Source organism: Gymnoscopelus braueri (assembly GCF_963280865.1).
Source record: "Gymnoscopelus braueri genome assembly, chromosome: 17".
NCBI classification, from domain to species: Eukaryota; Metazoa; Chordata; class Actinopteri; order Myctophiformes; family Myctophidae; genus Gymnoscopelus; species Gymnoscopelus braueri.
In genome coordinates this window covers 36,575,110-36,647,198 of record NC_137617.1, presented here as the reverse complement: position 1 = coordinate 36,647,198, position 72,089 = coordinate 36,575,110, and the positions used below count along the sequence as shown (strand labels likewise).

At 40.0% G+C, this 72,089-nt stretch overlaps 5 protein-coding genes across 5 annotated transcripts; 2 read left to right on the top strand and 3 right to left on the bottom strand.

Moving 5' to 3' along the window:
• Positions 1-664: 664 nt before the first annotated feature.
• Positions 665-8,513, bottom strand: LOC308103990 (perforin-1-like). Its single transcript, XM_080454229.1, has 3 exons — positions 8,463-8,513; positions 6,115-6,673; positions 665-2,029 (listed from the first exon to the last, which is right to left on the bottom strand). The coding sequence occupies exons 2-3, from the start codon at positions 6,639-6,641 to the stop codon at positions 1,327-1,329; spliced, it is 1,230 nt and encodes a 409-aa protein (XP_080310355.1). The 5' UTR covers positions 6,642-6,673; positions 8,463-8,513; the 3' UTR covers positions 665-1,326.
• A 7,893-nt stretch (positions 8,514-16,406) lies between these two features.
• On the top strand, positions 16,407-28,158 carry dnajb12b (DnaJ heat shock protein family (Hsp40) member B12b; the record flags this gene model as incomplete). The annotated part of the gene is made up of 9 exons (XM_080455997.1): positions 16,407-16,539; positions 20,357-20,525; positions 21,107-21,252; positions 21,794-21,967; positions 23,894-23,964; positions 24,670-24,779; positions 25,521-25,693; positions 26,878-27,019; positions 27,518-28,158. The coding sequence occupies 8 exons, from the start codon at positions 16,407-16,409 to the stop codon at positions 26,997-26,999; spliced, it is 1,098 nt and encodes a 365-aa protein (XP_080312123.1). The 3' UTR covers positions 27,000-27,019; positions 27,518-28,158.
• A 4,066-nt stretch (positions 28,159-32,224) lies between these two features.
• Positions 32,225-34,756, bottom strand: ddit4 (DNA-damage-inducible transcript 4). Its single transcript, XM_080454952.1, has 3 exons — positions 34,616-34,756; positions 33,738-33,967; positions 32,225-33,391 (listed from the first exon to the last, which is right to left on the bottom strand). The coding sequence occupies exons 2-3, from the start codon at positions 33,925-33,927 to the stop codon at positions 32,889-32,891; spliced, it is 693 nt and encodes a 230-aa protein (XP_080311078.1). The 5' UTR covers positions 33,928-33,967; positions 34,616-34,756; the 3' UTR covers positions 32,225-32,888.
• Positions 34,757-41,314: 6,558 nt separating this feature from the next.
• Positions 41,315-46,607, bottom strand: anapc16 (anaphase promoting complex subunit 16). Its single transcript, XM_080455060.1, has 4 exons — positions 46,498-46,607; positions 45,349-45,508; positions 42,687-42,761; positions 41,315-41,912 (listed from the first exon to the last, which is right to left on the bottom strand). The coding sequence occupies exons 2-4, from the start codon at positions 45,485-45,487 to the stop codon at positions 41,803-41,805; spliced, it is 324 nt and encodes a 107-aa protein (XP_080311186.1). The 5' UTR covers positions 45,488-45,508; positions 46,498-46,607; the 3' UTR covers positions 41,315-41,802.
• Positions 46,608-46,652: 45 nt separating this feature from the next.
• On the top strand, positions 46,653-70,357 carry ascc1 (activating signal cointegrator 1 complex subunit 1). The gene is made up of 10 exons (XM_080456356.1): positions 46,653-46,852; positions 49,462-49,564; positions 49,682-49,779; positions 50,315-50,493; positions 51,435-51,568; positions 52,244-52,363; positions 52,719-52,843; positions 54,309-54,382; positions 57,744-57,881; positions 70,021-70,357. The coding sequence occupies exons 1-9, from the start codon at positions 46,735-46,737 to the stop codon at positions 57,864-57,866; spliced, it is 1,074 nt and encodes a 357-aa protein (XP_080312482.1). The 5' UTR covers positions 46,653-46,734; the 3' UTR covers positions 57,867-57,881; positions 70,021-70,357.
• The last annotated feature ends 1,732 nt before the right edge of the window (positions 70,358-72,089 follow it).

The following is a 72,089-nucleotide window of genomic DNA, read 5'->3' as shown; positions in this document are numbered from 1 at the left end:
ATTAATACCAAATAGATATTTAAAAAAGCCTGATATGCAGCATTTACCTCATTCACATATACCCCCTTCCAGTCTTCATTCAATAGATCATCCCTGAACCTGTTTACCTCATCATCCTTTCTTATTCTAATATATCTATCCACATTTTCCTCCTTCTTTCTCTTCATTTGACAGTCAAACGTTATAAAAATAGGTAAATGGTCACTTATATCATTTATCACTAGTCCACTTATGGTGTTGTTCTCCAAGCTGTTAGTATGTTAATATGATCAATTAATGTAGCAGAGGTTTCAGTAATTCTACTGGGGCTTAGTGATCAACGGATATAGCCCTCTTCCATATAATAACTCCAAAAACTCTGATGATGCCTTATGACTGGATGTTTTTAAAAGATCTATATTACAGTCACCACAGAGAAAAAAATGTTTTGTTTTCATTTACCTTACTCAATATATCTTCTAATGTGTCTGTAAATGTTTCTATCATTGACCCAGGTTTCCTATATATACAAGTGACAATTATATTTTTCCTTCTTTCCATTTCAATTTCCACCGTTACACACTCCATTAAGTCATCAATTGTCACTGTTCTTCAAATTGTTCAACTGGTTTACATTTCAAATCACTATCCACGAAAAGTGGACACCTCCTGCCTTCTTATTTGATCTATTTATGTGATGTAAATCATACCCATCAATATGGAAATCACTACCTCTTTCCTCATTTATCCACGTCTCTGATAAGGCTATCAACTTGAACTTGCCTTTAAGAGTATTCAGAAAATCACTAATCAGTGTAAAGCTTTTATAAAGGCTTCTGCAGTTGAAATGAATTAACGAAAATGTGTTACATAAATCAACATTATTCTAAACTTGTTCCTCAGTATAATAATCACATGTAGTATTGATGGTATTAAACACATGACTTTCTGGATCAACATTTGATTCAAAATCGTGCAGTCTATAGTCTGAATCCTCCTCCATTGAGAATAAGTGTTCTTCAATTGTCTCTGTAATTTTTTAATTTTAAAGTCTGACTCTTTTGTTCCATACACGCGTGATACACTGTATAAATAAAACGTCCGCTGATACCTTTGCAGTGCCATTCTTACAGACCCAGGCTTACACCCTGAGCAGGCCGTCCGCCAGCCCGCCAAACGGTGACGCACACCTACTACTCCGGCTGGAGACTTTACCCTGGTGCCATTCCAATGTACCCCCGCATACCGAACCGCTCTCCGAACTGAATCATCGACTCCGACCGCATGAAATGCAGCTCAAAGTGCTTTACAGAGCAAGAATACATTCACAGAAAAAGTACGACTAATTTAACAATAAAGCAAAAAAGAAAAGCAAAAGCATAAAACAACATTAAAATAAAAGCAAAAAAAGGCATGACCCCTCCCAGTCGGGAGAGGGCATCTGTGTATCATCTGTGTATCATTTGTTTTAATGGCATTATCAATGATATACTCTCTAATGGCTTTTTGCAGGTTGGACTTAATCTTTGCGTCTGCGACCAACTCGTGCAGTGGCGTCAGCTCGAAAAACAATATGTCAGGCAACGTTTTAAGGCTGTCCTTCCATTCTATGAAGCCGGCGGAGTCCTCTGTCGTCAGAGAAAACTCTCCGCTCCAGCTTTTTCCTCCAACCACCTCAGTCATATGCTTCAGAAAACCTGTTTCGTCATTTGTCACAGTGTCGAGGTTGTTGAGAACCTTTCTACATGCCTCACTAGTCATGTTGGGGGCCACTGCCAGCTTCACGAGCCCCAGCCCAACGTCGATCCCTATGCTCATGCAGTACTTCACCTGACTTTCAGTGACAGTATTCAGGGTGGCCAGACAAGTGTCTATGGCCGTCACTTTGTTCATTCGACCCCCCAGGTCCACCAGACGAATGTAGTGCGTCCCATAGGTATCAATGAAGCTGCGGTATCCCTCGGCGGTGTTGGCCATGTTCTCCAGTGGAAGAGACTGGATGTCTCGCTGGAACTCCCCTGACAGAGGATATCGGTTGGACACTCGAAATCTACAGCATGAAGGAGAAGGATGGCATGTTTCATTAGCTTTAAAATATGGTATGGTTAGTTAGTCGTTGTACAGTTTGTCCTCATAAGTGTTCTGACACTTTAACGTTAAACGTATTAATTGAGCACTACAACTACTAAACTAGAAAAAGTGCTCCTCGGAGCACAGGTCTCCGCCAGGTCAGGTAGGTTATTGTGGGCCAACAATGTTCGGAATTTGCCAATCAGGATGGAATATGAAAAATCGGACAGAACCATCTTGATCACTTGACTATAGAGATAATGGGTACCGATTTGCATGATGATTGGACAACATTTGTAGGAGTAATACAACAAAGAAAAGTTTTGAAAAAATCGGCCTCCTGGTGGCGCTATAATAGGGCAATGTTAAAGGGTGGCATTTGTTCTTCAACTAAGTGCGAATGTGCTTGTAAAGTGTCACCTCAATCGGACGCTGCGTTCATGATTTGTGGCATTTTGTTCAAAACGGGCCACTTCTGCAAACTTTAGATGTGATTGTTAGCCAATCAGGATGAAATATGAAAAATCAAACAGTTCCATCTTGATCACATGACTATAGAGATCATGTGTACCGATTTGTGTGAAATTTGGATAAAATGTGAAGGCTTAATATCCAAAAATGTGTTTTACATAAGTCGGCCTCTTGGTGGCGCTATAAAAGGCAAATGTGAAAAATGCAGGGCGGATGTTTTTCCTTGGCCTATAGGGAGTGTGCGTGCAAAGTTTCACGCAGATCGGTGCAGTTATAGTTAAAAACACAAATCAGCCTTTTATAGCGCCACCATGAGGCTGATGTGAAAAATGTCAGGTGACATTTCTTCCTCTGCCTAGTGGGAATGTGTTTGTAAAATTTCACGGAAATCAGAAGCTGCGTTCATGATTTGAGGCATTTTGTTCAAAACGGACCAATCCTGCAAATTTTGGAAGGCAACCTTAGCCAATGAGGATGGAATATGGGAAATCGGACAGATCCGTGTTGATCACATGACTATAGAGATACTGTGTACCGATTTGCATGACGTTTGGATAAAATCTGTAGGAGTAATATAAACAAATGGGTTTTGCACAAATCGGCCTCCAGGTGGCGCTATAACAGGCCCATGTGAAAAGTTTGAGGCAGAGCTTCTGAATTGGCATCCAGGGAGTGTGTGTGCACAGTTTCGCAGCAACCGGGCCAACGGTGCCGGAGATTAGCTGGTAACACACGGACAGGACACACACACACACACACGGACACACGGACGGAAGGACGGACAGGGGGTAAAACATACTCCCTCGCCATGCCTTTCGGCCTGGCGGAGACAATAACAAATAAATGAATAAATAAATAAGTATTCTGTGTGTAGTGATTCACGGCGAGCTGGGATCAAACCCTAGTCTCCCACTAGGCAAACCAACGCACAACCTACCATGCCGATAGAGCTGAGCCTGATTGGCAGAATTGTTGTGGCCGCCTCTTGTCTGAGGCACTACATCGATGTAGCCAGTCAAAGTTGAGCCTCAGGGGCCAACGTAGGATGTCTGCACTATCACTTCCTCCACTGACTATTTAAATGCCCTAAAGTCTACCAAACGTGGGCTGCTTGGTGGTGCTGGCTGTGGGGCTTGCGACCTGGGTCTCATGCTTCTGTTTTATTCTGTGCTCTGCCAGGGTTGAGTTCACGTGCCTAGATCAGGTGGCGAGCTCATGTGGTGAGGGGCTATGACGGAACACAACACAACTTCAAATCGCCGCTGCTGTTTTGTTTAGTTTGATTTTAGTGTTTGATTTGATTATTTCAGCTATTTCTTACTGCGTATTAATTCATGTTTTATCTTTTGTTTGTTCCCCCCAATACCAAGTGTGCCGTCCATCCACAGTCACAGAGAGAGCCAAGTGGTGTAGCCGATCGCTGCAGGGTTTCACTATAGACCAATTATTTGTTTACTAACATTGAGACTGGATGCACAGGTGATTGTTTCACGCAATCAATTCCCAGCCTGTTGTTTCGGGGTGCGCTGGTTTCAGCACACTCCAACCCCGTCTTGTGTGTTGGCTATGAGGCGCGTCCTAGCGAGACCTGACAGAATGGGTTTCATTGCGTGCATACTGGTTGCACGCATGCTGGTTCTTATCAGTGTGACGTCGTCTGTTAAGGGGTCTATAGGTCTCACAGTAGTCTATGGTTTTAATGGTGTGAATGCGTGCAACCCTTTTCATGGTGGCACCCTTTATTCTGCATGCCGTGTGATTGCTGCGTGTGTGCTCCTTAGGTGGGTATAACTTGTTGTAGCCTATGTTTCTTTAGCTTCAGCCCCTAGCTCTAGCTTCCCCTGTTCATGGTCGTCAGTCACCCACTGGCTAGTTGACTCTGCATTTATAAAGTTCATTGTGATTCAATCAATACTGTTGTTAGCTATATTGTAACTTGGCTGTGTTTTAATCATTGCGTTTGAGTGCTCTTGTGATTTTAATGTCTACTTGTGCAATACATGCGATTACCTTTTTCTGTGATTCTCATTTAATGATCTTATCTGTTTTTGGGGAACCCAATTTATTGAAATTCTACATGCATTAATTCTTCCTTGATTAACATCTTCAAGGTGGCATTGTCGGACATACTTTATAATTAACTGTAAATTCCTTGCCACGCCAGGTTACACCCCTGATGTTTTTTGTTCTGGAACAAATCTACAGTAGCTATTGGACCTGGTCACTTCTGAATTGTACAAGTTAAAAAGGTGGTTTGATAGAAACAAATTGTCATTAAATCTGGCTAAAACTAAATTCATGATATTTAGTCATTATAAAATAGATAATCAAGTAAATATACAGGTAGAAAGAAAGAGTTTTTGAAAACACATTTCTTGGGGTGATAATCGAATCGAATCGACCGAATTAACTGGAAATCTCATATAAAATATACTAAACTATCAAGTAGTATTTCAGTTCTGAGCTAAGCAAAACACGTTTTGGACTATAAATCACTCCACAGTCCACATTCTCTACTGTTTCCTGGTTTTACCATATCTAAATTACTGTTGAGAGGTTTGGGGAAATATATATATAAATCTTCACTTCATGCAATAACTATACTTAAAAAAAATAGCTATTAGGACAATACATAATGCTGGATATCAAGATATTACTAATATACTATTTTAAAATTCAAATCTTTTAAAATGCATGGTTATTATAGAATATAAAACTGCCCTTATAATGTGTAAAGCAAGGAATAATCAACTCCCTGGAAATATTCAGGTGATGCTCTCTGATAGAGAGGGGGGCTTTAATTTAAGGGGGGAGTTAAATTTAAAAACTCAAGGTGCTCGGACGACATTAAAATCGCTCTGTATCAAAAAAAAAGATATAAAGAATGCATTATTATGAGGTATATATAGGGAGGAAGAGTTACATTAACAATCGTTTTCTAAGGAATTGAATATCATACAAAAGGAGGGCACTGTGTATGGTGTATATCATCATTTTAGATAATGTGTTTGTGTGTATGTGTATGTATATGTATATGTATATATATGCCGTGTGTGTGTGTGTGTGTGTGTGTGTGTGTGTGTGTGTGTGTGTGTGTGTGTGTGTGTGTGTGTGTGTGTGTGTGTGTGTGTGTGTGTGTGTGTGTGTGTGTGTGTGTGTGTGTGTGTGTGTGTGTGTGTGTGTGTATGAATTACTTTATTACATTATTTAATTCTCTGTTTAATTTATTTGTGGTGAAATTTATACCATTTTGGTAAGTATGTGAAAATATACACGTCAAGCATGACGCTGAAGTACGAGGAACTAAGGGGTAGGATTAAATAAGTTTTATACTTCATCGTTCTCCTTTTTGAACATGTAGAATTATAGTATTTTGTTGTTGCCTGTGAGGCTTGTTTTTGATTAGTTTAGTATTTTTATTATATGGCATTTATTCTTAATTTTTTGACTTTGTTGTCTAATTTTAACATGTTCAAAATAAAGATTTTCATTTATATAGGGTTTAAGTGATTAAAGATGATGGAGAGACATGGGGATGATCTCGGATCAGCCCTAATGACTTTAAAAAGCAAAGAGCAAAAAACATGATCTGACCTGTAGTGAGTGCAGTAGAACTGGTTGACGTAGATAGAAGTTTTCTCTGACTGGAAAGAATCGGATGAAAATTTTTGCACCGTAGATAAACTGCCCGCCATCTGCAGCTTCAACCCACTCTCTTGGTCCTCCAGGCCTAGCCCAATACTCCAGTCATTCCTTATCACAGAACTGGCACTCGTCACCACAGAGGTAACCGAGGAAAAGGTATCAATTACTTTCTTGCAATGGTCCGGGTGAGGGTTCCAGTCTGCCATGTAGTAAGGAAGCTTCTGCAACTGGCCGCCCATCAGATGATTAGTACAAATCATGCAGGAGCTTGTTGGGCTCAGGTATTTGTCGACGTCAAACACATAAGCACCTTTACGCTCCAGCTTCACCACATCGTAGCTCTCACCCGCTCGTTCGTACCCCGGTACGAACGGGAGATTGACACATTCTTCCAGGGTACCTGGGCGGCAGGCTCCATCGATGGCATCGAGGTTAGAAATGATCAGGAAACCCAGGGTCATCAGGTAGTGACACATGACTGAGGTCTCCAGCAGTCTACGAGGTCTCACTAAAAGAAATTGGGACCTGTTACTTTACTACAAAATGCACTGATATAGCCTTAGTCTGGTCATTGATAATAGCTGAGCTTTCTTGTGGCCCCTGGAACATAGTACATGTTCCATTGTAAGATTACGTCACTTTGCTAAACTAATGGCAACTAAAAGTCATTTTTTTTTAAGTTTTTCAGAAAAAAAATAAAAATATAATCCAAAACAATTTTTTTCTTTCTTAACCATTTCACCCAAAACGTTTATAACAAATTATGACTATTAAAATAAAAATAACACTTTATGTCAGTTATGTAACATAAGAGATTTAAATAGGTTTAAATAGGATTAAACCTGACTTAGGCCAAACGATTTGCTGATTTTCTACAAAAACATGTGACCTAGGCCAAAAAGAAATCCTATTTTGGCCTGAGTCACACTGGGGAGATTAGACTAAAAGGGGAGGGAACAGCATGATCCTTTTCAATTAGGAGATAGGCGATTTTACCAGAGGTGGCCAGTGTCATATATATATATATTGTATCTGCCCGTGTGAACGCAGCATCATAGCCATGATTCAGGATAATTTATTAAATGAATACCAACGTTTCGACCTGGAAAGGTGTTATTCAGTCCCTGTTTCACTGTTACATTATAAACATAAAACATTTGTGTACATACGGCTGGAGGAATGCAGGTATGTACTGAAATGGTAAATATGAATTACTATTAATTGGAGTCGAGGTAAATTAATTTGTCTCAAAACCATTAACATATGGCAACCTTTTAGAATGTAGATTTTTTGGGGGTGTCATTATTTAGTTTTTTGGGACTTGAGATGTCGAAAATGTTTACTTTTACTTTGGTACTCAAAGTATATTTTGATGCTAAAACGTTGTATGTACATTTTCAAGCTCCCAAACCCCCCCCCCCCACACACACACACACACACACACACACCCCATACTCCACGGCTATTATTTCCCCATACTCTATCCAGTTTAATTTCTTATTGCGTTATTATTCTATATTGCCTTTTATTCCTTATTCCTTAGCTATATTTGATATTGTTTTAGAAGCTTTCTAGAACATCTTTGTGCCCCCCCCCCCCCAAATGTCAGTAAAAAAAATCCATTGATATTACAAATATAATGTACTCTGTACTTTTGAATATACCTAAGTATTATAAGAAGCAAGAAGCAGTACTTTAACTCAAGCACAAATTTGACAGAGCAACCTTCACTTTTTTATATTACATTATAAATAAGTGTATTTATATTATATTTGACCAGGAGTATCGATACTTAGTTTGGATCAAGTACTGGGGTTCAGTACTTTGTCTACCAATGCATTAGTAAAGTATACAGTACAGTGTACAATGCAGGTGATAAATTCAATTTCAGAGGGTCTATTGGAGGGAAAATTCACATCCTTTTCAAGATAGTGGGGACCAGTCCTTCACACACCTATACTGTATGTCTACATTTGTCCCCAGTCTGTAGGCTTCTGGTTTTTATTCCTCTCCCCAAAGCAAATGTGCAAAAATGAAATTAGATTTTTAGACATTTAGACATTTAAACGTTTCAAATTATTGGCAAGATATTATTTTGTAACAAATAAAGAAATGAGAATACCATAAATGTTTCAATACCTTCAAATGATTTTAAATTTTGATTTGGAAAATGACTTTACAAAATGCCAGCTTCTGACAATTTAATGAATTGGTATTACCATCAATTAAAGAGGTTTAATGACATCAATTTAATGACATTTTGTGTAATTCAATTACAAGTGGTCTCAGTGTCTTACCTGCTTCAATATTGGAATCCTAATGTAGGTCTGGAGAGACAGAGGACGCTTCATCAACAAGGACCAGCTCACTGACACATCTCTGGTGTCATTTTATAGTGTTCAGTTTCCCCCCATCAAGGAGGAGTCAGAGATCTATGTTTGACAAGAAGTGGGACCATTTCTTGTAAATGCTGCGAGGGAATCATGTAACCCACGAGATGAAGCAAAGTTCATTCTGCCCACAGATCATCATGATTTGTGTGCATGGGGATCTCATCTTAAACAAGCTCAGTGCTTAAAGGGATATTTCACTTTGTTGAACATCTGGAAATGTATTAGAACGTAATTTATGTTGAACAGCTCACTTTAGGATATATGCTTTAAATTATGTTATCACTTGATTTGCCTAAAGAAAGAATATGATATTGACTGGTTGAAATGACTGCTGAGGTGCACTCGAAGGCTTGCAGCAGGCAGAGGCCTGCATTTCCTTTATGTGCATTTCCTGTATGTGAGCTGCACTCGCGGCGTACGTGACATACAGCCTGCATTTATGGCTGATCAGTGAGGTCAAAGAGTACCCAAGATTTGATAGTTTTAACCAAATGTTACATGCACACATGCAAATGTGAATCATTTGATTTTCTGATGTTATTAATGATTTAATTTAATCATATATAATTGCTGATAATATGCAGTATAATTGCATTTACTGAATTATGCTCAGGTATAAGACACATTTTGGGGGACATTTAACCCCTACAAAGTCACACATACACCCACATACAGACACACTGACTTCTGAGAATCACCTATAGCGTCTAACTTCTAAGAATGGGCATGCACGCCTAGGTGCACGCAAATACACACACACTGACTTTCTTAACTTTCGAAAAGTCACCTACGTGCACACACATACACACACTGATGTCTGGAGAGCTTCCTTTAGACCGTACTACTGTATAAAGGGGCTCTCACAAGAGCATCAGTAGAGAGGCTGGGGAGACTGAGGCTGAGGGAGACTTGGGAGGTTTTGAACACGGACGGCTGTTGGGGGCCCTTTGGGCCCCTTGGGCTCTTAGGTTTTTGGGGCTTCTTCTCTTGCACCTTGCTCAGATGTTAAGCAGTCATGGCTCCACATGGAGGAAGGTAAAACATTACTTAAATTAGGAAGGTAAAACATTACTTAAATTAAGAAGGTAAAACAATACTTAAATTTAAAAAGGGTAAATTTCTCTATTTTGAGATTAAGCCTATTTGGTGCTACTTTAGGGAGGACGGTTGGCTGATTGAATCTATGAGAGCTTGTGGTTGGATACCTGTGCAGTCACATGAAAGGGGTTATAAGCCCACATCTTCCGTAGACCATACGAGAAGCAGTACATTACTGTGGGAAGTATAATGGCATAAGATGCAGGCTTTTAGAATAGTAAAAAAGACGACTGACTGACTGACAATTTGAGCCAATTCATCGGTCTACACTTGCTATCTGGTACAAATGCTCCCTCAAACAGCCAGTCTACCATCTTGGTAGTGTTTAGTATTTGTACATTTTTGGAATTACCAAATTTAGACTAGCCTGTATTTCAGGCTGAATGAGATCTAAATGGAACCTCCTCCTCTTTTTAATCTAAATTCTAAATTAGTTTAGGACAAGCCTAAATTAAGGCATTTGTAATCTGACCAGACAGACATGAAACATTACTAGATTTCATTTCTATTGGTATTTTGTATTTGTATTTTGTATTGTTAAATACACATCTGTAATCCCACTATGAACTGAGCAAATAAAGGGAAGCTTTTAATCTTCCAAAAAGCCTCATTTTCTGAGTTAGTGTTATAAAGATAAATAGACCAGGGGTTTCTTTTGAAGGACACCATCACGCCCTCGGTGAGTATGAGAATTCCACACTACGGCAACATACATACACATTCAATACACACCCCATACAGGTAGAGATTTGTAACTGATGCAAAGTTTGATGCCAACGTTTGATGCAATGCTGTGTGGAGTAATGCGTTAAGGAATGTTTTTGGTAGTGCAATGTTTGGTATGCAATTAATTGTGAGCATTGAGTTGTTTTTGCAATGATGGTGTGCTATGATGTTGTGCTGTGGGTTGGCATGGTGGCGTAAAGAGTGATATGGTTTGCATGTGTTGGCTCATTATCCCTATGTGTGACTGGACTCAAGAGAGAGTGAAGTTCTGGGTGGCAGGCCATGGGGATGTAGTGGGTTGGTGTAACGCATGAGCTTCAGTGCATTTCTCTAGTCAGAGGAGTAAGATAGGTTGTTTCAGTGGGGACGCTTGACTGAGTGAAGGTCAAGTTGATGTTTTCCGTTGAAGCTGGCCAGTAAGTTTAGGGGGCCCCTCTGCCTTCTGCCTTTCTTATAACCGTGTTATCCTCAGGTCCATAGTTTGTCTTAAGTCGGGGACGGGGTATTATGGTAGAGGATCGAGTTATTAAAGGACTTACAGATGGTGACCAGACTTAGACAAAAAATTAGCCGTGAATTCCCTGAAGGCCACGGGCCTGCTAACATAGTCGAATTTGCTCTGAAATCACCATGACGGAGAACACAGGGTTGTTCTTCCGTCGCCACAAGTAAATATACAGTTTTTACGCTTCTGTGTGTTGCTTGTCTAAAAGGTCCCCGCGTGGGGGATCTCCTGGCTGTATTTTGATGCTGCTCCAGTCGTGGTCTGGAACGGTTGATACTTTAAAAAAAACTTTGGGTCATTTAACTCAGGCTTATGTGAACCCCCCAGACCATTTTGAAGTTGCTTGATTCAGTATTTAGATATTTGATATTCATTTTATCAGACACGCCCCCTTCCTATACAGGGTTGTTTAGGGGTTGAAGGGTTGTTTAAGAATAATGTTTATTACACACTATGCAACATGAGGTACAGTATCTGGACATGTGGTGTAAGACCTAGCCAGACAGCCAGACAATCAATACATCTATTTATGATATATAATCACATCCATCTTGTCTTTTGAAGTCAAAACTAGTTTGATTATTAGCTTGTGTCCAAGCATGAAAAGTTTGTGTGAGAAAAGTTCAATGTCTGCCATCAATCTGCTAAAACACACCAGAACAAACTGTCATACTGATAAGAAATATAGGTTTGTTTTCAAAGTCCATACGTAACCAGGTAGACCTGTTACTATGGCAGCATCAGCCAGGTGCTCCTTGTTTCAAATTAAGGGTGGTGTTTATTGTCACAATAAACTGCGCTCCTTCTCCTCCTCTGTTACGCCAGCCCAATATATGGTATTGTATGTGTTTAGTTATTTATGATTGTTGGGTTTTAGTCTAGTGTGTATTTTAATAGTTTGAATACTTTATGTACAGAAGGAAATATAATAAACAGCCTTTTTAAAATCATTCTATGTCTTATTTCTATGCTCATCCTTGGTTACACGAACCTGTGCATTGCATTGTTAAGGAGGACCTTCCCTCTAGAAAAAGGTGGCGTAGTCTAGTAGGCATTGTATATTTTATTTCTATATTATTCCCTTTAAAAGCCTCCTCCTGCTACATTTGGCGTAAGTCGGCAGGACCAAGGCTCTGAGCATGGAAATGATTTTTATTTATTTTTTAAAGAGAGGGGAAAAAAACATTTTGTAGAGTAAGCTTGAGATATTGATGCTTAAGGGATCTGTTGCATTTATTTGCTTATTTTACTGTTAATGGAGTGGTTCTGTCCCAGAGTGATGGTGGGGAGTCATTGTCTGGGACTGCATGGGATCTTAAGGATCTAGAGTGCTGTTGCCGTCATGGCTGCATTCTTCACTACTGCTGCTTTCCCCTCAGAGGAACTGTATGAGAGCATGGAGGTGTGGAGGTCTGGAGCTTTGGGTCAATCTATGGAGTGTGTGGGCATCAGAGGCCGCACTCCAGTCAACCTCGATCAGCTGACCTCTGGTGTGAATCGCTGAGGAGTTGAAGGTCCCTTCCTTGGGAAGCGGAGTGAGCGGCGTCATAGCAACACTCCTTTGGGCCCTGATCGACTGGCCTGGGATGAATCGCTGAGGAGTCGAAGGTCCCTTCTTTGGGAAGCGGAGTGAGCTGCGTCATAGCCACACTCCTTTTGGGCCCGGATCGACTGGCCTGGGATGAATCGCTGGGGAGTCGAAGGTCCCTTCTTTGGGAAGCGGAGTGAGCGGCATCATAGCCACACTCCTTTGGGTCCTGATCGACTGGCCTCAGTACTGTGCTGTGTCAAGTTGGATGGTGTCACAGCTGACGCAATGACTGACTGTACTGTGTGTACATATGCCAGAGGTGGCTGAGAGGGGCTGAGATGACAGCCTATGGACTGGAGACTGACCCCACATGGTTTATTAGTGTGTTTTATTTGCTTCACTGAATTGATTGTTTTTGTTTGTGTGTTTCACTGAATTCAATATAGTAGAGGACCTGGCTAAGATATGTATGGACTTAATTTAGGAGAGAATATCTCAACTGTTCTTGGCTAATATGACCCCAGGGAACAACTTAGGAACTTTGTCTAATTCTCTATCCAGGACGAAATACCCGAAAATGACCACACCCTTTTTAAAATGACCATAACCGGTGCACTACTTCCAACATGGCTCTATCTGCTAAACCGTTGGAGCTACAGATTTACTGAGGTGCTCAAAATATTCAGAATACTTATGTTTACGGAAACATAGAAAAGTGCAATATTTATATTTGAAATATGTTCTGTTATGACAGAACAGCTAAAAAACGGTTTTGGCTATAACTTTTGAACCAGATGAGCTATAAATGCATGTTGGAATGCTTATCTTTATGACTGGGTGTAGCTGGACCTCTATTTTACATATTTCAAATAAATATTAGTTTTGACAATTTGTTTTACTTACTTTAATCTTTGTCATTTTTGGCAAACTTGGTGTCTACTTTATGCTTTTTGAGCATTAGAAACACATTGGAATGCTCATATTTATGATTGAATCCATCTAGATCACTCTGACTTGCTTATTACAAATATGGCCACTATACCAAACATGTTATGTAACATAAAGTTTCATCCAGATTGAGTCTATACAGTAGTTGTAGGAATGGGATCAAATTAAGATCAAACTTTTCAAATGTTTATTGAAACAATATAATATTACTATAGAACCCATACATATACAGAAAGTATACAGCAACAGCCAGTACACTATGCACATCAATGCTCACCATACATTGAACACTATCATAATAGTCAAAGGTGTATGGAATTTGAACAATATGTTTAAATTAGAATCAGAAAGGTTAATTGCTAAACAACAAATGGTTGCTAGGAATTTGTCTTCCTGTTACTACAACAACAGAACAGCTCTGCAATAACTGATACATACAGTACTACACACACACACACGCACACACGCACACACGCACACGCACACACACACACACACACACACACACACACACACACACACACACACACACACACACACACACACACACACACACACGCTCACGCTCACGCACACGCACACGCAAACACACACACACACACACACACACACACACACACACACACACACACACACACACACACACACACACACACACACACACACACACACACACACACACACAATGATGACTGTTTTTTAATAAAAAATAATAATCCTAATCATACATCTATATATCGAAATGCAACAGACTCCAGCTTTGCAGCATTTGCTGTGTCCACCAAATGACTTTTGCAGCCACAGTGGAGGAGGATAGCGCACGCTTTACTGGCATCTGCAAGATGGGTCAAGTAAGGTTCCATGCAGGTTCTGACACTTGGGTGGGAGGAAGGTTCTCAAGGGACCTGGTACCATTTGACCAACATCAGCCTTACCTGACTATGGGAAAAGGAGTGCAGGTATCTCACAGAAACCCTGGTCACCCTCACCTTGGAGCCTGAAAAGATCAACTCCAATTTCCATGTCCAAAGATTGTGGACATGGAGTGTATGGTCATCATCATATACGCAAGAGGTGTGGCCACAGCAGAGTAGATGAATCCTGACAGTGGCTTTTCTCAGTCCCTCAAGAACATTCCACCCACCCAAGCTGCACTGATTCAGCATGTAAAAACTGCTTCAGACAAGCTTCTATTGGATCAGAAAACCTCCGTCCAACAAAATATCCCAGATTTCAATAGGTTGTGCTGGTACTGGGACTCCATTATAAAGACTTGTGAACCTTACTGGATCTTGCAGGTGCCAGTAAAGCTGTTGCTGTTGTAACACCAAGACCATAATGTGATATAAACATATTGTAAACAATTCTATACACCTTTGACTAGTATGATATCATACTAGTCCAAAGATTTATTTCCAGGGGTTCATTCTGACTTTGATAAAGTGAGTGAAGGGCCACACATTGTACAATTGAATTGAAACGTGAAACACATGGTGCTGAATTATGTTAAAATTGCATGAATTTGGTAGACAGTAGCCTACCTTACTACAATAAGGTACTTGTCTTCACAACAATAATGTTCAGTTATTTTTTTACAGCTGTACTGTACTGTATCACTCTGGTGTACTCTGGCCTTACAATAAAAAGATTACTTGCATAAAACAATCCACGTCAATGCCGTATCAACTTTTAAATGAGCCTATAAATCTAGACAGTATCTTATCTTGTCTGATCATTTCACTATTTAAAAAATAGTGAAATCTGCAGATGCAAGATCACAACGGCAACGGCTACCTGCGCAAGTGCTGAATTTTCATTACCATTGAGCTAATAGAGCTGGCCTGCTTGCTCAGGGGATAAATTGAATCTTGACCATCAGGTAAACAATTGTCGTCAGATCCTGTGTCTAGGTGAGACATGACCTTTGACACAATCTAAATGTCTCAAATTGTCTCAATAAAAGAGCAGGGAGACCAAATACAACCACCCAATTATATTGTATTAACATACTCTACTATACAGATTGGCTGTAAAACACATCTGGTTAAAGTTGTTTTTAATTTTTTTAATTTTTTTTTAATATGTTTCTACATTTTCTATGTATTGTTTATTTTATTTTTATTTACTGTTTTACTTTTTATTTTATTTTATATTATTAGTATTAAACTGCATTATCACTTGCTATGTTCTTTGTAAACTTAAAGGGATATTTCACTTTCAAATAAGATAAACATTTAAAAAATATATATATAATAAATGAAAAAAAACAATGGAAAGATATAGGCCCCCTCACCCTTCAGTTTAGAAGAACATTCTAATGCTTGAGGGGGCCATGATTTTTCCATTCCTTTTTTCATTTATTTTTCATATATTTGTTCAATGTTTATTTTATTTGAAAGTGAAATATCCCTGTAATGTGCTATGCAATTATTATTATTATTTCAAACTAGCCGAATAGCCACTCTGTACGCTATTGGCATACAAGTGTTTGTCTTTGAGTCTACATATAATACAGTACAATCTTCTTTTCAGCCTCCTATTAATGATTATTTTGTGTATTTGCTTCATAGGCTCAGAGAAGGAGATAGTAGGCTAACAGTAAAGTATAGGCACACCTGCGCCTGAGGACTGAGGTACGCATGCTTGCTTGCACCATATCTATATGGCTTTGCACACATCCTTGAAAGCGCGGTGACCTGCCTCCCTCTGGTGGAGAAGCAACATATGACAGGTAGAGCAAAAATAGGCACACTGCTGTTCACATGCAGAAGGCGGATGATGTGAATAATGCAGGTGTAAATTAACAGTCTCCACATCATTTTTTACACTATTAATAATTGCACGTCTTCCACGATCATGGTCAAGCATCCTCAGGCGTGCAGCAGCAAAAAGAATAATCGCGTTCCCCGGCACTAGCCGCCGTGTCGTCGTCGTCATCAGCGGGCGTCTTTATTTACTTCTGGTCCAGCAGTAAAGGCCGTCCATAGGATAGGCCGTCCCCCCCCGTCCCGTCCGTTTCCCCGTTATAACAACATAAACGATGGAAGTAAACAGGGATGAAGCGGAGCGCTGCATTGACATCGCAGCCGCGGCGCTGGCCGACAACCAGACCGAGAAAGCCCAGAGGTTCCTGGCGAAGGCACAGAGACTCTTCCCTACGGATAAAGCCAGGGGTAAGATTGAGAAGACGATGCTTTTTTTGATTGAAGGCATGCAGCAGCAGCAGCGCAGAGTCCTATGCAGCAGCAGCATCAGCAGCTATAGGCAGCATCATCTGGTCAGCATCCTTCTCACATCAGTGGTTTTCAACCTTTTTTCCATGCCAAAGACCCCCTAAATTGATACACATTTGGGCCGCGGACCCCCATCTGGATTCTGGAAATGTTCGTTTTAAAATATATACACATATGTATTCAAAGATGTGCACACATTTTCACGATTATTAAAAAGATAGCAGATCTACAAGCTCTAGTCTATGAGCTTGTATATCTGCTATTTTTTAATAGCCCAAAGCCAAGTGGTTAAAATGATTGTGACGCTATGTTAACTAATTTAGCTGGGGACCCCCTGGTACCCCCCCCCCCCCCCCCCATGGTGGTCCCCGGACCACTGGTTGAGAACCAATGATGATGAGCACTAGTGGCCTTGATGGCAGGCTGTAGCTAACGTTAGCTCACTCACTCAGTTCATCTGATCAGGATGTTGTCATAATATCATTGTTTTAATACCATCAACTCGTTTAGTTCATCTCTCTGTCATTTAAAAGCTTTATATTATAGATACACAGTGCAGTGCACTCTCTGTCCACTGATCCATTTAACCATAGTAGGTCTACTACTGATGATTAACACAAGAGATATCAGCCTACCAATTAAAACATTCCATCTGCTAATAGAATTGAGGTACAGACAGTAGCCTACAACGTGTGTGTGTGTGTGTGTGTGTGTGTGTGTGTGTGTGTGTGTGTGTGTGTGTGTGTGTGTGTGTGTGTGTGTGTGCGTGTCCTGATAGTCATCGTTAATCATCTATGACTATGAGTCAGTATGTCATTATGCTCATACAAATACAAGAAACATAAATTAATTAAAAAATAATTCTAATAAAATAAAATGCTGATACCGTTTGGTAGGAGCCTTCGTCTGGGATTAATTTATTATCAATCATATTATTATTCCCTGTCTATGATAGAATAAAGGCTTCTAAACTTTTGTTACACCAGAACTCTGAGTGCTGCATGGAAAATGTCTTCTCTTTGCATGTCTAACCCTTGCCTCCAAAGGGCACCTTTGTTTGTTGAGTACCAATGCTGTGGCAATTGTGTCACATCTTCCTCAGTGACAGAAAAAGGAAAGGGCTACATAATTATGCTCAGTTTAATCACACTCGGCATTGATTGATCCAAATTAGGGGTTTTAATTACAGGAACAGAACATTCTTCGCTGAACATGTACAGTCAATACTGCCCTACAAAGCCAAAGTGCATTTTCACTGTCGTCTTCGTTTTTACATAGAATACATACATCTACATACAGTATTGAAGACTACAGCTTAACTGAAACAAATACAGTATGTAGCCTTAGCCTAACATTAATCGAGTTACAGTCATTTGTTTTGTATTGTCATTACCTGCACAGTCAATGTCAGTGACAAGGAAACAATTAGGTTTTTACAGCAAAATGACACTTTGGGTTGTATGATTACCGTGACATTTTCCATTAAAGAAAATGCCATGTCAGGTTTTCTAATGTTACATACGTTGTTGTCAGAATGTGCTTTGTTTGCATTTGTTTATGTGCTGAAAGAGTGACTTTAAGAACAGTTTCACTGTCTCCAGTAGTTACATCATGGAAAGGTAATTACCAAAGCCTCTACCAAAGTGTAATTTTGCTTTAACAACATGGAAGTCCTCCAGAACACTGTTTCCCAAACAGTGGGTCGGGACCCATGTTTGGGTCGCGGACCAATTTTTATGGATTGTGAGTAAAAAATTAATAAAAATATAATGTGTTCATCAATTACAAACAATTTTCAACAGTATTTAATAAAATAAAAAAAACAGTTAAGAAGTAGAAATAGCATATCCGCGTTGTGAGCTTGTAGATCTGCTATTTGCACTGGTTTGGGTCCCTGGCAAACATCTAATTTCTCTTTTGGGTCTCGAGCATAGGCCGTAAAAAAATATGGACATCGTCACGCCCCTGGTTTCTACAGACCGTAAATGAAGGCTATTTTTCAGCGATTTCAAATCCGCCATCTTTCTATATCCGGACCGAAAAATTTACTCGGAAATGAATGCTATTGGTTGGGACCAAAGTTGGGGGTGGGGAATTAATGCTATTGGTTGTGTAGCTTGTCAATCAAAATCATCACAAGCCCTTCCTACAGTATACCAGCATACCCATCAATTTTAAAATAAATGGGACAATAATTTACCAAAACGCATATCATGGTGATTGAAATAAGACTTTAAACTAGCGACTGGAAGCATTATAGTATTTATGACAATGTTTATTAAGGTAATAAAATCAAGTGCAAAGTTCGGCCATCCGCTTGAATAGAGCCTAATTGCTTCTGACTCCAGCAGCGAGACTACAGGCCATTCATATGAACTGTCACTTCCTATATAGCCTCAATTTACAACCCGGATGCTAGCCCCTTGGTCTCGAGCTAAAACGTTTGGGAACCACCGCTCCAGAATGCCGGTTGCACTCAGCAGCGCACCAGTGTTCTTTTTTTTTTTTTTTTTTCATTTTTCATAAAAGTATACATACACATCCCTCCCCCCTCCCCACATACAAACCCACATACATAAAGGACAGCACAGATAAAAAAAGAATCAAAACATAATCAAAAATAAAGGTACAAAAAAGAAAAGAAAAGGAACAACAAGAAGAGACAAATCTGTTGTAAAAACATTAAGTAGCTTCGAGAAATAATAGACCTCTATCTCTAGACCAAGATAGCTGTTGATAACAACCTATAACATCTCTGATACAGGTAGGGACAACGTTGCACCAGTGGTTGTTGACTTCCACGTCAGTGACTAAACTCTTGTTATCTAAAGAAACCCGAGTACAGTAGACAATAGAATGAGGAAGCGCCGCATGGCTCTATGGCTCACACGGCACGACAGGTGCTCTTTATAGTAGTGGAACAGGACAGGTAGATGTGTATAAGACAAAGTACAGGACGTTTCGCTTGTCCCGTAATCCCCCAGTGGTGCAAAGGAACCAAGGAACAACTCCAGGCACTCCCTGAGCACAGTATTACACTTTGTGGTTTGGGAAGACTGTCATATCCTTCCAGACACAAAAGGATGGTTAGACGACACTAGAGCCCCCCCCCCCCCCCTCATCTTCTAAAAGATGTTATAGGTTCACACGTTATGTTGTTCTGTGGTACAGCATATTTCCTGTTTATGTTATTAGAGCCCCTAATGTAGGTCAGTGGATGGATACCATTTGTGTTTTGACAGGGCCTATAATACCCTTTTTTCTATTTATTTTTTTACTTAAGTAACAGTATCAATACTGCAATGTAGAAATTCTCTGTAACAAGTAAAAGTCTGGAATTCAAAATGTGCTTGAGCAAAAGTACAAAAGCATTGGCATCGAAACATACTTAAAGTGCCAAAAGCAGAAAATACTCATTATGCAGAAAGTCCCATTTCACTTTTCAAATGTATAAAATGTATAATAAAAAATCTTTTGAAAATAGCAAATCTTCAAGCTCACAATGAGTCGCCTCGCAACGCATTGTGAGCTTGTAGATCGATCATTTGTAGATCGATAATTTGATGACCAGTGGACCGGTAGGCAGCGGTTCCGATAGGAGACACAAAGGAGACTCTTTGTGTCTCCTACCGGAACCGCTGCCGGTCATCAAATTATTGGCTTAGAACATGTTCTTGAATTCATAGATTGAACTGTTTGGAGCTTTTTTTCTCTGCTCTTTATAACTCTCATAATGCTATTGTCATACTCTACCCAGCACTGCTAGAGTTGATAGCAAAGAATGGATTTACTCGCGGACAAGGACATCATTCAGAGTTCAGCGGGGACTCAGGGGCCCGACATCGTCAGACCGGTTCTGCAGAAAAGACCTCGGACGGTCACACCGCCAAGCCATACACTTCAGATCAGCTGGATTCCGTGATGAGGTACTCTTAACTTTAACCCATTAAGAACGCATCTGTGCCGTTTTTAGATTTCTTTGGCTATTCAAAAATAGCAGATATACAAGCTCATAGCGTGGCACCGAGTGCCGCGCTATGAGCTTGTATATCTGCTGTACATGTTTGCAAATGTTTGAATATATATACATTTTTAACTAAAATCTTTGCTTCTGGGGGTCCCTGGAACAAAATATTATGAGATGGGGGGGGGGGGGGGTCCCCGGACAAATACATTTTGGGTGGTCATTGACATGAAAAAATTACTTGTTTTCTATCAATTACACACGAAGCATTGAATTCATGGAGATTAAATTTTTTTGTCGCATTCCTATGCCAATAATTTGATTACCGGTGAAAAGATGCTAATGTCTCCGGTAGGAGACTCAAAAGAGACTCTTTGAGTCTCCTACCGGAGAGACCGCCGGTCATCAAATTATTGGCTCAGGAATGTGTCAAAATCCAAAAAGAAATCTCCACAATGCTTCATGGGGTGTGTTATTGATAGAAAATAAGTATGTTTTTTGGGTGAACTACTCCTTTAACATTTCCGTTCATTCCCCACACAGGATAAAACAATGCAAAGACTTCTATGAAATTCTCGGGGTCCAGAAAAATGCTTCTGAGGAGGAACTCAAGAGACACTACAGAAAAGCTGCGCTGAAATTCCACCCTGACAAGAACCACGCTCCAGGTGCAACGGAGGCTTTTAAAGGTAGCCTTCACAAAGTAAAACGTTAAGCCAGTGGTGGAAAAAGTACTCAAAATGTTTTACTTAAGTAAAAGTATAAATACTCTTGTTACAAGTAAAAGTCCGGAATTCAAAATGTACCTGGGTAAAAGTACAAATGTATTGGCATCGAAATGTACTTAAAGTACAACAATTTAAAGTACTCATTATACAGAATGTCCCATTTCAAGTTTTCAAATGTATACAAATCTTTTGAAGATAGCCGATCTTGTGAGCTTGTAGATCAGCTATTTTCAAATGGCCGAAATGCATGTAGGGCTGAAGTGGTTACTGTATGTTTTGTAATAATAATCAAAATCTACAAAGTAACTAAAGTTTTCAAATAATTGTAGTGGAGTAAAAGTACAATATTTGCCTCTGAGATGTAGTGGAGTAGAAGTAAAAGTATTGGAAATTGGAAATACTCAAGTAAACTACAAATACCAAAAATCCGCCACATGAGCCCTAGCACCCATATTCTGATTCAAAACGGTTTGATATACTTCTTTATGGTTGTTTTCTACAGCTATTGGGAACGCCTACTCCGTTCTGAGCAACGCTGACAAGAGGAAACTGTACGAACAGCGTGGAGAGGAGGGGCAACACCCATCCAGACAAGAGGATGAAGATGGGACCTTTGAGGCAGACATCTCGCCTGAAGATCTCTTTAACATGTTCTTTGGTGGAGGATTCCCGTCAAGTAGGTTTCACTTGCTTGCTTTTTTCCCCCCATACGTGACATGTACAAATGTTAGGGATGCAGCATGTTTAACCGATTAAGACCTGAGGCTGATTCTACAAATGTCTTCTAAATCCCAACAGTTTTCTGAAAAAACGTATGTTTCTATATCAGTGGTGCTCAAACTTTTTCATGTCAAGGACCCCCAAAATGTTATGTATTTGGCCGCCCACCCCCATCTCAAAATGTTTTGTTCCAGGGACCCCCAGAAGCAAAGAATAGAGTAAAAAATGTTCGCTTTAAACAATATACATTCAAAGATTTGCACGCATTTTAAGGATTTTACAAAAATAGCAGATCTACAAGCTCGTAGCGCGGTACTCGGTCCCGCGCTATGAGCTTGTATATCTGCTATTTTTGAATAGCCAAAGTATATATATATACATTTTTTTTTTTATATGACGTCGGCGACGTCATTGGCACTCTGGGCTTATAAAAACGTGACGTCGGCGACGTCAGTGGCACTGAATGAGTTAAAGGGCACGACCACACCAAACTATGGCTGCCCGCTGATAAACTCTTTTGCAGCCAGCGCATTCTAAAAAACTGAGTAGCTTGCAGCGCATTCTGTCCCAATAACCAGTGATGCACCTGCCACTCACTTTCAGGACCCTCCCCGTAGCCCGCAGTTGCTCAATTGCGAGCTCCTGAGTCTTGGGAACGGTCCGCCTTCGACTCACACGATTGGACAGAGGGGGGAAAAGCAGCATCTGTCTCGAGCATTTATCTGCTTCAAATAGACAAGGCGTATAGAGTGCATAAACGCAAGGTGTGCGCGACACGCGGAAAGATGCGCAATACCATCAAACCACGCCATTCCCATTGAAAAGCATTCAATGGGTAGGTAGAATCAAAGTGCGCTGTGGCCGTGCCCTAAAGGGATAGTTCACCCTAAAAAGAATTGTTTTCTATCGATTAGTCACCACATGGAGACTTGAATTCAGTGATATTTTTTTGTTTTTGTCTCATTCCCCAAGCCAATAATTTGATGACCAGCAGACCGGTAGGCCGCGGTTCCGGTAGGAGATACAAAGGAGACTCTTTGTGTGTTCTACCGGAACCGCTGCCGGTTGACCAATAGCCAATGCCGGTACTGATGTTTTTTTTCTTTGTTTGTTTTTTTGGTCATTCATTACCGCCTTCTGTGCCAGGGAAACGACAACAAAAGTTCATTATAAAATGCCTTCATCACATCATCTTTTAATGAGCAAAACATTCAATCATATAGATTTCTAGAAAAACAGATAAACATCGGCCACTGGCATCTGTGAGTATTATTTGCCGATAAACTGATGGCAGTCAAGAAGTTAGTATCAGCCAATACTGATTATAATCTTTTACTAATATTATATTGGTGTTTTTTGTCACTGTATATTTGCACATGCATGAAATTTGTCCTCTGCATTTCACCCATCCTATAATCACTAGGAGCAGGGATTGTGCAGCAATTAGGGGTTAAGAGTCTTGCTCAAGGACACAAATGGTCACATTGCCTGCCTGGAATCGTACCTACCGTATTTGCTTTTGGTAGATTTTTAAATCTCTGTGTTGTTATTCATGTCCTCACTGTTTTGCTATTATTTTAATGTTGTTTTATGCTTTCGCTTTATTTATTTTTGCTTTATCGTTAAATTAGTTGTACTTTTCTGTAATTGTATCCTTGCTCTGTAAAGCACTTTGAGCTGCATTTCATGTCATGAAAGGTGCTTTACAAATAAAGTTTATTATTATTATTACCTGCGACAACCAGGGGCTCTGGCTCCCCAGGCAGGCTCACTAACCACTCAGCTATGGTGTACGGCTGATAGAATGGTGCATCCCTAAAATGACTTCCTACTGCTTTGTTTCATTGAGTATATTTATACCAGTTATTGTCTGTCTATACAGGTAACGCTCATGTGTATACCAATGGGAGAATGCGTAATCAGAGACCAGAGCGAAGGGCCGCTCGGCGAGAGGTAAGCCTGACCATACTGTACTACATACTGTGTATTTTGAAATGATGTACTTTCTTATGTTAAACAGCAGGGGGAGCAACACGTGAATGATGATGAATGTGCTTTACTTGAGGAAATGATGTATTCAACCCATTAAGACCTGAGGCCGGTTCTACAAATGCCTTCTAAATCAGTGGTTGTCAAACTTGTTGGTGTCAAGGACCCCCACATATGATATGTATTTGGCCGCGGATCCCCCATCTGAAAATGTTTTGTGCCAGGGACCCCCAGAAGAGAAGATTTGTGTAAAAAAAAAATCTAAATGCTAAAGATTTTTTCAAACACTTTCAAGATTTTTCAAAAATGTTCAAAAATAGCAGATGTGCAAGCTGTGAGCTTGTACATCTGCTATTTGTGAATAGCCAACGTATAAAATATGGACGAAGGGGTTAAAATGATTGTGATGCTAGATTGACTAATTTAGCTGGGGACCCCTTGGAATCCCCAGACACCACTTTGAGAACCACTGTTCTAAATCCCAACAGTTTTCTGAAAAGCTTACTGTATGTTGTTATACTGTATATGATATATAAAATTCATGTAGCTAAATTCTAAAATGACACAGAGGCTTTCCCGGTTTTAATGGGTTAATGGTAAACAGACCCAAGTCACCTGCAGTGCTGCTGTGTCATATATATGATATATATAAGATATGTTGTTTTGCAGGGAGGATTTGCGCTTTTTGTGCAAATCATGCCCATTCTTATCCTGGTCATCGTGTCAGCCCTCAGTCAGATGATGGTAAACAGTGCCTCCTACAGCCTAAGCTTCAGACCGTGAGTATACAGTGATCATCCCTGTTGTGGACACTTATTTTTTTAGGCAAGGCAACTTTATCTGTGAAGCACGTATCAACCACAAGGCAATTCAAAGTGTTTTGAGGGTGCAAAAGAAACATTATAAGGGTGCAGTCACACTACCGAACTTTGATTCTGCCATTGATTAATCAACGAATCAACAGGAAAAAATCGAATAGATTTCTTTGTGTGCAAAAATAGATGTACAAGCTTGTAGACCTATTTTCACTATTGTTAAAAAACGATTAATGCGGAACTATGTAACTTTTTTTTTAATGAATAAAATGTCATTTTGTCCACGCTGTATGGTAAAGTATGTTAATACAATATATAATTTGGGGGTGGTTGTATATTGTCTTTGTCTCCCTGCTCTCATATTGAGACATTCAGATCGTTCAAAGGTCACGTCTCACCTGGACACAGGATCTGACACGAATTTTTTACCTGAGGGTCAAGATTCAATGTGTCCCCCGAGCAAGCAGGCAGGCTCTATTAGCTCAATGGTAAAAAATGACAGCACAAGTTTGCGCAGGAAACCGGGTTCAAAGTTACATAGTGCAGCTTCAAAGAAGTAAAGTGACATTTAAAATGTTGCTCCCAAATAAAAAATGTAATAAAAACACAGTCGATTAAATGGATACATTGATTCGAGTTGGATTAACTGTTGCACCCCTAATCCAGTGCTTTGCACATGCTGTGCTCTTGTTTTCAATCAATCAGGACCGCTGGCCACACAATCAAGAAGCTGACGCAGAACCTGAAGGTGCCGTACTACGTCGGGGAGAGTTTCTCCAGGGACCACAGCGGGATGACCCTGAAACGTCTGGAGAGGACGGTGGAGGACGATTTCGTCTCCAACCTCCGCAATAACTGCTGGAAGGAGAAGCAGCAGAGTACGTTTGCAATTATAAAACCCTCCTTTAGTTTATATCTGACCAAAAGGCTAGGACCAGTGGTGGAAAAGCAAATTAATTACATTTACTCAAGTACTGTACTTGAGGTACTTTTACTTTACTTTAGTATTTCCAGTTTTCAATACTTTTACTCCACTACAATTATTTGAACATTTTAGTTACTAGTTACTTTGTAGATTTGAATTATTATTACAAAACACACATTAACCACTTCATCCCTATATAACTTTGGTTATTTGAAAATAGCCGATCTACAAGCTCACAACACGTCGCATTGTTTCATGTTGTTTCGTGTTGTTCCAAAAGGTTTTAATACATTTTATACATATGATAACTTGTGAAATGGGACATTGAGTATTGATATTTTTACATAAGTAAAAAAAAAATAATAGTACTTTTTCCACCACTGGCTAGGACTGTTCTGTCATTAACCAGCTACACCCAGGACGACAATTATTCCGTTTTCATGTTGCTCTTTAGATCCCAAGTTAACTGCTGTATGTATGTGACTGCTGCATAACTTTTATAGAACTGCACTGGGCTGGGAGCTACTGTACGTACTGTGTAATGACTCTTTGGGATATTCTGGTGCATGCAGCATACTAGTACAGTACATCTGGGCCAACAGGAGCACACATGCTTCAGTGGAAATCCAATTTGTCACTGGTTTGCTAGTTTAATAACGTCGCTCTAACACGCACAGCTGACAATAGACTTTTGAGTTTAGAACGAACACGCGTACGCTCAGATGGTAAGAAAGGTAAGCAGTGGTGGAAAAAGTACTCAAATTCTTTACTTAAATAAAAGTAAAGTAAAGTAAAAAATGATACCTACAAATTTGAGACAATAATTTGATGACCAGTGTAGGCAGTGTCATCAAATTATTGGCTTAGGAATGCGACAAAAACAAAAAAAATATCCATGAATACAAGTTTACATGGGGACACTAATCGATAGAAAAGTCATTTTGGGGGTGAACTATCCCTTTAAGTACTGTACTTGAGTGTACATAGGTACTTAGTTACTTTCCACCACTGGTACAGTAGCAACCATATCATAGATATTTTTTTCCTCATCCTTACACAAGTACTGCACTGCGATTTTCTTTGTACAATTGTCTTTAAGTCTTTCTGGGTTGTCGTTGTTTGTTCTTTGTCTTGCAGAAGAAGGCATGCTATATAGAGCTCGCTACTTTGGAGACAATGACTTGTACCAGAGGGCACAGAAGGCTCGCACGCCAAGCTGTGCCAAGCTCTCTGAGATCACCGCTTCATTACATGGTTGAGGCTATTATGATACCTATAGGTAAGCTCTAACTAACACCTGATCTACTTTTTTAGTTTTTTCTTTACCCGATGTCATTTATTTGAGACTTGATGCCAGGGATGGGACGATAATCGTTATTATCGTTTATCGCGATAAAGAAAACGCTCACAATAATCGTATCGCGGAGATTTTAATTTATTGTGAAATTGTCCTCCGTGCTCCATCATACACTATAGGATGAACTAGCTTCTGTTGAGCTGCAAATTCAGTGCCACTTAAACCCTCAATACCCAAAAAATAGCAGATCTACAAGCAAACGTTCCTCCCAGTAGAGGGATGATGGGTATTCAAGTGGTTAACAAACGTGCCATTTTAAGTTTTTAAGCATATTTTGATTATCGCGATAATATCATCAATCGCAGCAATTTTTTGCCACAATAACCGTGACATGTAATTTTCACGTCGTACCATCCCTACTTGATGCACACTGTTGGTATAATGACCGCGTTTTACATGCATTGTTTTCCTTCTTGACAGATTTACTGAATCAACACAAAATTAAAAAATTTAAGAAAAAAGAACCACTGGCTGTAAATACGTACGCTTTAAGTAATCAGCAGCCTGAAGACAACTCAAGAGGAAATACACACAAGCCATGATCTCTCTCTCTAATTCTCCGGGAGAAAATGAAATGTTCAAGAACCAAGAGAATTTAGTAGAATCATTTTCTTTTAAATAATGAGATTTAGGAAATAAAGTGAACTTTATGTTTTGACAACACAGAGACACTTTATGTGTGTTCCATGAAAGTGACTGAGCTTGACTTCACTCCATGGCTGTTTTATTGTTTTGTTTCGTTTTTGTATGTGCAAAAAAAAAATGCAGTATGAAACCTAAAATATGTAAGCCGTAGTCTTACTAAGACGTCCTTATGTAGCAGTTGATAGATAGCCTACCACAAAGAATGCTTTCCTCCTTCCTTCACTTTTTATGCAGTCAAATGCAGGATGGTGGGCGAGTTGGGGGAGACGAGAGCAATTTTGTGATTTGACTTTCACATGCACATTCTGAACTTTTTAAACTATGCAGAGATAAACGCGTAACCTCTCTTAAGATGCCAATGTCCAATGTCTAGAATTTGTCAGACACTTTCCAAAATGACGATTGTGTCCTCTTTGCTGTAGGGAAATGGCCCTGTACACTCTTCCATTATCTGTATGTATTAAAGGTTTGAGTCATATAAGTTGCTGTCTCTCTTCACAATGAATGCCATAGTAGTGACAGACTACTTTACCTACAGTTGGGTATTGTCTGACAGATTCTGTTTTTGGAGTGTAAGATCTCTGATAAAACACCTGTTTATGTGGTTTGAGCAAGCCGTCTTTTGTCAGACTATAGGTTTATAATATGCTATTTATTGTTGAATTATTTTTATTATGTATAATTTATTTAATTTCAAAATGGGTTATTGATCGGAACTTACATTTTCCACCTTGTTTTTATTCCCAACTGGCAAAATAAACACAGACGGATAAACATGTTGCGTGTGAGTCATTGTGAGTCATTGCAAACATACATGTTTGCGGCACAAAGCCAGCGTTATACGTTATATCTGGTATAACGCACAGTTTGTTCGGTTTTCTACCCGTGCCAATTAAATCCAAAAGTACATGAAAGACATTTCTGTGAGTACTGCAGCAATTCCACTGACAGCCTGCACGTACGTGCTCACCAATTTCTGTCTGAACAACCAACTGTGACCAGTGGTGTAAAGTAACTAAGTACACTTACTCAAGTACTGTACTTAAGTCCAATTTTGAGGTATTTTTACTTTACTGGAGTATTTCCAATTTTTGGTACTTTTACATCTAATCCACTACATCTCGTTAAATATACTATTACTCCACTACAATTATTTTGAAAACTTTAGTTACTAGTTACTTTGTAGATTTGAATTATTATTACTTACATTAACCACTTCAGCCCTATATACATTTAAGCCATTTGAAAATAGCCGATCTACAAGCTCACAATGTGTCACAGCTTCTAGATCTGCTATTTTCAAAATATTTTCATACATTTTATACATTTGAAAACTTGTGAAATGGGACATTCTGCATAATGAGTACTTCCTACTTTTGTACTTTTACTCAAGTAAATTTGGATTACCGGACTTTTACTTGTAAGGGCATGGTCCCACCGCACTTTTATTTTACCTCTGGGGCGGAATCTGCCAATGCTTTGTCAATGCAAATGCGAGGATTCATGGAAAAAATGCGCAAGACCATGAATCCACGAATTTGCATTGACAAAGCATTGGCAGATTCCGACCCATAGGTAAAATAAAAGTGCGGTGGGACCGCGCCCTAACAGGGTACTTCTACGTTGCAGTGTTGATACTTTTACTTAAGTAAAACATCACACCCAGTGTGAAGAGAGTGGTGCCTGTGATGATGAGTTAATTAGTGTAACTGGTTGCATCTTTGAGTTGCAATCAGCTGCAGCTGTTGAGGCCGTGCTCAAACATACAGACGGACGGACGGACGGACAGACACACACACATGGTCAAGTGTAGGAGTGGCTGGCACCACTCAAAAATGTGAGTACTTCTTCCACCACTGCAACTATTAAACAGTGACTGGAAGCCATCAGTGGAAACATGACTGACTGCACGTTTACAGTTTAATTCAGTTACAGTTGCTGTTCATACTTGAGCTCATATGAGGGCGCTATTCCCGACATAATTGTGGCATCAAATCACCTTCAGTTCAGAGATACTTATTAGGCACTTGTGTTGGATCTCTGTATTCAGTGGTTATTCAATCTTAGACTAGCATGGTTGAGGTATAATTTTACATGCAAAAATGTATTATGTGTTTTACAAGGCCTTAGAATAAACATTAGAGCTTATGCTCACTTGTTTTTTTGACATGGCCGTAGATTAACCCGTTAAAACAGGGAAAGCATCTGTGTCATTTGAGCTAAAAAGAATACAAGCCCATTGCGCGTCACTTCGTTCCGCGCTGCTGTTTTTTAGGACGATTTTAGAAAAATCTTGAACATTTGTACAAATCTTTGAATATATATTATTTTAAAGCGAACATCTTTAACTCAAATCTTTGCTTCTGGGGGTCCCTGGAACAAAATATTTTGAGATGGGGGTCTGCGGCCAAATACATATAATTTTGGGGGTCCTTGACATGAAAAAGTTTGAGGACCATTGATATAGAAACATAAGTTTTTCAGAAAACTGTTAGGATTTAAAAGACATTTTGTAGAATCGGCCTCAAGTCTTAATGGGTTAAACGGTAGAGCTTCTGCACAACTAATGATTTTTTTTTTACGAGGCCAGAGATTAAACGGTAATGCTTTTAACACACCTAATGATTTTTACAAGGCCATAGTTTAAACAGTAATGCTTCCGCATACCTGAGACAGGTGCATAACAGAAGACCTCTGTGTTGACAACAAAGAACAAGGACCTTGTTCTTTGTCAAGGATCTGGTTATTTTAGGAGAAGGATGCACCAAACTTTTACTTTTGTTCATTAGAAATAGTTTTTATTGCAGATGAAGTAGGCGGTAGGAGTTCTGCTCTCTTGATTACTTTATTTGGTGATAAAATATTATGTATGCCAGTAATTCCACTATGCCATCTGTCAGCTACCCTATGTTCAGGATCAGGTCTGCCACAAGGGGCCTGGGTACAAGAAGTGTTGTGAGCCCCCTACTCATTAATTGCAAGTTATATATGTTGTGATTTAGAACCGAGCTGGTATCGAACCCCAGTCTCCCATTCGGCAAACCGACACACATCCTACCATGCCAATAGAGCTGAGCCCATTTGGTAGAGTTGTTGTCCTTGTCTTGTACGGGTCCACTACATCTGGGATGATTGTATAGCCCAGTTATATGTAATTATTGGGGGTGTTACAACCATTGAATTTCCCCCAGAAAGTATTATGAATGGCAACATTTCCCATATTCCCATTTCAATAAGAACTACAGGTGTTTTAGGACTATTTTTGACTAATATAGCGATGAAAGTGAAGGGATAATAATGTATGTCGTAAAATGTAACACTGTTAACCCCCTGCCATGGGCCTGGGGGTGGTCGCAACCTCTGGAGTTACAGTGTACTACAGCCTATATTGTCGCTGTCGGGCCAAAACCAGCTATCTCCATTTTTCACAAATCAGTGCTATTTAATACCACTTTTTTTGTACACATATAGAACCAATGCAAAGTATTAAAAAGCGCTTCTGACTAAACCTCCTAACTCCATTGGATCCTCAAATCTGTCGGTCAAACCACCTAAGGGCACCGTCTCACCGAAGTTTCATTCTACCTATGAGGGCGTATGCTTTTCAATGGGAACAGAATGTTTTTTTTTGCAGAAATCCACAAATGGCAACAAACCGCTCTGTTCCCAGTGAAAAGCATTGGCAGAATCCGCCCTCATAGTTAGAATTAAACTTCGGTGTGACCGCGCCCTAACTCCAACTTTGGAGATAGTTGTTTTTTCCATCATTGATTAGAATGACGAAAAACATTAATGGTCAAAAACCTCCCAACTTCACTTGAGCTGTATTTGGGTAAAGTGATGATAATAGAAGGACACATTCAAGTATCTGACGATGTATAAAGTCACCATACCTACTGTACCAACTTTGATGAGGCAGTATTTTGTTGATCTAAATACAGGTTTTTCCATTTCCTGAAAAGTTCATAGTTTGGACATAGCTGGTTTCTGTCCAACAGCAGAGATATATTACATTGTGGAGTAACAATGTGATTCTCCACATACCACTCTGTGTGAGAAAACGGTGTGCCTGCTGCTCTGTTACTGTAGTCATATCGTACGTACTGTATGCAGCTCGAGAAGGTTTTTTCCTATAGGTCGGACCAGTATTATTAGCCACATGAACACTAGCATCCACATTCTGGGTGTAGGCAAACATTAAGGGGGAAATATGCCAACATTCGGTGATATCTGATCTACATTCTCACAACTCATCACAATGCGACGAGAGCATTCGGTGTAGAGGGGAAAAAAGGAGAGGACCAAGTGCAGACCTCTGGAGAAACCCTGGTCAAGAATATATGGTTTAAGTGGTTTCATTCAAGACCTTGAAATCATCAAACGAGTGCTACCTTCAGATGATTCTGTGGGAACTCAAAACTTGTTGAAGATAACATACTGTAGCTTCTGGCAGATCTCAAATCAAATGGAAATCACACAAAGTTGTTAAAAAATAATTTATTCTGCAGTCATGAAAGTACAAAACAGTGCAATGCTGTGGAATATATGGATATCAAATAAATACAGTTGAATGTAGGACACTCGGCAAGAATACGTTGATAAAAGGAAATCAAGTAACATTTGACACCTGCTTGCATACTCTACATACCAAGAAAGTACTGGTAGGAATTTTGCTCTTAAATCCAAACAGTAACTAAAAGGCCCCTAATTACACAAAGAAAAGAAAGAAAGCAATATGATACCAATGGTCTCAAAATAACATTACCATATAGCTAGCTGCCACTTTATGGTTTCAATAGAAACTGAGGTACAAATTCTGAGCAATAGTTAAGAAGATGCCTATTTGTCAAATATAGTGGTTGGTAATTTGCAGAAGTACATGCCCGTTAAAAGCATTTAAGGTGTTGACCACTTTATCCGAGTACCAATAACTGTGGTTCCCTTACAGTAGGAACAATAGGCTACATCTTTTGTTGGTTAAGAGGGCAACACATACAGTACATTTAAAAGGAATCATTAATAAGGCCCTTTTCTGGGCTTAATTTTAAGAGCTGTTCTGTATCAATTGGACATAGTCTAAAAAAGGTTTACGACGAAACACTTTCAAGAACGGTCCCTCGATGCGAGTTTATCCATCAGATCTCCATCAGCATTCTTCAATGAGCAAATCTTCGGAGCTATACAGTTTCTTCTTGATCACTCTGAAGCCAGTGCGCAGTCTAATGGCTTGCCTCACGGCCGGGACGGAGCTGGATTTAGTGCTAAACAGGCCTTGGATCTTGGGCCACAGTCCGCTGGACTCCAGCCGCAGCACCAGAGTCAACTGAAACGTCGGGACCAGACAGGGGTCGACGGCTATCTGCTCCACGCTCTCGCAGACGAAGCCGTGCTCCACGCACAGGTCAATGAGGGCCCCGCGCAAACCGCAGGGCTCGCTGGCCGCCAGGTGCAGGAGCTCGTGTCCTATGTGCTCCAGGAGTTTCTCGGGGATGAGGAGTTTGGTGCACCTCAGGGCACAGTCCGAGTCCTTGGCTTCCCTCAGGCTGTGGGCGATGACGTCCACCACTTCTTTCAACAAGCTCTCCTCCGTCGGATCGTAGAAGAGGTCCTCGTTGGACGGATTGAGAAAGTCGCACGAAACGTCAGACCCTGATGAAAGAAAGTGTCAAATTAGTAAAGGAGAACATTAATAATGTGTGTGTGTGTGTGTCAGTGGTTCTCAAAGTGGGATCCACTCCGTGGGGGGGGGGGGGAGGGTGGTCCCCAGCAAAAGTAGTTAATACAGCCTCACGATCATTTTAACTACTTTATCAAAAATAGCAGATCTACAAGCTTGTACATCTGCTATTTTTTGGGTCCCCGACTCCCTGGCACAAAATATTTTCATATGGGGGTTTGCATCCTTTTTAGGGGGTCCTTGACATGATAACATTGAGAACCACTGGTATAAATAACTTCTGATGAACGGTTTTAAAACAATGAACACATTTTTTACCTGAGTCAGAGAGATCACTCCTGCTGCCATTGTGCGAACGGGAGTCTATGCTGCTGTTGTTGTTGCCTCCTGCACTGAAGTCAGTGAGTTTCTGCACCAGTCTGCTCCAGGACAGCCTCCTGGGAGAGGCGTCCACCGGAGAAGGAGGTGAACTGCCAGCACTGTCACTGGTTGCAGAGAGAGAAGGCATGGTCGTTGACGTCTGTGTGCGACTTGTTTAGTGTCCAGTTCTGTTGTTGAGCAGGGGAGACAAGATACAGGTAATGTTTAGGACTCTGGAGCATATCAAATAATACAAGTACAAAAAAAACATAGGTAATATATATATATCCAATCCACTTTATTTATAGAGCACATTTAAAAACAGCGTTGAGTGCTGTACACTCAGTAAACAAATATGAAATACTAATAACACATTTTATTAAAAAAACTCATTTTTTCAAGACTGCACAAAAACATGTCAATTACTTCAAACCAGAAAAAAACTTCCTAATTTTTAATTAAATTGTCATCTACCACAGAACATAAAGCATCATTATGTTTGCATTAGCCTCTCTCTCCCTCTCTTATTATGCATTATTATTAGAGAGAGAGAGAGAGAGAGAGAGAAAGGGGCTAATGCAAACATCCAACTACATACAAATAAATGTGTTAGAATATACAATATGCCTACATTTGTTTTATTCCAACATATGACAGAATAAAAGAGAGGAAACATAGGCAACTATGTTGTCATTACCGATCAAGTAACTACAACGGATTGAACTTGACAGCCACACAAAGTCTTTGTTGGAAAAACAACGCATAGAAAGTAGAAACTGCTATTTGGTATCAAATCGTAAAGCTCGCCATTGAGCAGAAGTAAGATAAGCACTTACCGAATGTATTCCAATAGCCGTCGATAACTCGTCGAGCTACAAATTGGTGTTTTTTTATTGTGAATGTCTATGGTTAAAAAAGGCTGCAGATAAAGTTGTTATTCTCTCCATGAATGTCTGTTCAACTCAGCAGCTCTTCTGGCTCTGCAGCTTTTCCTGCAACAACAATGCTTTTATATGGGCTGTGGTACGTACACACCCACTCCTCACCGGCCGTCCAATCGAAATGGGAGGCACGGCATCGGGAGGCTGCATCTTGCCTGGTAACCGGTGGTTGCCATGTCGGCTTATTATAAGCGACTTCGGGCTTCTTTTTCTGTTAAGTTGCTTGTAAAAGAATTGGTAGTTGCATTCGGGTTGCGTTTTTTTTGGGCTTGTTTCTAAACTAATTGAGTGCACTTACTTGCTTATTTATTTATTTATTTTTTAAACATTGGTTTTCAAGTATTCTCATACATGTTTTGTGTTGTATGTTTAAAACAAAATATGTATTGCAAGAGTTTTTGAAAAGATCAGATCTAGAAGCTCACAACGCGTCGCATCACGAAGCGTTGTGTGCTTGTGGATGATGGATCTGATATTTTCAAATAGACGACGCATATACAGTAGGTTTAAAGTGCACATGTGGCCTAATAAGTTGCTTCTTTTGGGCTTGTTTTCCTGGTTTGTGGACCTAGACCTGGTTGCTTATTTCTGTCACAAAATCTGGCAACACTGCTGGTAACATGCCCGTACAGAAGAAACAAAACAGTCGGGTTATAAGGGGTGGGGGGGTGAATAATAGACCCCAGTGTCATGGAAATGTACCAAGGAAGAACTTGCCTGGACTTGCCAAGTCAGGTACTGTCATTCTGTTAAATATCCCCCCCCCCCCAAAAAAAATAAAAAATAATAGAAAGAGATATGGATGGATGGCACTGAGGTGGGTATCACCACTATTTAAATAAATAAATAAAGGGGCCCTGGCTGGCTGCAAGCACAGCTCAGCTGGTTCAGTGTTGCAGCAGTGCACACATTACGTCATCTATTTTTCTCCCTCTACCATTACATCATTATTCTTCAGCTATAATCCAGTTTATTAGAAAAATACCAATAATACACGAAACACATACATACACACACACACACACACACACACACACACACACACACACACACACACACACACACACACACACACACACACACATGCACACATTAATAGGCCTAAATATGTAAATGTTGTGAATTAAGTAATCCTCTGTTGTTCTATGGGCTTTCATCAAGGGTGGTGACTGCATGGTCCTGTATTTGAGTTACTGTATTTGAGTCCTGTATTTGAGTTTGGAATATTAAAACAAAAATAATTGTTTTTCCTATAATGACATGACCAAGATAGGGAAGCCAGGGTTAATGTGCTAAAAACAAGGGCCTGTACAACAAGATGACACAAGGCAGTGTCCTGAACACAGCATGTTCTGAAATATTAAGCACATACAGAGACTACATTTACAGAGGTTAAATATACATAGATATGAAACATGAATGATAGAGCTAAGCCAGACATAGCAGGACATGAACAGATTGTATGCTGTGCAAGTGTGCATACGGTGATGTAATAAAGAAAAAGATGCATACATACATTATCTATGTGAGATTCTAATGGGTAGCTTATTAATAGTTGTACTTCAATGCCATATGTTTGGGCCTGCAGTGTCTCTGAATGGCTGTACTTTCTACAGCTTCTAGACCTGATCAGTATTAATTAGCTCAGTAGAGATACTGGGGTGCAGGTCAAACCTCAGGCTCCAATACTATATATACACCGTATATACTAGAGTGTGTGTGCGTGTGCGTGTGCGTGTGCGTGTGCGTATGCGTGTGTGTGTGAATAGAAAGGAAACACTCAAAGTGACCATAAGGGTTCACTGAATGGCTTGAGGAGGATGAGAATGATGTGAATCATATGCTATGGCCTTTGCAGTCACCATATCTCGACCCACGTCTACTGTATGTGAGGTTTCGGGCAGATGTGTTGGGGAAAAAAAAACATCGCGCCCCCATTTCCTAAGAATGTTCTGTCCCTCCAGTGGAGTTTCACAGAGCCTTGTAGCACCCACTGTACAGTATGCCAAGGCACTGGTGGCTAGTGGTGGCCAAACACCTTATAGTATGTTGAGACATTTAATCGATTCTAAACTTGACCATTGGCTCTGTACTTGGTTTGCTCTCTTTTTCCCCCTACACCAAACCTCTTTGCCAAAAATAGCCGATCTACAAGCACACAACGCCTCACAGTGCGAGGCGTTGTGTGCTTGTAGATTGGCTATTTCGTGCTAATGTTCCCCTCAGTCCCATGTAGTAACTCTGAGGACACCCTAGGGGTCCCGGACCCCCTGTTGAAGACCAGTATATCAAGTGTGATTGTATATGTTCCATGTCTCAGTCCACACCAATACCAAAAACTAATCCCTTGTGTGAACCTCATACTCCATCCATTTTTATTCCAAGTTCTGAGTTATTTAATGGGAGTGTCCAAAAGCAATTTCATTGTGCATAATCTATTGTGGTTTCACCAGATGCGCCATTATTCAGTTACTGTTTATGTACTGAACATTAAACAGGATGTTCTGATGTTATTAAAACACTTTGAACCGTCGGAAAGACACAGGAGCAAGCCACAAAGTACTGATCTACTGTAGTATCTAGGTCAATCACTTCATCTACATATGACACACATATAAACTGTCAAAAAGATGACAGGTCACTAAGTCTGCTTTATATTGAGGTTTGCTTACCCCACCAAAAAATGAAATAAAGATGGGAAAGGAGACAGATATACTGGTTTGAGGAGTATGAAAATGATGTGAATCATATGCTATGGCCTTTGCAGTCACCATATCTCGACCCAAGTGTACGTCTAGCCTACTACAATAGTAGATCGCAGATGCTGCATCTCAAGGGGTTATTCCTCATAAAGAATTTCAAGATAGATAGATAGATACTGTAGATAGGGAAAAGAGGGGGGGCTGAGGATAGACCCCTGGTGGACTCCGCTCTATGAGGTTTGTTGGGTTTAAGTAGTTAATAATGTGTTTGGCCACCACTAGCCACCAGTGCCTTACTGCATACTGTACAGTAGGTGCTATCAAGGCTCTGTGAAACTCCCCTGGAGGGACAGAACATTCTTAGAAATGATATTCCCTCATGTGTTCTTTTTATGGTGGTGGTGGGGCGCGATGTTTTTTTTTTCCCCCAACACATCTGCCCGAAATCTCTCATCCCGAGAGATTTCGGGCAGATGTGTTGAAAAAAAAAAAAACATCGCAGTTATGGTTGCACCATGTGTGAGATCTACATATGCATGTTTAATCTTGGTAGTATACAGCAGAGGTCTTCAACGTTTTTCAGCCCAAGGACCCCTTTAGCTGAGAGAGAGATGAAGCAGGGACCCCCCCACTACTGTACATATTGTATATAATTGTGTTGCAGATTTACTTGTTTGACTATCATTCGCACTTAATTAATTAATGTTGTATAAATTAATGTTTATTTTTTACATATTAGCTTCTCTATTATTATTATTATTATTTCATGTTAATGTGTATTTTCAGACATTTAACCACTTAGAGCCTCGATACTAAACTTGACCATTGGCTCTGTTCTTGGTTTGTTATTTTTTCCCCCCTACACCAAACCTCTTTGCCAAAAATAGCCGATCTACAAGCTCACACGCGAGGCGTTGTTTGCTTGTAGATCGGCTATTATTGGCTAATGTTCCCCTCACTCCCCTCAGAATCCTATCACACAAAGATTTGGAGGACCCCCTGTAGTAACTCTGAGGACACCCTAAGAGTCATAGGCTGTGCGCCGATCCTGTGGGGGCCTCGGGGCATAAGTCCCTGCCAGAAATGAGGAGCCCCCACCACTATCCCTGATTTACCGTACCATTACAGTAGCTCGCCCATAGCCAGTGGTGGGGCCTAGTGGGGTGCAGCTCCACTAGCTCTGAAGGTGCAAATGCGTGCCCGCGAGAGAGCCGTCAACGTGCCGTCAACACCTAGAATCATCATCAACCCCCAATCCATACAAAGTTACTGGTTAAACAGGTATCAGCCTTGAGGTTCATCAAGTTATATAGGCCACCTATGACTAGACACTCTAACTAGGTTATCCCTGTCATTCAAGTAAAGACAAGTTGTCTGATTATTTTAAGTATAGCCTACTTATGTGTGGGTGAGTCTATGTAAACTAAAGGGCTTTTATATAAAACTAAAAGGAAAATAATTAATTAATTGAAACAAAAATTAAAAAAAACAAATTTTATTCGGTCGCGCCTGGGGGGATAGTGGGGGTCGAGTTGAGCCCCCACTAGCGTGCACATATACCCCTTGTTGAAGACCCCTGGTATACCGTATCAAGTGTGATTGTACAGTATATGTTCCATGTCTCAGTCCACACCAATACCAAAAACGAATTCCTTGTGTGAACTTCATACTCCATAAATCTTTATTCCAAGTTCTACTAACGGGAGTGTTGATTTTAGATGTGCAATCAAAGCATTTACAGGAGCAAACTTTCCAAAAGCAATTTCATTGTGCATAATCTATTGTAGTTTCACCAGATGTACCAGCATTCAGTTACTGTTTATGTACTGAACATTAAACAGGATGTTATTAAAACACTTTGAACCGTCGGAAAGATACAGGAGCAAGCCACAAAGTACTGATCTACTGTAGTATCTAGGTCAATTACTTCATCTGCATATGACATACATATAAACTGCCAAAAAGATAACAGGCCACTAAGTCTGCTGTATACTTGAAGTTTGCTCACCCCACCAAAAAAAGAAAAAAACATTGGCATGGAGCCAGATACTGTAATATGCTGTGTAGCCACACGTGAGTGAGAGTGGGACGGACTGTACTTTATGGCAAGGAGAAACAGCAACAAGTACACGTGCCTGCACAGGATGTTCTCCGTGGGATGTTTTGATTTCTAAGAACTTGGTCAATTTATTCTGATTCTGATTCTACTTCTAAATCCTAACAGTTTTCCGAAAAACTGATGTTTCTATGGCAGTGGTCCTCAATCCTTTTCATGTCAAGGACCCCCAAAATGTATTTGGCCGAGGACCCCCATCTCAAATATTTTGTTCCAGGGACCCCCAGAAGCAAAGATTTGAGTTTAAAATGTTTGCTTTAAACAATATATATATAAAAGATTTGCACCAATTTTCACAATTTTTCAAAAATAACAGATCTACAAGCTCGTAGCGTGGCACTCGGTTAAAGTCTGAAACTATGACCGAACAAAAGTATTGACGAAAACAAATGCACAGTATGCTGTCGCACATTATTGGTTATGTGTAAAAGAAAAAGAAACATGTGCTGTGTGTGTGTGGGACACAGCTGGAGGTGTGCCCAGTGAGGTCATGTCCTCACATGATATGCATATAATTAAGACAATCGCACACACCCAGTACAGTACAATCTGTACTGACCCAGCCCTCCTTTGTATGAAAACATCCATTCAGCCAACTGAGACACGAAGCACAGCACAGCATATTTCCTCACTGTCACATAGCAGAAAGTCCAAAATAACTAGCGCCACGGTTAGGTTTCCATAAAAAAGCCTCCATAACAATCAGCCCATTCAAAAAGCATCAAGACTTCCAATATATTTCAACCAGCTAGATAATGTGATAATGTCAATGGTTTTAGTCTCTAAAACCATTGATCTGGGCTTTATGGAATTTGGAATCAGTCTGGTACTCAGGCTGGTAATACTGTGTTGCTGTAGTCTGTTTTGTATCTCTGTTTTCATATGGACCTATTGTGTCTGAAATTATGTTTATCATCATCATATAGCTACACATTATTTGAAATGAAGAAATTGAGGACACATTATGAAGCAGGAAATATACAGCACAATGCTTTCAGAGTTAAAAATGACACTCAGGATTTTACTATGTACTGTGTAAAATTGTACGTGGACAGTGGACACTCCTGGATTCAATACTCTGTTGGACAGTGGTTCTCAAAGTGGGGTCCGAGGACCCCAAGAGGTTCTTCGGGGGGGGGGGGGGGGGTTCCAGAGGGACCCCAGCTAATTTTTTATAGTTAGGAACCAAATGGGCCGTCAAAGATTTGTGACTCTGAGTGTACACATGGAACCAAATGTTGGTTCCATTTGTACGCTCTCAGAGTTATGGGGGTCCGTGAGCTAATGCATACCAAACTGGGGGTCCTTGAAATGATTAAAAACGTTGGGAGAACCACTGATGTAGGAAGTATCGAATCCAGGAGTGTCCACGTACAATTTTGTTTACAGGCTCCCTTTGTTCTGCTCAAGAGTGAGCAAGCAGCTGTGAGGGCCGTTTGAAGGGGGCGGAGAGACAGAGGGAGCAGGCAGCAGTTTCTTTAGATTTATGAGGGTGACAGTGCAGCCATGTGGAAAAACAATGCCTTGCTGCAAGGGATGTATTAAGTCAACCTAGATACCCTGCCCTTGCACAATAAGGACTGTCAAAGCACATCTGAAGCCTGTTTAAGGAGTCCGTTGGAGGAGATTGCTCTAGTCAATCACAATACTTAACACCATAGAATGGCATGCTGTACATTTGCCTAATATATTATTAAGTACAGGATTTTCTTTCACGTTTGTATGGGTTCAAAGATGACAATATGAGTGCTACAAAACTGTACACATGCAAATAACTGTAAATCAGTGATTTATTCATAAATCATTAAATATCTGCTAACTGTGCACATGGAAATAATAGTAAATCAGTGATGAATTCATAAATCATTACATTTCCGCAGACAATTCTGTAACAATGCGTTCATTCTTGTGGAACACAATTAGGGCTGCCCAATTAATAATGCAAACCAGCATTTAATTCGACAGATGAAAATTGCTAAATATTTTAGTGAAACATTTATTTATATTTAGAACCCTGCCATAATCAAAAATTGTCAACACAATATAGGCAAAACTTTAATGAAACAATTTCCTTTTCCTGAAATCATTATCTAGCAAAAATAAGCAGGACGTTAATTTAGCCTTAACTGAGCAGCCCTAAATGAAATACAAAAAAAGATACATTTTAAACTGAATAAAACTCTTTACTTCTTTAATCCCCTCACCAAACACACAGTCTATGTGGCTGACATGTCAACCAAAGGCACCTATAGAAGAATTTCAATTTATGATGGTGTGAATCCCAATAGCTGTTCAATTGGTTTATATCGCCACTCATCTGCCTCCAGTTCTTCAACCAAACTTGCAAGTTTCTCCATTCGAGATACCTGTTGGTCTGTGAGAGAACGAAACAGTTACCTACAGTAGTTAGGGTTACTGATTTATTTGTAATGAAACATTCATGAAGAACAGTGGTGTAAAGCAACTCAAGTACTGTACTCGAGTACAATTTTTAGTTATTTTTACTTTACTGGGGTATTTCCAATTTTCAGTACTTTTACTTCTACTCCACTCCACTACATCTCACAGGCAAATATTGTACTTTTTACTCCACTACAATTATTTGAAAACTTTAGTTACTTTGTAGATTTTGATTATTATTAAAAAACATACATTACCCGCTTCAGCCCTATATACATTTCGGCCATTTGAAAATTAGCCGATCTACAAGCGACGCATTGTGAGCTTGTAGATCTGCTATTTTCAAAAGATTCTTATACATTTTGTACATTTGAAAACTTGTGAAATGGGACATTCTGCCTAATGACTACTTCCTACTTTTGGTACTTTAAGTACATTTTGATACCAATACTTTTGTACTTTTACTCAAGTCAATTTAGAATTCCTAACTTTTACTTGTAACAGAGTATTTCTACATTGTAGTATTGATACTTTTACTCAAGTAAAACATTTGAGTACTATTTCCACCACTGATGATGAACCGTAACCACTTAAACCCTCTATTCTTAGTAAAAATTTTTTTTTCCATCTACACCAAATCTCTCCGCCAAAAATAGACAATCTACAAGCTCACAAACATTCCCCTCAGAATAGGGATGCTGGGGTTCAAGTGGTTAATTTGCGTATAAAAAAAAAATCACAGACTTACCGTGCTTAACCTGTTTCAGGGTTGATGCAACTTGGTAGCTGAAAACGGACTCGCATAGAAATCTGTCGGAGCCATCTGAAAAATAGATCGACACACAAGAAGAGTTGTATCGTTTAGATGCTCTTTGAAACAAAAATGAATACAATACAATAAAATAGTGCCACTAATAGTAATCATTTCACTTATACCCAGGGTGAAGCAACAGCATACACTAGGCCTATAATCTACTGATGTCAAAATGCGTTTCATGTAAACAGAAGCATAAATTGGAGTCAACTCATTAACACATTGAGTGCCAAGAACGCATATATGCGTTCTTTGCGTTCTTTTGAATCCATCACTTGAGTGCCAAGAACGCATATATGCGTTTTTTCAAAAAAAAACATTCCATGTGTTAAGACCTTGAAAGCATCTGTGTCATTTTAGATTTTAGCTAAAAAGCATTGTTTTATACTTTGGCTATTCAAAAATAGCATATATATAAGCTCATAGCACGGCATGTTGTAGATCTGCTATTTTAGAAAAATCTTGAAAATGTGTGCAAATCTTTGAATCTTTGATTCTGGGCATAGGCACCGATTTATGTGCGCGCTAGTGGGCGCTCAACTCGACCCACACCCGCGACCGAAATTGAGTACTTTATTAACACTTTGCCAATAGTACAGTGGTACAATTTTACAATGAATGTCCTAGGGCTTTTTATGACAAACGACTCACTCATGACTTTTCAGCACGTTTCAACATAAGTAGGCTATACTTAAAATAATCATACAACTTGTCTTTACGGGAGTGTTGATTTTAGATGTGCTATCAAAGCATACAGGACTTCCTACAGTACTCAGGCATGCAAACAGCCCCGAGGTGAAAAGGGTGACAACATGTTGTTGTTTTTTCGGGTCAGGTGTCACACTATTGCCCTATTTGGATTCAAAACGGCTATTGTAGCTGAAAAGCTACAGTACAAGTTTGCATGTCTGAGTACTTCATGAAGCAAACTTTCCAAAAGCAATTTCATTGTGTATAATCTATTGTAGTTTCACCAGATGTACCATTATTCAGTTACTGTTTATGTACTGAACATTAAACAGGATGTTATTAAACATTTTGAACCGTCGGAAAGATACAGGAGCAAGCCACAGAGAACTGATCTACTGCAGTATCTAGGTCAATTACTTAATCTACATATGACACACATATAAACTGCCAAAAAGATAACAGGTCACTAAGTCTGCTGTATATACTTGAGGTTTGCTCAACCCTCCCGAAAAAAAAAGAAAAAAAGATTGGAAAGGAGCCAGATATACTGTGATATGCTGTGTAGCCACACGTGATTGAGTACTTTATTAACAGTTTGCCAATGGTTCAGTGGTACGATTCTACTGAATGTCCTAGGGCTTTTTTTTAATGACACACGACTCACTCGACTTTTCAGCACGTTTCAACATAAGTAGGCTATACGTAATATAATCAGACAACTTGTCTTTACTTGAATGACAGGGATAACCTAGTTAGAGTGTCCTCTCTAACCCTAGACCCGAAACACCTGTCGACCCCAGGCTACAACACTGATGATACGTCCCAGGGGCATCCACGTGATGTTTAAAAAATAAATAAATAGCAACATACGTTTAACAGGAAACTGTTTTGAGAAACATTTGTAGAAGTCACCCTCAAGTCTTAATGGGTTAAACATTACAGGGTCAGCTTTTATGTTCCCTCAGTTAGCCCTGAATCCTGCAGGGTTTGGGGTTAGGATTAGGGTTAACATAGGGCTGAAGGAACATAGACACACTCCCAACAACAACACCTTCCACATTACTTTGAAGGGCCTATCCGGAACGCAGAAATGCCATAAATACTTACAAAAACGACCAAACAAAGGAGCCCCTAAGCCTCACACTGCTGCTGTCCTCTTCAGTTTCAGCTGTTTATTTTCATTACTTCTGGCCTTCCAATACTAAGCAGGGCAAGTAAATAAAACGTTCGGGCAAGTGGAGTTTGCTTTCAGGTTGCCCGACAGGCAAGTGCGTTTAAATGGGGAAGCAACCCCATTAAAGAAATCACTTCTCCCTTAGACAGGCGACCACCCCCACCCCCTTTTTTCTACTCTGTACATATAGTGTTTTATATTTGTGATGATATTGAATTTGTGTTATTTTTTATGTTTTATGTTGAATACATAGGACCCCAATGGGTTTAATATAAATTTGATTTACTAGTAGGCATGACCTTTGGGCAAGTCCAACTTGACCTGTACTTGCCCGACGGGCAAGTGCCTCTGAGACCTTGTGTCAACCCCTGCTAAGTGATTTGTTTTTGCTACTCTGCTAACATAGTAAAACAGTAAGGGAGTATAAAGGTTTGTTTATTTATTCTTATTGTCGGTATCAGCAAGAGGCGCAGGGGTCTAGCCCCCAATGAGCTAGACCCCAGGGAGATGGATTGCTGAGGTGGAGCGCAACACCTACCATCAGCTCCCAGTGCTTACCGCACGACTATCCACACCCAAGCTGTGCTACTCATACGCTGAGTTGGCGGTGCCCAGGATCGAACCCATGACCATTGTGGTCGAAAGGAGAGTGCTCTCCCAACTGAGCTACCCGGACACAGGGCATAAAGAGAATGATTATTTTATTATCATAATTATAACCACTTAACTGACCTTCCATCATTTCCCCTGCTCCTTTGGGGTAGGTGTAGAGGACCTTCCTGGGTGGGATGAGCTCTGAAGCGCTGAAGCCCGAGCCAGCAGAGGATCCGCTCACACCTCCAGCTGAGGAAGACGAGGAGGACGCTGCCATCCTGTGCTTCTTCTTAATTAGCTAAACTCACAAAACAAAACAAAACACGGCTGTAAACCTTGCATAACATGGTCACAGCAGGAGTTGATACTTAAAAGTTTTACATAAATTAAGCCAGTGATTCTTCTCAAACGTTTTCATGTCAAGGAGCCCTAAAATGACATTTTGGCCGCAGACCCCATATGAAAATATTTTGGGCCAGGGCTCCCAAAAATAGCTGATGTACAAGCTTGCATGTCCCAATTCACAATTTCAAAATGTATAAGAATCTTTTAAATATTTTTAAATGGCCGAAATGTATATAGGGCTGAAGTGGTTCATGTAGTTTTGTAATAATAATCAAAATCTGCAAAGTAACTCGTAACTAAAGTTTTTATATAATTGTAGTGGAGTAAAAAGTACAATATTTTCCTCTGAGATGTAGTGGAGTAGAAGTAAAAGTATTGACATTTGGAAATACTCCAGTAAAGTAAATACATACCTCAAAATTGGTTACTTTACACCACTGGTCACACACAAGGCTACTATAATAACTAGTATAGCTAGTATAACTAGTATAACAGTGGCGCTATTCATTACTTTTAAACTGACCACGTTAAAATAAGTAATAGTATATACAATAGGACATTTATAGGGATTAGATCAGGGGTCTTCAACGTTTTTCAGGCCAAGGACCCCCATAGCTGAGCTGAGAGAGAGAGAGATGAAGTATAGGGACCCCCTCTACATTGTAAACAATTGTGTTTCAGATTAAACTTTTTGGGGGGTATTTTCCCCCTGTACACTTATACCTCTTTGCTAAAAAATAGCCGATCTACAAGCTCACAACGTCTAGATCTCTTATTTTCTGTTATGTTCTCTTCAGAATAGGGCTAGTGGTTAATGTAAAAAAAAAACATATCACACAAAGATTTGACGACCCCCTGTTGTAACTCTGAGGACCCCCTAGTGGTCCCGAACCCCCCTGTTAAAGACCCCTGTGGGTTAGATTATGAAACAAATCAACCTACCGTCGCTACGGAATGAATTCTAAAAGGCCTTCTTTTAATTTCGTCCTGAAGCACTTTGTTGTTGTTTTCCTCTCGCTGTGCTGCTGGTACAACTTCACGACATACGACAGTCAGCCACAACGCTTTACGTTTAAAGACAGCGGCTGCGCAGCGTTAAAGGGAATCATCAGATATTTTAGAGTCACGTTTGAGCTGGTTTTATTTGTTGTTTTGTATAAAAATTCACACAACATAATAATGGAAGTTCTACGTCCAGCCCTTATCAATATAAATGGAAGAATGTACAGGCGGAATCAGGTGAAAGAGGAACGCTTTGAAGAGGAAGAAGATGATTTTTCTTACGTGGATCCTCCTGGTAAGTTTGTTTATTAGTTTATTTGGATGGATACAGCATAGATAGATTCATAGATTAGAAAAATGGTATACAATAATATACTTTACAATGTAAAGCATACATGATGTGAACATGCACGGTACATCATCATCATCATCATCATAATAATGATGATAATAATATTAATTATTATTATTAGGGTAATAATAATAATAACAATAACAATAACAATAATAATAATTGATAATAATAATAAGTATTGCAAAGTATACATGATGTGAACAGGCAGGTAAATCATTATCAGACTGAATTATATTATATTATATTATATTATATTATATTATATTATATGGTTCTCAATTATATGGTGTAGTAAAAATCATTGCATAAATATAACATCTTCAGTGGTGTAAAGTAACTAAGTACATTTACTCAAGCACTGTACTTAAGTAAAATTGAGGTATTTTTGTTTTACTTTACTGGAGTATTTCCAATGTTCAATACAGTACTTTTACTTCTACTCCACTACATCTCAGACTGGGAAATATTGTACTTTTACTCCACTACATTATTTGAAAACTTTAGTTACTAGTTACTTTGCAGATATAAATGATTATATTATAAAACATACATCAACCACTTCAGCCCTATTTTATACATAGGCTATTTGAAAAAAACACCTTTTGGTACTTTAATTATATTTTAATGCCAATACTTTTGTACTTTTACTCAAGTAACATTTTGAACACAGGCCTTTTACTTGAAAATTATTTTATTTTATGGTATTGCTACTTTTAATTAAAATATCCGAGTACTTCTTCCACCACTGAACATCTTAATTATACCTCAGCGACCATAGTTACAATTTCAGGTTAACAAGCACAGATATACTCTGTCTACACAAACCAAGAAACACTAAACGATGTGCAGTATGTGTACTGTTAGCCGTAATCAAAAAGAAGAATCCATAAGATATTTCTTTAGATTTCTCTGATTTACTTGTTGCCTGTATGAGTTGTAATTATGATTAAACCACAAACATAACATATCCTTACTGTGTTTCCCCTAGCCAGAAGCTGAAGGTGTGGGGGAGGACTGCGCCTTTTTGGAATGTTTTAGGGGGTTTTGGGTTCTCAAAATGCATATTTATGCTCAAACACAATTCATATGTAAACTATACAGATTATTACAGTGCACATGTACTATATAAGACTTTGTCTCCAGATTTAGGAAAATATACTGCCTGAAAGCATTTGAGCATTATATCGATGCATTTGAGCATTGATATAATTATTATTATTATTATTATTTTTTTACAGAAAAAAATCATACTGTGGTGGTCGGATTTAAGGGGTGGCGGCCCGCCACTGCTTAATGCATATCAGAATCAGAATCAGTTTTATTGTCACATCACAGGTTTACAAGGTAAAAAAGTGGGTGAAATTCTTTTTTGTACATCGTTCCCATCGCAACGTTAGTTTCCATAGAAAGAAGAGGGGGGGGGGGGGGGAGAAGAAGAGGGTGGGGGGCAAGTGGGAAGGAGATCAAAACAAGAGAGCAACAGAAGGCCAGACAAGTTATCTACATATTTACAAATTACCTGAGATAATAAAAAACTAAAAAAAACTAAACTAAGGTGCCTGAGCATAGCAGCAATGTATTGTATACTGTGCATGTTATACTTATACTGTGCATGATAGACAATGGACGTTAAGGTGCTTAGAGGAAAAGGAGCACAATAATTTTTTTAAAAAAAAAAGTCAGTGCGTTATACAAGGGATTAAGGTGCAAAAGGTCAGTGCGTGTCCACCTAGAGTGGACTGACCCTAGTATAATCCGCAGGTAGCTCCATGAGGGAGTGCAACAAAAAGTCATTTGTACCTGGTGTAGTCCACAGGTGTGTCCGAGGGGGGGCTAAAGTCCAAGTCATTGTCCCTGGTATAATCCACAGGTGTGTTCAGGAAGAGCCAGAAAAAGTCTGCGCCGCCTGTTGTCAGGCTGCTGAACAAGGCCTATGCCTCATTCAGGCTTATGCCCCATTCAGCATTCTGACAGCAGCCGGATTGAAACTACACCAGAACCTGGTGGTGGAACTCTTGATACTGCGGTAGAGCCCCTTGCCCGGTCGCGGTCGTTGTAGGGGGTTGAACAGTCTGTGACTTGGGTGGTGCTTGTCCTTGATGATGCGCTTGGCTTTGACCACGCACCGCTTTTTGTACAGTTCCTGGAGCGCTGGGAGCTCGAGTCCCATTATCCGCTCTGCCGATCGCACTACTCGTTGTAGGCTGATCTTTTCTCGGGCAGTGCAGTTCCCGTACCAGGCCGTGACACAGCCTGTTAGGATGCCTTCAACAGAACTGTTGTAGTACAGCCTGAGGATGCGATGTCCTACTCCGAGCTTCTTCAGGCGGCGGAGCCAGTACAGTCGCTGCTGAGCCTTTTTCCTCCATATTTTCCATATAGGGGAAACACTGCCTTATGAAGAATGTGACATGATATGAACACAATAATGTATTGAATGTTGTGCACTATGTCTTTAGCTGTGTACAGGCAGGACTGGGCACATTATTATCATAGTGTTTATGATAACTTAAGTGATATGCATTATGCTTGTTGTTTGTCATGTTTAGAAAGCGAAGACTTTCCTGCAGATGAAGCCTGTGATAACAACCACATCGAACAAACTGATAAAGGATTCAGATGCGCCATAGATGTCCCAAGTGTTCTCTACAAGTGAGTTGATGAAACACATTGATGTCAGTTTTATCCTGTTCAGCTGACACTGTGTCTGGACAGCAAGATTCTGTATGTGCCTTTTTTAATTTCTTTCCTTTTCTTTGGTTCTTTTAGATACATCATAGGACAGAAAGGACAGACACGTAAACGTCTGGAGATAGACACTAAAACAACCATCAACATTCCAAAACAAGGCATGGAGGGACAGATTGGTGAGCTTAAACCATTGGCTTAAAGGGATAGTTCACCCCAAAAAAAATTTTTTTCCTATCGATTAGTCACCCCATGGAGACTTGAATCCATGGATATTGCTCTGTTTTTGTCACATTCCTAAGCCAATAATTTGATGACCAGCGGACCGGTAGGCAGCGGTTCCGGTAGGAGACACAAAGGAGACTCTTTGTGTCTCCTACCAGAACCGCTGCCGGTTCTGGTAGGTAATACATTAACCACTTTAGCCCTATTTTATACATAGGCTATTTGAAAATAGCCAATCTACAAGCTCACATCGCGTCGCGACGCGTTGTGATCTTGCATTTTAGTACTTTTACTTTTGGTACTTTAAGTATATTTTGATGCCAATACTTTTGTACTTTTACTCAAGTAACATTTTGAACACAGGCCTTTTACTTGTAACAGAGTATTTTTTTATAATGTGGTATTGCTACTTTTACTTAGGTAAAATATCTGAGTACTTCTTCCACCACTGTTTTCAACACAAACGTTCCATCTTCCCTTTCTGCCCAGTTATCACCGGTTCCCAGAGAGCTGCGGTGGCCTCTGCTCTCACACGAGTCGAGGTCCTCGTCGAGAGCTTCCGCAAGAAGCAGCCGTTCACACACTTCCTGTCGTTTCCTCTGAACGCCGCTCACATCCAGGAAGGCTTTCTGAGGTTCAAAGAGGAGGTCCTGGAGCAGTGTTCACAGGTATACAGCGGACTAAGGTTAACTAGGCCTGTCACAATTATTACATAATCGTCCAATTGCAATTATTTGAGATAATCGCAATTATTTTTGCATAATCGTAATAATCGTTTCAATGTTGAGAAAATGTTCACACATTTTCAAATATAAAAAAAAGCAGAAATTGCAGATTTACAAGCTTACAACGCGTCACGAGTTTGTGGATCTTGTAGATCTATTTCAGTTTTTTTTTTACATGTATAAAATCATTAGATATGTCAATAATTTCTTTGTATGTTTCAGTTATTTGTCATATCTGCCCTGTGCAATTTTTTATTATTATTATTTTATTATTTTTTAATGCCAAACACACAATTAAATCGTTAATCGCAATTATTTGAATGACCATTAATCGTCAACTTAAATTGGTAATCGTGACAGCCCTAGGGTTAATATAACTATCAATTTAATTGATTATAAAAAAATTAAAAAATGTATAAGTTACTAAAAGAATCAATCCCTCTTTCAGGCATGGCATTATAGGTAAACAATTGTTTTATGCAATTTAAAAAATACCATAGTGAAAAATATTTTCACTATTTTTGCATGACACTGCTGTCGGATGAAGTATAACATAACACGTAAGTGGTTAATATATTTGTGTGTATATATATATGTGTGTGTGTGTATATATATATATATATATATATATATATATATATATATATATATATATATAATCTCGATAATTCGATTAATTGAAAAAGTAATCTATAGAATAATCTTTTAAGAAGACCATCGATAGTTGCAGCCCCACAGCGGACAATTTAATAATATCAAAGATGACATTTATGAATAAAGGATGCAGTAAGTATTGTGTGTCCTCAATACCGTGTGCACCTGAAACCTGATCCCAACTGTAACATTGCCGTCGCATATTGTTTTTTCTCCATTGTGTCACATAGGATCATGGAATAGAAGAAAGCATCTTTCAAAACCCTGCCAAGCTTCACCTGACAGTTGGCACCCTGGTTCTGTTAAGTGACCCTGAAGTGACCAAAGCATGTGAACATCTCCAGGAGTGTCAGAACTTCATCAGGTGGGCTTTAGACTCACTGATATGTCTGGCTTCCAGGCAATATACATGTTTTTTAAAGCAAACATTTTTAACTCAAATCTTTGCTTCTGGAGATTCTACAAATGTCTTCTAAATCCTAATTTTTTTTTTTTACTTATGTTGCTATAATATCAGTGGTTCTCAAACTTTTTTCATGTCAAGGGCCACCCAAAATGATATGTATTTGTCCCCCCCGTCTCAAAATATTTTATTTCAGGGACCCCCCTCCCCCCAGAAGCAAAGATTTGAGATAAAAAATGATAAATATATTCAAAGTTTTCATGATCTTTTCCCCCAAAAATAGCAGCTATACAAGCTCATAGCGCGGCACTCGGTGCCGTGCTACGAGCTTGTAGATCGACTATTTTCAAAAGATGTTTATACATTTTATACATTTGAAAACTTGTGAAATGGGACATTCTGCATAATGAGTACTTTCTACTTGTGGCACTTCAAGTACATTTTGATACCAATACTTTTGTACTTTTACTCAAATAAATGTTTAATTCCGGACTTTTACTTGTAACAGAGTCTTTCTACATTGCAGTATTGATACTTTTACTTAAGTAAAAAAAAATCAAGTACTTTTTCCACCACTGCTGTAGTCTGAAGGCTGTCATTAACCATAATATGTGCGTTGCACTGCCCCGCCACCAGAGACATCACTGAGGGGAAGCCTCTACCTCTGGAGGTGACGGGCGTGGAGTACATGAACGACGACCCTGCCGTGGTGGATGTTCTGTATGCCAAGGTCAACGCCAAAGATGGGACCGACAAGTAAGAGGAGACCCCATCCTACATGAATTATAATATCACATGAAGTTTGCCTTGACCTTGATTACGCATCTGATCTGTCATTTTCAGATTTCTTTAGCTATTCGAAAAATAGCAGGTGTGTGTGTGTGACGTGTGTGTGTGTGTGATATGTGATATGTGTTCTCCCTACTGAGAGCATGTTGATTACTGTTGCCTGATTCATACTTATAGATGTGTGACGGTGGCGCGCACTGAAAATATCCAATCCACAAGCTCACAACGTGTCGATGACGTGCGGCGTGTTGTGAGCTCGTATATCGGATGTTTTCAGTTGTGCGACACATAAATCAGGCGGTGTGGTGTCACTTTGCTTCAGGCTGCAGGTGGTCGCTGACCGGCTTGTGGAGCACTTTGTCTCTGCGGGGCTGATGGTCAGGGAATGGGACAGGGTCAAGCTGCACGGCACCGTCATGAACACTCTGTTCAGGAAAGATTCCACAGGTAGGCTAAAAGCAAAAAAAAATAAAAACTAGATTTGTTGTGCAAATTGTATGATGTTACACAAACACAAAAATGGGTTACAAAATCATGGGATAAAAATGTATAAAGAAAAAGGAAAATGTTTCAGTCATGAGATTTTCTCTTTCTTTTAATCCATGTCTTCACTGATCCAATGTCCCCTTTATTTGTCTAATGGCTGTACTTGGAACTGTATAGGGACAGAGGGAGGGGGCAGAATTACAGCACAATTACAACAACACATTCTAGAAGAGAGGCGTCAGGCAGCAATGCTCTCCTCCCTTCTGCTCTCACAACTGTGTTGACATGCACCGGACCGTGTGTTTTCCAGCTACTCGCACAATTGCTTCATTCAGTTTGGCCATGGATCAAGTCCAGCCCTAGCCACCGACCCATGAGTTTTTCTTTTTGCTTTACTGGGCTGCTCAGCAGCAGCAGTACAACACAAAGGAGTGCATGGCAGGTTGACTGCTGACCATATGTTTGCCAGGTCGGGAACAAGGACTGTTGTTTTTGTGTTGACTCAGTCTCCGTGTTGTTGACCTTGTTAAAAATAATATACCGCGGTCTCAGTTTTTCACAAATGAGGTGTGATGCTGATGAGTTTGCCCTCGTCTCTCTTATGGCAAGGAAGCACAACCGGGAAAGCATCTGTGTCTTTTTATTCGATTTTAGCGTTGGTCTATTAAAAAATAGCAGATCTACAAGCTCACAGTGCGTCACTTCGTGCTGCGCTGCGAGCCTGTACAGCTGCTATTTTAGAACATTTTTGAAAATATCTTGAAAGTGTTTGCATTTTGCATTTTTTTAACACAAATCTTCTCTTCTGGGGGTCCCTGGCACAAAACATTTTCGGATGGGGGGGGGAGTCCGTGGCCAAATACATATCAATTGGGGGGTCCTTGACACACAAAAGTTTGAGAACCACTGATTTAGAAGGCATTTGTAGAATCGGCCTCAGGTCTTCTTAATGGCTTAACCCTTTAAGACCTGGAACGCATCTGTGTCATTTTTTGATTTGAGCTAAAAAGCATTATTTTACACTTTGGCTATTAAAAAATAGCAGATATACAAGCTTGTAGATCTGCTATTTTTGAAAAATCGTGAGAATGTGTGCAAACCTTTGAATATATATATTTTTAAAGTGAACATTTTTAACTCAAATATTTGCTTCTGGGGGTCTCTGGAACAAAATATTTTGAGATGGGGGTCCACGGCCAAATACATATAATGTTGGGGGTCCTTGACATGAAAAATATTGAGCACCACTGGTATAGAAACATATGTTTTTCAGAAAACTGTTGGGATTTAGGAGACATGTAGACATGTAATGGGTTAGGTTATCAAGCCTGGCTGCATGTCGGCTAGTTGAACTTGTTTTGTGTTGTTTTAAGTTGTTCAGCATATCCTTTTACTCTCTGTGTTTGTTTGTGCACTTGGTTTCCAGCTGAAGACAGGGGCGGACAAGGAAGACAAAACCTGAAAGACAGAGAGGCGTTTGATGCCAGAAACGTATTAAAGGTCAGCCATCATGTCGTGATGCCACACTCATGCCTGCTACTTCAAATATTACTGAATGCAGTGGTGGAAGAAGTACTCAGATATTTTACTTAAGTAAAAGTAGCAATACCACAATATAAAAATACTCTGTTACAAGTAAAAGGCCTGTGTTCAAAATGTTACTTGAGTAAAGGTACAAAAGTATTGGCATCAAAATATTCTTAAAGTACCAAAAGTAAAAGTACTAAAATGTTTGAAAATAGCAGATCTACAACCTCACAGGTTGTAGATCTACTATTTTCAAATAGCCTAGGTATAAAATAGGGCTTAAGTGGTTAATGGACGTTTTATAATATATATTATATTATGATAATGTATATCTGCAAAGTTTTCAAATAATTGTAGTGGAGTAAAAGTACAATATTTGCCTCTGAGATGTAGTGGAGTAGAAGTAGAATTATTGGAAATACTCCAGTAAAGTAAAAAATACCTCAACATTGTACTGTACTTGAGTACATGTACTTAGTTACTTTACACCACTGGCAGTGAATGACGACATCCAGATATTTGCTAACTTGTTGGCACTGTGGCCAGAACCAAATGTCCAAGAAATGCCACTTGACATTTCTAGTTTATTGTTCTGTCCTTTAGCCAGTTGAAATATAGTTACCCTTAACTGTTCAACATATTTTTGGCATCAATTTGAGGCCCATTATTAAAAAAAAAGGTTAAGTTTGTATTTGGCAGCGACGGTTTAGATTAGAACATACCGTACACCACATTGAGTGTAATTTTAGTGCCTCTGTTATTATGAATCAGCCTGCCCTCTTGTGGTCGCCTCCACCATAAATAAAAAACAGGAACAAATCTTATCTGATGTTCCCACTTCCCAGACAAAAAATTGCACCGGGGTGAGAGTATTGATTTTTGGATAGGCTGAATGCCCTTTGTCTAATATTACTTTTGGCAGAAGACTCCACAGACCTATCGCAACATTCATTTGTAGGAGCCAAAAGTTATTTGTAAATTGGATGCTTTTCTGAAAAACGTTCTTCCTCTGTTCAAATAATGCATGCCAGGCCTTTTGCCATGTCTGTGTGAATGTTGTTATGTATTGTGTACTGTGTATGAATCTGTGCTCCATACCATGTGAACATGGTTGTGACTCGTGAGTTAAATAAATGATGATGATGATGATTGGTAGGCCTATGTATGGGCGTGCCTGGGCCGTAGCGTGGCGGTCCAGGCACCCTAGGCTGCAATGCCAGCCTGACAGCGTGTCGCGGGTTCGACTCCCGATCCCGACGACCTTTGCTGCGTGTCACCCCCCCCCCATCTCTCCCCCCCATTTCCTGTCAGCCTACTATAATCTATCAATAAAGGCAAAAAGTCTTTAGTATGTAATATGGGCGTCCGGGTGGCACAGGAGCAAATAGAGTTCAATAAAGTCCCCATCGGTACCTCTGGCTTGGCCCTGCACTCACAGCTAGGGGTGCAACAGTTAATCAAAGTAATTGATTATAATATTTAAAAAAACGATTGATAATTAAATAGAAATAATTAATAATCAATCCCTATTCTGGGCATGCCATTATAGGTGAAAAGCCTATAATGGCATGCACTCACACGCACACGCACACGCACACACACACACACACACACACACACACACACACACACACACACATTTTAATTATTTATTTGAATCCACAAATTACAATTAATTTTCAGGGAAACAAATATAACGGGGTTGATAGTTCATGGTCCCTAAGGATACACATGGCACCTCCTCCTCCACACGGACAAACTGTCTATAACAGCTGAAACGGAGCAATATTTCGCAAGTTGTTTGGCTTTGTTTTTTGTCATGCCAGCGATTGCTAGGCCACTCGTGGTCAGCTTATATACATGGCCCAGGCTTCCAAATATGAGTACAGAGAATCTGCATCTGTACCCAAGGTTTGTTATGATTCTCAGTAGCGGCTGGTATGCTTATCTTGGTAAGCCTGGTTCATGTACTGTATAGAACACACACACACACACACACACACACACACACACACACACACACACACACACACACACACACACACACACACACACACACACACACACACACACACACACACACACTTTATTTATTTGCAAGACACCATTGTGCGCCAATTCGGGAGGGTGGGAGAAAATCCCCTTGTTATATCTTGTGATACTCATTATAGTGGATATGACAAATTATGCTGTGATTATTTCCACCAAGAATCACACACAAGAGCACCTGCCAAATATCCAATTGGCGGTAACCATAGTAACACCCTGTTTGTGAGCAAGTTTACTCTTTAAAAAAAAAAAAACATTTGTATTCCTTGCCAACAATCTTGTTTGTGTGTAGAGAAGAACAAATCACAAGAATAACAACCAAAGGTAGTCTTTCTTTCCACAAGGCTAAACTCCAAAATACACAGTTGCCATATTAATAACCCTTATGTTGATTATATGGAGGAGTCATCGTGATATGATGATGATATATGACTGTGTTGCAGCTCAGTGATTCCAAACCTGTGGGGGGAAAGTCATGGTATTTTATGGTCATGGTCATGGTATGCATTTTTAAAATACTGTATACTATGTTAGTTCCATTGATCCAAGCCAGAACACGATCGATTGATTGATCATTAAAATAAACATGCTCTGTAAAAATGCCCACATGCTCTGAAAAGGCCTAACCATCTGACCACTTTGGCTGCCCTGTTAAGTGGTCAGCAGTTTTAATTTTGACAGCAAATTTTCATTTAGTTTAGTCATAGTCTTTTGAATAAAATTTCATTTTGTTTTAGTCATATTTTAGTCATCTGAAAAAAATAAGTTTTAGTCGACTAAATATCATACGATTTTTGTCGACTAAATCTTCTAAATTTCGGCGCCAAAAAATATTTTGGCAGGCTTTGATGGCGTCGTAATGGCAGATTTTACACTTGGTCGCATGCTGAAAATAGCCGATCTACAAGCTCACCACAACGCGAGTTGTAGATCTGCAATTTTCAGAGCGCAACACCTGAGTGCAACCAAACATAAAATGAGTTCTACTGGATCTCTCCTTCACTAGTCCTTCCACATTCTTGTCTAGGTTCTATTTGTTGACGAAATTGTCAATATATTTAGTCTTAGTATTAGTCGTCATAGCTTCGTTTTTATTGAGTTTTCGTCAGTGAAAAAAGGTAGTTGACGAACATTTTTCGTCGTGGTTTTAGTCGACGAAATTAACACCCGGGTGCCAGACTCGGCTCTTTACAGCACGATGCACCGTCCGAAAAAATTAGCTATGAGGTTTTGCATTCGCGTTTAGATGCGATTCATAGTGACATCTTTTGCTCTGTCATTGTAGAACTTTGGCGCCTATCAGTTTGGAGAGTTTGACCTGGCTGCTGTCCACCTGTCCCAGAGGTATTCAACGGATTGCACTGGCTACTACACGTCTGCTGGCAGCATCAGACTCCCAGTCCCATGATCATCATTTACTCAGGTAAACGATATACTGTAGCAGAGAATCGGTGGTGTAAAGTAACTAAGTACGTTTACTCAAGTACTGTACTTAAGTACAATGGTGAGGTATTTTTTACTTTACTGGAGTATTTCCCGTTTTCAGTACTTTTTCTTCTCCTCCGCTACATCTTGGAGGCAAATATTATACTTTTACTCCACTGTAATTATTTGAAAACTTTAGTAGTCAGGGGATATTAGCAGAAAGATTTCCAATCTTGGAATAAATTCCTTACCAAAAAAAATCTTCACCAATGTGTTTGTAAAGGTGTCTAGTAACACATCTCACAAAGACTGAAATTCAGTTTCCCTAGGAGAATTTTTGACAGCTGCTGAAAGTTGGGGTACCCACCATTTCCCTGCATTTCCATGCAGGGCAAAACAAATCCAATTTTAATTCTGTTTTAAGTAGCATGTGAGGGGTCAAACTAGGGTGTTTTTATGATTCTGAATCCATTGCAAGCATTTGTTTTGCACCAAAACCACTCCTTGGGCTAAAAACGGCCATAGCCACCCTTGTCCAGGTATACTTTTTGTGTAAAAAGCCCATTGAGATTGGGCTGTTTTTAGCCCAAGGAGTGGTTTTGGTGCAAAACAAATGCTTGCAATGGATTCAGAATCATAAAAACACCCTAGTTTGACCCCTCACATGCTACTTAAAACAGAATTAAAATTATAATTTTTTTGCCCTGCATGGAAATGCAGGGAAATGGTGGGTACCCCAACTTTCAGCAGCTGTCAAAAATTCTCCTAGGGAAACTGAATTTCAGTCTTTGTGAGATGTGTTACTAGACACCTTTACAAACACATTGGTGAAGATTTTTTTTTGTAAGGAATTTATTCCAAGATTGGAAATCTTTCTGCTAATATCCCCTGACTATAGTTACTAGTTACTTTGTAGATTTGGATTATTATTTCTATTATTGTTATTATTATTATGACAATGCGTGCGGCGCATTGTGAGCTTGTACATTTTTATGCAATTTATACATTTGAAATCTTGTGAAATGGGACATTCTGCATAATGAGTACTTTCTGCTTTTGATATTTTATGTACATTTTGATACCAATACTTTTACTCAAGTACATTTTGAATTCCAGACTTTTACTTGTAACAGAGTATTTCTACATTGCAGTATTGATACTTTTACTTGAGTAAAACATTTGAATACTTTATCCACCACTGCAGAAAATGCACATTTAAATTTCCAGCCCAAGATAGTGATGCTCACGGTCTAAATATCAGTGTCCAGTAGGTGGCAGTATAAGGTATTAAATGAATGGAGAGGGATGTTATTGTTAAATGCCACCTCACAGTTATCAACCAAATGAAGGATGGTCGCCAGCCTAAAATGTTTCTGCTCACTGAGCAATTGAGCAGAGTTTATTCAACAGATAAAACATGCACAGTCACACACTCATTCTGAAATGCTCCATTCTGAATGACTTGAGTTTATGTAGAGAATTTGTTTCCAAGCAAGTTTTTATATTTTTCTCCATACTCGGTGCCTTTTATCCAAAGTGCTTTACATTGTGTTTTACATTGTGTTTTACATTCACTCATTCACACATTCACACACACACACACACACGCACGCACGCACGCACGCACGCACGCACGAGCGCGCCATTCCGTGGTATCGGAATGGCATAGACTGGCATTCTCACCGATACCAGCATTTCAGGCAATATCGGCAGCTTTTCCCATACTGGTATCCTTATCGGAACAACTCTAATCTAGCCTGGTTCCAGACGAATCTGCCTTTGCAAAATTGCATCGCACTTTAGCCCTCGGCAGATTAGGTCTGGCCCCCCTTAATAGAGATTTCATTTCTCTCCCTCCGAAGTCGTGAGGGACCAATCAGGGCCCAGTATCCAAATGTGGGCGGGCTTATCACCTTATTTGGAGCAATGACGTACAAGGAAGCACTGCTCTGATTGGTTCGTACAAGGAAGCACTGCTCTGATTGGTTTAGGTCTAACCAATAGAGTCCGTTTGGATCTTTTTGTAACCGCCCCTTGGAAAAAAATCTATCGTTGATAGGGACCAGACTAATGTCCACGCAGTGTGTCGTGTGATATTGTCTGGCCACGCGAGGCTAACTCTAATCAGGAGCAGTTCAATGTCTTTGCTCAAGGACACTTCAGCAGAGCTGGGGATCGAACCCGGCAACGTTGCAGTTTCACTGACACATCATTTCTTTCATGAGAGAGCTCCCTGCTAAGAACCCCCACCCCCCCACCGCCTCCAGTAAGCAGAACAGAACCAAACTCTGTTCAACACTTTAATCATCTCTGTTTTGTTCATAGATTTTTGGATAAAATCCAAAATGCTGATTTTCCTTTTTGTGACCTGTGTTTTTTTTTTTATAGCTACATTACATATTTGGAATGAAGTTTGTTGGAATGAAGTCTGCATAGAGAGCTCTATCGTTCTCTATGCAGAGACAGTATGTAGGTTGGTCAGTTCTGTATATAGAATGCTAATTGTATGCATACTGTAGTGTACATTCTCCTAGTAAAACACCATCAGCCTATCATCCCATAGCCTGCTTGCAATGGTGCATGTGACATATCTAATTAAAACAGTTACAAAATGACTACATGCATATAGTGCTATGAGCTTGTATATCTGCTATTTTTGAAAAATCGTGAAAATGTGTGCAAATCTTTGAATATATATATATTTAAAGCAAACATTTGTAAGATTTGAGTCAAAAAAAGTCCCTTTGAAAAATATTTACTGTATATTCAAATATTTGCACAAATGTTCAAGATTTTTCAAAAACAGCAGATCTACAAGCTCATAGCGCGGCACTCGGTGCCGCGCTATGAGCTTGTATATCTGCCGTTTTTGAATAGCCAAAGTATAAAATAATGGATAAAGTGGTTACGCGGATGCGTTCCCGGTTTGAATGGGTTTAATCCATGGATACCATTGACTTGTTTGTTTGCCAGCAGTGTCCTTCCTGTGCCGTCCATATAACCTTGTTCCTATCTCGTCCCGGTCGTCTGAGCCCGACATTGAATACAGGCATCGGTTTCAAGAGACAGAGAGATGGTCCCTGTCCCTGTCACAGCTCGGCCCCTCTGGGCCAGACTCCTGTTCTTTGCCCGTTGCCCTGTTCTGACCCCCCCCCCCCACCCTACCCCCCGCTGTGGGGGGGATGCCCGCTGCTTGGCATGCACCAGGGCAATCGCAGGCTGGCCACGAGTTTGCACTGATTGGCGCCGAGGGCCTTTTTTTTCTGTGTCCGTCTGCTCTGCCAAGCCCTGGACTGCTCACCAAATATTTCAATGGTTGAGAGTGTGTCGGGCAAAAGTAGAGAAACTAGCCGAGCGTGTAGATTATTTTTGAAACTTTTTTTTTAAAGGGACTACACCATGATTTTTTACTTTTTCTTCTTTTTTGTGTGTTTTAGTCTCCCCTACCTCTCTTCTATCCCCAAAAATACCCCAGTTTGAACACTCAGGCTTTCACAGCAAATCTGGGGTTTTCTGTAAATTGGTCTCAAAACAGGCCAAACTGATTTACACCCTGACGTGACGTCACGTCAGGGTACAATCCCTCCCGTTTTTCAGTTCCAACCAAAAAAAAAAAAAAAAACTTTTTCTTATTTTACATTTTTTTACTTTTTCCACACAGAACCAGGAGATAACATGCATACAAACTGGCTCAATAGCGCCCCATGCCAAACAGGACAATGTGGTATTGCAGGTGAAAGTGCTTTATAAGCCAGAGAGAAGTTAGTTGCAATGAGTATATCTGAGGCTTGATTTAGGCTCAAACCTTTTGAAAAACATTTGAGGGACATAAACAATATGATATTAAATATTATTTTATTATTCTAAATTCATGGTGTAGATCCTTTAAGTGAAAGATGAATTGTATCTGTCTGTTTGTAACCAATGAATAGTATTAACAAGAGTTTGTGACTAAACTACATTGGATACATTAGAATGTCCATTTTCTGAAAAGTTACAGTTTTTACACAAGTTCCTTCATCAGGCAACACAAGCAGACCTTCCGGGCATTGTCCGTGGCACATCGTTAGCCATGAAAGTTACTTTTTGGACCTGCCATGGAAAGAGGGCCTAATCAGCTACTGCCCTGGCTCCAAGCAACATGCTTGTTAGTAGATCAGGGCTACACATCTAGCATAATGGAACGGACACAACACGATTATGTCTGGGAAATGCCAATATTTCTAGCTTGTAAACACACACGCACACACGCACACATACTGTACACATACACATACACATACACATACACACAGAGGATCATTTGCAAGCTGATGAAGTCAGATGGCACGCTCTTGCTTCTTTGTGTGCAACAGTTAAACAAGCTAATTGAATATAAAACGTTTTCTGTAATCAATCATTTCAATTTGATTAAAAAAAAGAGTTGTAGGCTATATCTGATATATTCAAAAAAAAAATACATGACACTGTTGTGTGCTGAAGTATAAAATAGGGCTTAAGTGGTTCATCGACTCGTTGATATATAAATGTTTTTAAAAACATAAACATAAAAAAAGCTTCTTGATTACTCAAAAAGTAATTGATAGAATAATCATTAGAAAAATAATCAATAGTTGCAGCCCTACAACAGACAGATGTCCAATAATACATCTGCTCAAAACACACCAAGAAACCTAAGTCAGTTTATGCAGAGGAAATACTGTGGTAGCGAGAGGTTTATCCTGTATGAGATTTCAGGAGGAATCTCATGCTCTATTTCAGGGGTCGGCAACTTTGATGATGGAGAGGGCCACTATTTTTCCACACTCACTCCAGAGGGCCACATTGCATATACTGCACAGAAACCTCTTATCTCCGTATTTTAAACTTTTTCGTAATTAATGCCCTACTTCGTCATTCTATGTCACACAAAAGTAACAAAAATAGCCGATCTACAAGCTCAAAACACGTCATGACGTGTTTTGAGCTTGTAGATCTGCTATTTTAGCTATTTTTTTTAATCCTGAATGCTATTTGAATCCTGAATAATGTTTTGCTATTTTTGAATTGGAATCAATTTAAAAAAATCTTTTTTTCAAATGCATTTTGTTATACTTATGTTCACTTTATGAACTTAAAGGGATATTTCACTTTCAAAAAAACTTTTGGTCATTGTATCATCTACTCAGGCCTTTGTGAGCCCCCCAGACAGTTTTTAAGTTGCTCGATTCAGTATTTAGATATCTGATATTCATTTTATCAGACACGCCCCCTTCCTATACAAACCCAAACTTCAAACTCCATTTTAACCATGTTAGATTCATCAAAAACACCCGTCCTTGGTTCTGGTGACTCATACCGCCACCCTAATACACGAGGGGCCGTGTTTTTTCAATCACTTGTTTAATTTATTTTTAATATTTATTTTGGAAAATGAAAAAAATAAAACTCAATAAAAAAAATTCAATCAAATAAATGAAAAAAAATTTCGGAAAAACACGGCCCCCTCACGTATTAGGAGGGCAGGGTGAGTCACCAGAACCAAGGTCGGGTGTTTTCGATGATTCTAACATGGTTAAAATGGAGTTTGAAGTTACAATGGGTTTGTATAGGAAGGGGGCGTGTCTGATTAAATGAATATCAAATATCTAAATACTGAATCGAGCAACTTAAAAACTGTCTGGAGGGCTCACAAAGGTAGACGACAAAAATACCAAAAGTTTTTTTGAAAGTGAAATATCCCTTTAAATACAAAAATACAAATACATTGTATACATTTTATACTAATATAGACTGAAGTAATTAAAGCGGTTCATGTTTGGAATTGTAACCGCTGAAATCAATAATTATAACAGTATTCCGATATTAACCTGCGGGCCGCATTAAGTGAAGGTGGGGGCCGCATGTGGCCCCCAGGCTGCTAGTTGCCCATGTATGCTCTATTTAGATGTGTGCGTGTGTGCAGTTTTTTTAATGCATAGTTAAAATGGCCCTGCACATTATGACACTTATTAAATTAAAATACATACTCACTCTAGTTCATAGATAGCTCTTGTTGTCCGGGACTGTGAAAGGGGACATGTTTTTCATTTTCGTAGATGTTCGGGTTAACTTGCGTTTGTGTTCAAGTGTGTTCATAGATGCTAGTCTTGCATCTTTTGTTTCTTATGTCCCCGGATGCCTCTCTGAGGCCTAATTAGTCCGTTCTCTGCTTCCTGCAGAGGGATGTTCCCACCCTGACCCTAGAGGATTCACCAATGCGCACGACGTGTCCCCTTTCAGCAAGAGACTGATAAAAGACGTTTCACCGCCCGCTCCGCGGAGCCACCGGGATTCGCTATACTCGGATCTTTCATTGTCTTTTGAATTCCTCCTTTCGGCAGCATCAAACACAAGCGTTACATGGACCCTTACATGTCCATTTGGTTCCATTTGTACACTCTTTGGAGCTAAAATTAACGCTGTCAAGTATGTGTCAATTGCGGAAAGGAAAGGAATGGAAGCCAATGGCTTCATGGAATGTAAAAATGTTTTTTTTTTTAAGGTTCCCAAGCCATTTGGCCCATCTCTTGTTTCTGTAGCGTGAGGCGGCTTAATGTACAACTACATCCCCCAGCCACGATGTACAAGTACACCGCCTGGACATGAGGCTAGTATTTTGCAGGGACATATACCCCCAATCCAACACTTGATGCCGAGTGCCAAGCAGGGGTACACTGGGTACCTTTTTTATAGTCTTTGGTATGACTCGTCTTGGGGAATGAACCCTGCAGACCTCCCAATCTCAGGGTGGACACTCTTTAACGACAAGGCCAATGAGCTGGTCAGAATTTGTAGGCAGTAATGTAATGCAAAAACACATGGTTCATTCTCTGTAGTATACATTTAAGGGTTAGGGGTTATACGTACATTTAACGGTTATGCAATGCGAGAGTGCAGACTAGCCAACACCAACTCGGTACTCCTGAATCGCTGCTCTTGTCTAGCATCAGGGTCTTGGGCAGTGTTGTTAGCTCCGCTGTCACGACGCAGCGCGTCTACGTAGGTGTGGGTACGCCTCTTTCCTTTCCTGGCTGTGCCCTGCGTTGGCTCCCACAGTGTCAGTTTGCTTGCCACCAAGTTCCGGGTGCCTGACGCAGTGCCCAGCCAGCCTCATCCTTGTCTGTCTCTGACCTTGTCTTTCTGTGACCTGTGGTATAGGTCCCTGTACCACAATAAGTGCCATTCGTAGCGTTCTTGTGTAGACACCATCCAGGGCCCCTTTCCTGCTGTGCTGTGAGCGTCCATGTCTCGGCCCCCATACAGCAGCATCAGTGGTGAAAAGTACATTTAGACTGTACTGAAGTACAATTTTGAGGTACTTCTACTTTACTGGAGTATTTCCCATTTTCAATACTTTTACTTCTACTCCACTACATCTCAGAGGCAAATATTGTACTTTTACTCCACCACAATTATTTGAAAACGTTAGTTACTAGTTACTTTGCAGTAAATTATGACATTATAAAACATACATTAACCACTTTTGCCCTATTTTATACCTAGGCTATTTGAAAATGAGCTGATCTATAAGCTCACAACGTGTCTCATCGCGACGCGTTGTGAGCTTGTAGATCTGCTATTTTCAAACATTTGAGTACTTTTACTTTTGGTACTTTAAGTACATTTTGATACCAATACTTTTGTACTTTTACTCAAGTAAATTTTGAATTCCGGACTTTTACTTACAGAGTACTTCTACATTGCAGTATTGATACTTTTACTTAAGTGAGACATTTGGGTACTTTTCCCACCACTGACTGAGCAGCATTGACTCTACTGCAGCTACAAACAGCCTCTTGAGGTTCTTCTCTCTCTTGTCAGATTTCCACGCTTCTCCTCATCCCATGCAGGGCATTCCAGGCCAGTATCTTTGCAGTTCAATTATCTCTGCAGGCATTTTAAAGCTGATCTCGTTTTAAGTGGGAGTGTGTGCGTACAGCATGTTAATCACAGGCTAAATGTTGACGTGTGATTTATGTTTCAGCCGATGCGCTGGAAGGGAGGGTGACATCGTGGGGGTCATGTTTACTAGGGCAGTGTTGTAAAATGTTTTGCCTAGAGAGGCAGCAAGCCTATGCAGTGTTATATGTCCCTAGGTGATAAGACATGCTACCTACAATTTGGATCTGGGACTTTATGTAGTCAGCCTTGGATAGAGGGTCGTCTATACTTGGTCAGATGACAAAGTAATAAAGTATAGACCCCTGGGAGACCTCTGTCATCCCAGTCAGTGGTTCTCAACCTGTGGGTCGGGATCCTCAGACTGTCCCCAGATGACAGTCTGGGGGTCCCGACAGTCTGGGGTAAAGTTACAATTTAAAGATTTTTTTCAGTTCAGTTCAGTTCAGTTCAGTTTATTTCCAGCTCTTTTGGACAAACAGAAAGATACATATATACACAAGTGCATTAATGCAAATTTGAAAAGTCATAATCACAAGAAAAAAGGAGGTCCAAGGCACAAGTTCGTGTACATGAAGTGTCCAAGTGAAGTGTCCAAGTCTTAAAAAGACTTTTAAGACTTTTAAAATACCTAAATAAATGAAATGAAGAACGACCATGACTGCATCAAAAGTAATCAACAATCTATACTATAAAAACTGGCCAAACATTGGCCAAATTGTAAAATAATTTAAGGAAGAGGCCGAAAATAGCTGATCTACAAGCTCACGTTGCGAGGCGTTGTGACCTTGTAGATCTGCTATTTCCACAATATTTATCTGTGGGAACTGAGTCAAACAAAATGTAATGCCTCAACTCCTACATTCCAAGTGCTTATCAGGCTGGGGGGTCCCCAGTTCAAATATGATTATTTTGGGGGGTCCCCAGTTCAAATATGATTATGTTGGGGGGTCCTCAGTTCAAATATGATTATGTTGGGGGGTCGTGGCCTGAAAATGTTGAGAACCACTGATCTAAGTATATAGGGTTGAAGTGGTTAATATCCACCATCCTTGAAAACTGATGCTTTCCTCATAGTTTGTCTTGAAAATCATGTTTTTTGATAATTAGCATATTTAATTTCATGCCCGTTTTCAAAATTAGTCTTTTATCTCGAAAGCTGCTTTAGAAACGCTTTCTCTCTCTATCAATGTCAAAAATGTCAAGAAATATTGCAAATTGATATTCAAGACCACACCGTCCAGCTTTCCACGGTGTAATTACACATGTAATCTTGATCAAGGATTTGGTTTTGCAACATATGTGAGTCTGTGTGTGTGTGTGTGTGTGGGGGGGGGGGTCAGAGACCTTTGACCTTTTAAGATGGTAGCCATGTTTGATGTACATGATCGGAGTGACTGAGGCACGCGTGAAACCGATTAAGCTGTTAATTACTTTCTACGGTCAGGGTAACTATGGATCCTACCTGTTAAACCGCTAATGCTTAGAGGGTTAATTTTAACTGAGCGGCACACGCTATGCATTAGGGCTACCGACCCCCATAACTCTGAGGCCTCGTTCAGACGATAACGGTCTCTAGAGAAAGTGGCAAAATAAAATATCATCAGATGTGCCTTCCGTTTAGACGGCAACAGCGTTTTCGTGGGGTTGAAACCGCAACAAAGTGAAACCCCCTTCCAGAGTGGAAATCTTTGAAAACGCTCCGCCTTGCGTCTCCGTGTAAACATACGGGGGAAGCGGCAAAACGTGTGACGTCATGGCGCGTATGCTATTAGATCGATGTGAACAAACAGCTGTGATAGGAAGTAGAACGGAAGTGGTTCAAAGATTTTTACAAACGTTTACAATATTTCAAAAAAAGCAGATCTACAAGCTCGTAGTGCAGCACTAAGTGACGTGCTATGAGCTTGTATATCTGCTATTTTTGAATAGCCAAAGTATAAAATAATGTTTACAGTGGTTAAAATTTAAAGTGACACAGATGCTTTACTGAGGATTTAACAGTGTAGATTGGGGGTCCCACAGAGTTCCATTTGTACACTCTCAGAGTTACAGACCCGTAAAAGGGTCCATTTCGACCCCCTGGTGGTCCACCGAACCCGACGTTGAGAACCGGTGTTTTACACACCAACCTATAAAAAGAAGGAACTTGACGTAAATCGCACACATCTAACACCGTGCTGACATTCCGGCAGGCTTGCCTGATAACCATAGTGTCAGGTTGTCCTATTAACGGGCATGAATAATAAGATTGTTTGCTTTCTTAGGAGGCTGTTGGCAGGCTTAAAAAGAGAAGAGAGAGAGAGAGAGAACAGTGCCGGTATACAAATGCCCCCCCTCTCAAGCAGATCCCAGCGAATCTTAACTGGATATCATTAGCGCTGAAATATGACAGGCACACCTTCCTCGGGATCGGCAGTGTTCCATTATGTTTGACGCGACGCTCGAGTTGAGTGCCACTGGCGTTTGCGTTCCACACTAATCACCGTCTTCGCTAATGGGCGCCAAAAAAAAAAAGGGCCCTTGATGGACAGACACCCGAGTCTGGAGGATTTTTGAAACGTCTCTATGCTTGGTTGGTGTGTCTCTCTACCGGGGCGAAGCAGGCTGGTGATCCACCCCGCAGCAGTCTTTTTATCATTCAGAGTGCTGAGTGCGGAGACACTACCTGCAGCTGTCAGTGTGTGTTTACCACTGGATCCATCCACATCAGAGGAGAGAAAGAGAGCCACGGCCACTCGGTGTGTTTGAACAGTATACTGTAGCTTGTCAGCCAGGAAAGGGCTGGCTTTTGTGTTGTGTATTCTGCACAGATGATGAAAACGTGCTGGACTCACTCACAGACCCTTTTGCTTGTAGGGTGTGGTCGCAAGCGTTCACAGATACTGTAAGAAGAGCGCCTGCGAGAATTAACCACATATGAACCCTAGCGTCCCTGTTCTAGGGGAGCATTTGTCAAAAAATAGGTGAATGTTCCACCTATTTTGTGAGGTTGTAGAAAATAGCCAATCTACGAGCTTGTAGCCTATTTTCATTGAACAGATTTGGTGTAGTGGGAAAATGGTGTAGTGGAAAAATACAGACCCCTGGGGGACCGCGATCAACAGAGTATGTAGGGTTTCAGTGGTTAAGAGTGAAGCTGGAACTTTTGAAAGTGTGGCTTATTTGCTCTAAGAAGATTAATATCTCTCTTCTCAACCGGCAGCTCTTACAATCAGTCATGTTGTCTCTTATCAGTTTCAGTCTTTTAATGTGCATCGAGGGAATTTGTCACTCACTTCATTCATCTCTCGCCATCACCCACTGCTGTGTCGTGCAAGTGTAGAATCCCTGTATAGTTTGCTGTAGTTAATTTTATTGTCAGGCCGGATGAGGCTGATTTTGTTCTGTTTTTCTGCTAGCAGTAGATCATGCAGTAGATGTAAAATAAATCATCCGCTGGGACGGACAATGTGTGAGTTTGAAATATCAGTCACGTTTCTGTCTATTGTTCACTTTTAATTGAAGAGGTACTGCAAACTCTGGCATCCTGGATGTGGCTGCCTGCACTACAAAACAGACTGCTCTCCTGCACTTTTAATAGCCGTGTGACCCAGTTTGAACCCAGATGAATTAAATCTATACACGTTTTTTTCACAGAGTCGACTTGATTTAAAGGGATAGTTACGTGTTTTTTTTATGTTCGGAAGCTTATTGAGAAATGTCCACTGAAAGCTTTTCGGCATTTTGTATAAATATTAGTGGAAACAAATGGAATTGGCCTGCCAGCAAACAAAAAACTGTTACTGGCTAGTTGATTACATTTGTGTTTTGTTTATTTTTTTATGTATATCAGCAGTAGGGCCCTTGAGCTAATGCTGCTTTGTGAAAAAGCAATTATAGACTTATGGCTGTTGTTCTGAAACAATTAGTTGAGAGTAGGATCCTTAGGAAATGAAACGCATTAATAATTACAGCAGATAGTGCACTTGTTTTGTTTATTTTACTTTTGCTGTAAACCGTACATAATTCTAAAACTAATGTGCCTGACAAAATAAAGCTGAAATAAATGTAAATTCCTTCATTATCCGTTCTCTGGTGTAGCCCTTGTATGGGTATTTTCACACTGTATGCACTGTATGACTTGTACTGTATGTTGGTGTGGAGTGGACGTGTGTTGCTTCAGTTATAGCCGCATGATAAATAATTAATATTACTGCTGATTATGTGTTGTGTAGGTCACAGATGAATACTGCGACAAGATGGGAGGTGTTCAGCCAGGCCTGCTGTCGAAGGCGGAGGAACTCTGTGTTCCTCCATTCCTTGACCACGGTCCATATGGGCCACCGGGTGTTGTCTGCATCATGGAGGGGCATTAATCACGTCAACACCACCACCACCGCTCACGCAAAGTCTTCATCAAGTTGTTTATCTGAGGCATTTATGCATATTTGCTTGAACATGAACTTAAGCAATATGTACATATGTTTTGGGTTGTAATTCTCCCTCTTGGGTACCATAAGATGCTGTATTTTTTTGGTACAGGCTGTTGAACATTTGCCAAAATAAACAACAGACTGCAAACCAGCTATGCTTGGCCTGCCTGTAATTAAGTGTCGTAAACAGCTTTAGAATTTCTAAAGCTGTTCTTAACCGAGGTATTGTGTCATGTGTGCAATACGCACAGCCGGGATAAAGAACAAAAGGCTGCATCTGGGCTTTGTGGGATGCATGGCGCATTTGTCAGACAGGACAGGATTTGCTTGTGTTGTGCGGATGGCATATATTTATAGATAAGCAATTCTGTAATAATGCAAAGTGTGCAGTCTCGTGTTATTCAAATCAAAGGCCCCTCCCTTGTCCCTTCAACTTATTTTATGCAAACTCATGATTCACCACATGAAGCCAAGCATCCCTATTCTGGTGACGAACATTTGATGAAAATTGCCGATCTACAAGCTCACACGTTTTTAGCTTGTAGATCGGCTATTTTGGACAAAGACATTTGGTCTAGAGCGAACAAGAGGAGTGCTCGGTTTTTCCTCTGCGTCAAAAACGCTCATATTTTACAGCTAAACGGTATACTTGCAGCGTAAAATAATCACTGCAGTAACAGAACCCTGATTCATATTTGATCAGCACTGCCTAGTTTGATAGTTTGACCTGAGTTTAGTGAGCCGGCCGTGTTGTGCTGGATGCACCTCATTTGCATGAAGTTGAGGGTGAGTTGTGATTATGCAAATTCGGGTACAGCCGTTGGCCCGTCAAATCGCAGCGCTGTATCCATCATGCACCACTCGGCTGGATCTCCTGCTGTCCACAGAAAATGAAGGAGATCCGCTGACTTGACATCCGCCAACGGATCCAATGTGTCTGCACCATGATGGATTACAATCACAAATTATATTTTTTTGGTTTGAATTAAGGTTTAAATTGAATTGTGTCTGCCAATTGAATTACATTATGAGGAAGTGGTAATGAAGTCTACTCAAGTCTTGAGTAGGGTGTCACTGATATTGCCTGTTTTCCAAGGCCTTTGCAATAATCAGAAGGGTTGCCGGAAAGCTCGCCCCAAAACACGCTCGCGATTCTTGTATTTGTTTTACTGAGGATAAGGTTCGAAATAAGTTTAGGGTTAGGCATAGTTTTACTGAGGTTAAGTTTAGGAATAAGGTTAGGTTTAGGCATAGTTTTCTGAGGTTACGTTTAGAAATACCTGGTGACGACCGCTCCGAGGTCACTGGATTTGAGCTGGGGCGAGTGTGTTTTGGGGGAGGGTTCTTGTATTCATCAGAAATACTCATATTTGAGCATTTGATTGATTGAGTGATGTCTTTATTGATAATGAAATAAAATCATATGTCACATACATACATCTGTAACAAACATCTTACCCACCATAATCAACAGAATAACGCAAAAAACCTTACAGATATTTTGAGTTTTTTTGCTTACGGGAAAGTATGATCATCCAAGACTATTTTCCACTGCTGTCATAAGGATGCGTGGGCCAGATAAACACATTACTATGTGCTGATTGGTGTTGACCTCTACGAGACCTTGACAAGACAAGTGAACAAAAGATATTTCTGGACAAATCAAGATCCCCTACCTATATATAAGCTATCATACAAACATCCCCTCAGGGAAATCTCTATTATTTGGTGTCCGTACTATTGTGTTATTCACCAGAAATGGGCTTACCCTGACTCCTATGGGCTCCTATGTGAGGGCCATTGTCTTTCCACTTCAGATATTGATGGATTAGAAGAGGCAGCCTTTGGGCTCACAGGAGCTTTCTTCACTG

What these genes read in the sequence shown, in the direction of transcription:
- ascc1 (XM_080456356.1), top strand. Translation starts at nt 46,735, where the DNA reads ATGGAAGTTCTACGTCCAGCCCTTATCAATATAAATGGAAGAATGTAC. An exon ending in AGGCATGGAGGGACAGATTG is followed by an intron (nt 49,780 to 50,314) that starts GTGAGCTTAAAC and finishes CTTTCTGCCCAG; the next exon opens with TTATCACCGGTTCCCAGAGA. An exon ending in GTTCAGGAAAGATTCCACAG is followed by an intron (nt 52,844 to 54,308) that starts GTAGGCTAAAAG and finishes CTTGGTTTCCAG; the next exon opens with CTGAAGACAGGGGCGGACAA.
- anapc16 (XM_080455060.1), bottom strand. Translation starts at nt 45,487, where the DNA reads ATGGCAGCGTCCTCCTCGTCTTCCTCAGCTGGAGGTGTGAGCGGATCC. An exon ending in AGCAGGGGAAATGATGGAAG is followed by an intron (nt 42,762 to 45,348) that starts GTCAGTTAAGTG and finishes TCTATTTTTCAG; the next exon opens with ATGGCTCCGACAGATTTCTA. An exon ending in CCTGAAACAGGTTAAGCACG is followed by an intron (nt 41,913 to 42,686) that starts GTAAGTCTGTGA and finishes GTTCTCTCACAG; the next exon opens with ACCAACAGGTATCTCGAATG.
- LOC308103990 (XM_080454229.1), bottom strand. Translation starts at nt 6,641, where the DNA reads ATGTGTCACTACCTGATGACCCTGGGTTTCCTGATCATTTCTAACCTC. An exon ending in TTCTACTGCACTCACTACAG is followed by an intron (nt 2,030 to 6,114) that starts GTCAGATCATGT and finishes TTCATGCTGTAG; the next exon opens with ATTTCGAGTGTCCAACCGAT.
- ddit4 (XM_080454952.1), bottom strand. Translation starts at nt 33,927, where the DNA reads ATGCCTTCTCTCTCTGCAACCAGTGACAGTGCTGGCAGTTCACCTCCT. An exon ending in GAGTGATCTCTCTGACTCAG is followed by an intron (nt 33,392 to 33,737) that starts GTAAAAAATGTG and finishes TTCTTTCATCAG; the next exon opens with GGTCTGACGTTTCGTGCGAC.